Here is a 72,089-nt window from a genome sequence, read left to right on the forward strand (position 1 = left end):
TAGAAGTATAGTAGAATGGTAACTTTACTTTTTAACTACCACTAAAATAAATGGTGGGTAATATAGAACCTAATTTCTTCACGATCATAACATTTTTCGATATTTGAGAACAACATCTACCCACAAGGTTTTTCTTTCAACGCTAAGACATGAACTGACTCTTATCTCAGCTTTGAAAAATACACGGGAGCCCAACTGATAAAAAGACTGGACAAAAAACATTCCAAGAGGAATTATCCTATTCTCGCCCACTGATAATGAAGCGCACCAATAATGGAGTGTTTGAAGCAGCTACCGAAAGAGCTATAACTGCCACATCACCGGCCGATACCACATAGTCACCCATAACAGGTGTATATAATCCAGCCATGAATAAGCCCAGGACAGAAAGAAAATCCCCGTTATGTTCCCACATAATAAAAACCGCGACAGGCATTTGATGATGGCAGTGATGAGAACGATCTCAACGACAGATATCAGTGTTATATCCACTTGCATGGAATAATATAAGACTTTTCCCAGGGCCAGTTCCAGCTTATAGACGACTGCCGATATCTGCCCTACCTGATGGACAACCTGGCTAGCAGTGTTAATAAGAAAGACCACCCCAACGCTCGTCGATACGGCCATAGAACACCATTAATTTTACTATATGTTCTCTACATTTGTTTCTCAGTACTAACCTTTCCACTGTGTGACAATCAATACAAATCGTATGTTAATCTAAAATACCTTCAAAGATGACTTCACGGTAGAGTTCTTGTCAAAAGTTTACCTGCTTTTTTTTTAGATGCCGGACTGTCAACAGAGCAGCATGTAAACAGAACACAGATTTCACTTTCGGATCATCACCAAGGCCTTTTTATTCACCGTGCACTGTCGCAGAAATACACACGGACAACCATACCCTGAGCTCATATTCTCAAGAATAAACAATTACCTTTAAAACAGTACCAAAAATGCATAAATAAACTCTTTTATCACGACCAAATGAGAGAGGAAAAAATGTTCTAAAAATAGACTAGAACTACATTCGTGGGTACCGAATTTGAAGTACTAATTGTGGCCTGATTCCATATACTGTACACGATGTCCACCATTTGTCCGTTAGTCCGAGTAAATGGGTGGATGAGATCGGATTGAGGCGTCTAAACTATCCCATCTGAGAATTGATATGACACCAGCAACCGTACGAGCACCTCTTTCTGAAGTGAGGAGCACAAGGTGCCACCTTTATAGGCAGCAATTGATACGCGAAGGTTAACAACACGTAGTACCCGAAATCCGATCCTTCCAAGCCCACCATCTGAAACGTCTATCTGTATAACAACGATTTTATAACCAGGCAAATATGCAGAATCTACGCCAGGGAGGCATTCGCTCGGCCAGCCCCAAAGAAATTGATTTAGATAACAGAGTCAAAGATTCACTAAGGATTACAAACTAGAAGTTGACTTGGACTATTCGGAGGAACTGCGTGTTAATCACAGGGACTTGCTATTGTCCCCCAGCCAATGATTATCCAAAAGGAGTGTTATCGTTCTACCACTTGATAGGTCGCTACACAGGATGCTCAAATTAGTACCGGACCTACTAATAAAGGAGCTATACGTTTTTCACTACTGTAACCTGCAGCTCCAACACTATCCATGACATGCGCCAAGATTCTGAGGCTACTGAATTTGAAAAGAGCCCGTAGAAGGCAACCTACATCCAGAAGAACATAGACTTACGGACTAAAGCCAACGGATACGAAAATAATGGCTCGGACCCGATGAAGTCAAGGACAGAACCTATAACCACGTCTAAACAAGGTTATGTGGGGCTGCGGGTCAGACCCTCTAGTTCGCCAGGCGCGTACAAGTCCTGCAATAGGGCCAGCGCATTGAGGGACTGAGACCAGGCGGCATTCCTTGGCATGCTAGAGGGCTTGCAGGCGGGGTACATATATATATCGTATGTATAGTATGTACGCTGTATCACTGATATACAACGAGATGAATAAATTGTTTATTAACAGGAAACGAGGCTATGAGGATATATATATATATATATATATATATATATATATATATATATATATATATATATATATATATATATATATATATATATATATATATGGCTTTATGTAACTTAAATTTGTGGGTGACAATATGACAATATATTGGGGTCTATAGAAATTTAATATTGTGTTAAGGCAGTGCTGTCCATCCCGCGGCCCACGGGCTGATTTTAAATGGCCCGCCAGAGCTCAAGCAGCTTTATAGTCATTGCGTTTCAGTTTTCTTCTGCGGCCCTCGGCATCCAAAAAAACATTTTTCAGTGATCCATGGTGTCAAAAAGGTTGGACAGCACTGCGTTAGGGTAACTACAGACTGAATTAGTAAAGAGATGGTAAGTTATAGGCTTCCCACATGTGGTTTTATTACTTTAATGAAAAATTCAAAATCGGCCTAGTAAAAACAGAGTGACTTTAAAACTTTGAAACGTGTTGAAACGGGACGGATTCGATGTTCCGCAGCACCAATTAAGCATACAAAATTCTCATTACTTTTCCATATTTTGAACGAATACCATTAGTGAGGATAAAAGGAATGACTTACAGCCTGCGACCTCTTTTATTTCAAATATTTTAGTTTCGAAAATAATTTTTTTCTAATGTCTATAGTTGATGCACACTTCAACTTGGCTCCAATAAATACCTCTTTGTAAATATTCTTTAGCCAGCTTCAAGCTAAAAAAATCTAGCATAAGGATCACGGCTTTAGAAAATTCACTTTTTCATTTCTTTTCCAAATTGTAACTCGGTAAAACAATGGATATGCTAATTTTCAGTCGCCCCCTTGCAGCTTTGATTTCCCTAATTCAAGCAAAGAAATTTCATAACGAGTCACCAAAGGATTGGGATGAGTCAGAACACATTACAACTGGAATTTAAACTGTCAACTTCCCATGTTTCATAGTTATGCGCCGACAGCTTTGGAGCTAATATAGTGGGTTACTGGGCAAGTACACTATACTGCTTTGTCATGAAATTACATTCTTAAATTTGACTTTCATAGAGTTTTTAACTATTACAGAATGCAACAATGTTGGACGTAGGACCTTGCTGGGACCAACGTTCCTCCACTCACTCCTTGTCATAAACGTTTCCATTTTTAGCAAACTTGAAACTGAAAATGTCGAAATTTTTTAACCATACCTTATATTGTCTATATCGCTAATAATATTGTATTTCTCCGCTCTATATTACAAATAAAATATTTTAATGCGTGGCTACGCTGGTATCAAATATTCTGCCAAGTCGAAGCGTTCAAATTACTATGCTCTCAACTTTTATGTTAAAAAATCGATTTAAGTCATATTAATAGGCATATCATAACACTATCATCGATAAAACAGAGCGATAGGGTCGGAATCATCTGTCTATTGTTATAAATGACATTATTTCCATTTTATAAACTATTTTACCCTATCCGACCTCAACAAAAGACCGACTGAATGACGCAGAACACTGGAATTTAAACGGTGTCCAAGTAGTACAGGGGACATAACTTTGTATAGAAACGAATGTTGGCGAGTCACATACCTTCAGCTGATATAACTAGAAATATGCAATTTCCATTTATTATTAAAAATGGCAATAAGAGCTCTTTCATTTTGAAAGCAGAACTTGTGTAATCAAGTAAAATCAGGCTTCACATGGCACAATGAGAATTTCGATTTTTCTCAAATTTTCATATATATATCTATATACATATGTATGTATATATGTATGTATATATATATATATATATATATATATATATATATATATATATATATATATATATATGTATATATATGTCTATATATATGTATATATATGTATGTGTGTGTACATATATATATATATATATATATATATATATATATATATATATATATATATATATATATATATATATATATATATATTACAAAACATTAAAGTTATAACATTAAAGGTAATAATTTCTACACACACACGCCGCATATCTCTCTCTATCTCTCTCTCTCCCTCTCTCTCTCTCTCTCTCTCTCTCTCTCTCTCTCTCTCTCTCTCTATATATATATATATATATATATATATATATATATATATATATATATATATATATATATATATATAGTCGGAATCATCTGTCTATTGTTATAAATGACATTATTTATAATATATATATATATATATATATATATATATATATATATATATATATATATATATATATATATATATATATATTTGATTTAATTGTATCTCATTTAATTGTTTGTAAGTTTTAAAATCTTTATAATTTTTTTAAATGTCATTATATGTCAAAATAATGTTTGCTAGAAACTCATACTTTTTCCAGAAAATAGTTTCACCTTGACTGTTCATTGTAATAAACACCAAATGTTGACCTAGATACTGACCTTGATTCAAAATTAGTAGCAGCCATCTAAATAATTTCTTTTTTAAAATTTAAAATCACTGGTTGTTGTCGAAGTCATGATGGGACTACGTTGTTTAAGATGTAAACAATTTCTTTATTTTATTTCCTAGAGTAAAACGATTGGTTTTCGTCAGGGTCATGCTAGGCGTACGTGATATAATCACGTGACCCCCCCACCCCCTTTCGATTTCGCAATTTGGGAATTATCGAATCTGCGTTTTAGAATGCGATATAACCTTTGTTTAGGAGACATTTTCTCATTTGGGCTTTTTTCTTTACATTGGAAAGTGTATGTTGTGCCGTTTGGAGTTATTTTTAAATATATTTTTTAAAAAGTCCTAGAGAATGAAACTTTATTCAGTTATATATCAGGACTTGATATTGTGTCATAACCATTGGCACACTCCTGCCTGAAGGTTAAGGACACGTAAGGGAACCATAAGTCAACGATCTTTTTTCTGTACGGGTATAAGAGAGAGAGATAGAGACGGGGGGTGGGGGGGCAGGCGAAAAGTAATATCCCTGGATCGTATAAGAGTATGCTTCACATCATTACAATCATTACATTAACATACATCGAATCAAGGTCCGCGGGATACAGCACCGATCGTCTTGCGTGTACGCACCGCCCTTATATATATATATATATATATATATATATATATATATATATATATATATATATATATATATATATATATATATATATATATATATATATATATATATATATATATATATATATATATATATATATATATGTGTGTGTGTGTGTGTGTGTGTGTGTGTGTGTGTGTGTGTGTGTGTATATATATATATATTGCTTTCAATTGTACCCACAAATACACACACTCACATATAAGAGATTGGCAATTAATGTCATAAAATAGTTTTGACAATATGACTAAACAAGAACAAAGAGAAATGAGGAGTAGTATTTGTGAGAATTTCATTTTCTCGATAAGCATGATTCAACACTTTGAGGGGAGTGAAATATATATTTAGGAAATAACAGTACTGGGAAGGCTTTATGTCTCATAGGTGTTGATTTTAACCGAACATTCGGATTTAGAACATTAAAAATGTGTATAACATTGTTGTTAGGAATGACTTTTATCAAGATCTTCTTTACAAACCTTAAATAGCTGGGCAATGTAACATAGTAAGCTAGAACGTGTATTAGAGAGCACTCTCTGAAAAACAATTATCTACCGATAGGGGTTGGTGAAAAATGCCATCGCACTATACTCTGCAAGATCTATAGGTTAAATTCCTATGACGACAACGTCTTTATCTCATAAGATATTCTATAATTTTATTTCCTGAAGCGCATGTGAAAAACTTGTTGAGCCTAATAAATATTCAGAAGCTGCCTAATGATCCTTTACGACTGCGCTCAGCAAATCACCTTCGAGAGGCCATCTTTTTACGTGTCACGGAGATTAATGGCCCATTTTTATCACTTGTAATCTTCCAAATTGCCTTTATAACCATCAGCATACAAGGGGTAAGAAATAAATGATTGCGTGACTGCTCAAGAAACAATAATCAGTCACGATTTATGATTTCAGAAAAGTCGAGCTGTCAAATTCATTCACATCTACTCGAATTGCCGTACGAACATTCAGTGTTTTTAGGACACGGAAACCTTAAAGTCAGTCATACCTACCAGGATGTGTTTTAATACGTTTTGGTGTTCGTGGAGTGGTGAGTGATGCGATTCAAGACGCGAAGTTTTAGCAGCGTTTAAACAAATTTCCCGAGAAAATATTATATAATGGAATCTATGTTTTCTTGCTTATTGTATTTAAGTCTTGTTAGAAACTGCCGATTCAAGTAACTTCGATAGGGATGTATAACACAAAATCCAGTGAGTCCATTATACTACGTCTGCAGATGATGCATACTCAGTGTTAGGCTTTTCCTCGTCAACTTGTCTATGACATGGAAAATGGTGGTTGTTGTTTATATCTTCAGGATATTATTGTTTTTCACATTAATGTGTTGTTCGTTATGGCGAGCTTGTGTGCAAGGGAGAGCAATCTTGGTGGAACCTCCGCACAGATCTAGCTTATGGAGGTTTAACTACAACACCACTATTAATCCTCAGGACGACAACCTAAACTGCGGAGGATATCAAGTAAGTAAAGACTACGTTTCCTCTCAGTAGTACTAACTAATTAACCTTGTAACTGTGACGATGAGTTTGAGTCGTACTCCGGCCATTAAGGTCATAGGCTGACTCAGCTATGTTCTTTGTTTTCCTAAAATTTCTTCGTACTTCGTAGGATATCAGCAATCCAGCCAATGTTATTAAAAGTTATGGTTGTTTTTAAATTTGTGTGCAAAAGACAAATAAATGGTGAAGACTATACTGGCAGATTTTTTTAAGGCTATTACAACAGAATAAGGCAATATTAAGCACTTCCACTACATAAATAGGATAAATTATTAAAGATATGAAAATATAACCTTCCGCCCAAATTTTATTTATTAGTATTTGTCAAATACTAGACTAGCAAATAAGAATCACCAATCAATCTAAGCTTTGCATCACAAATTAAATTTGCATAAGAATCGAAACCGTCAGTGAATAATAGAGTGAATTGAAAGACTTTTCCATGAATCTGCTAAACTGTGTTTAAATTGTTCCATTTTATGTATAACTTTTCATCCATGCGAGTTGAAGAGTAAAATAACACGCATTAAATGAGTGTTTCAATAATAATAATAATAATAATAATAATAAATACACGCTTGCTATGCAAGTCTATTTCATTTCACCATATCAACATATACATTTTCATCTGAAGTTTATTCACATTCCAGTTTTAAAAATTGCTACATTTTCAAAATGTATTTTGAAGAAAGTTTTTTCTTCAGTTTTTCTTAATCTCTTTTTTCGCGCAAGCTTCACCCATTTAAAATAGTTTGATTGAAAGCGAAGCCAAAACGATATCATGGTAAAATCAAAGACTGCATAATTATACAAGTTTGCCATTCAGACTCTTTTAACTGATTCATTTAACAAAGTTACAAGACAGCGCCATGCTGGCTGAAGTATAGTACAGGAAATGGGAGCTAATTGTCTTTGCAAAGGACACACAGAGGCAACCAACCCGGGCTGACCTTAGTGGGCATTGAACTAGCGATTCTTGGATACGAGTCCGACGCTCTATCATCTACGCTTCAGCGGTATCCTCTATTATTGTCAATTGTTGCATGACTAAAAATTCGTTTCTTGCCTATTGTCTAGTCAATTCACTTAAAAATATAGCTCTTGCATCTGTACAAACTGTTTGTTAGTCGACTGGTTATTTCATTTAGATAGCCCTTGCATATGTACAGACTGATTGTCGAATGGTCATTTCACTTAGGAGATAGCCTTAGCATCTGTACAGACTGAATGTCGACTGGTCATTTCACTTAGGTAGCCTTTGCATCCGTGTAGACTGGTTGTCTGTTAGATGGTCATTTCACTCAGAAAGAGTGCCATTGCATCTGCACAGACTGGTTGCCTGTCGACAAGTCAATTCACTCAGAAGATAGCCTTCTCATCTGCACAGACTGGTTGCCTGTCGACAAGTCAATTCACTCAGAAGATAGCCTTCTCATCTGTACAGACTGGCGAATTCACTCGAAAGATAGTATTTGCATCCGCAGAGACTGATAATAGTTTACGCTAAATAAAATATCAACATACAATACGAAAGCAAAATAATTCAGCATCTAAAAAAAAAATAAACTTGTCGTAAGAAAGGAAACAATGGCCGTTTTGGAAAATAAGTATATATCATTGGTTTAAATAGTTTCTAGACCTTCATCTCTTTAAAACAAGCTTCATGAATTTTACAATCATTTGAAAAGAATTAGTGTAAGAAATAACTCTTTGAATGTTTATTGAGGAAGTATATATGTACTTCTTTGTTAATGATAACAACAACCATTATAACGACATTGAAACAGCAACAAACGATGCACAAGTTTCATCTATTGTTATCTATAAAACAGCAAGCAAGCGCGTGTGTGTGTGTGATTTGAAATTTTAGCGTAGCTTTAAAAGATTTCCAGTCATATAGCTACGATGTCTGCAGTGTTGCAGTTTATAGTGATGTATAGCACTGAGGCATCATGCCGCAGACATGTAGCATGATGTCCCACGCAGTCACATGATCCTGATAGCAGGCCAACCAGGCCCAAAACCGACCTCTTAATGATGAGTTCCAAGCGAGGCATCTGCTAGTACCATTTTCATATGTGTTGGGTATGACTTGGCCGGGGTTCGAACCCGAAACCTCCCTCATTTGAGGTGGATGCTTTAACCATTTTGGCCACCATAGCGGTAAACAGAAATTGTTCCTGGTTCTATGGCACTAATAACCAGAGATACATATATAGGCAATAATACAGGAAGCTGCAAAGTATGTGACTGTATTTGAGGAAAGGTGTCTGTATAAACAAAACCAACGTAGGTAACGTTGCTTTCCTCTCCTGTATACATCATGTTTCTATAACTGTTTAATAGCGACAAAGAGACAGTAAAGTCTTCTCGATGGCTATAATCACTTTCAGATAAAACTAAACTTGTTTTATTGTATCTGACAGACATTAATCTGGAAAAGGCACGTGGTGTAAACATCATTACCTGTATCAAACGATGATCTCTCCCCCCCCCTTCTCTCTCTCTCTCTCTCTCTCTCTCTCTCTCTCTCTCTCTCTCTCTCTCTCTCTCTCTCTCTCTCGTAATTGAGTCATAGACATGTTTGCTAGCTTGAGGAGAAATATCAGATCACTCTGCTTATCCTTAATGAAAGCGGAAAGTGACTCAATCGTCCAATACAGCCGTTTTTGCAACTAAAATTCTAAAATGAAAGGACCTTTGTTTCGAAGTTATTAATTCTATTACAGGAAGCTGCCCCAACGGTTATTTTAAATTCAGTTTTGATGACAAGAAAATTTAGTTTTTGTTTAGCCTGATTCAATGTAAGCCTGTCGTAACATCGTGAGACAGTTCATTTCGCAACAGGAGTTCAAAGCGTATGTGGTCATACTATGTATGCATCATAAAACCACGGGCGCCATAGGTCGATAGTAGAGAGAGAGAGAGAGAGAGAGAGAGAATCGCGAAGTAACTTATTTAAGACAATTAGAAAATTATTAAGAGAAATCATGGTACGATTTAATTGAATATTTGGATCAACTCACATTAATGTACTCTCTCTCTCTCTCTCTCTCTCTCTCTCTCTCTCTCTCGCACACACACACACACACACACACACACACACACATATATATAAGGATATTCAGCAATTGCAGAAAACCTAGGTTTTTGCATGTAGTGGTCATATACAAATGTTTTTCGGAAAAGACTAATAAATTCACGTGCATTCATAAATTTAAATTTGATAACAAAATCATGAAGTAGTACTGCATGTTGATTGGAAAACCATTCTGAACACAAAATATGTAAAATCCATATATTTTTTTTTAGACGTTTGCATTGATTATACATCAATGGCTCAAAAACACTTGCCATCAATTCGAAAATTGTAATCTCTTTTCGAACTTCCACTCGTGGCCTCTGACTGGACCTATTTTGGTTCGTACAAATGAAGCCTTTGTTCTGGCAATGAATTGTTATCGATTATGCGATGTGGAAACAGTCACGCGTGTCTTGTTCGCTTCATTTAAATTGTCATATTCAGGTTACTATGTCACCTGAAGGACCTTAGCGTTGAATGTTTTAGCTGTCTAATGATTCATATGTACAGCATGTCCCAAAACCATGCAGACAGTTGTGAATTTATAGATATTCAACCTTGCAACGGATACATTGCAGCCATTCTAGACGCTGGATTTTAATTTTAACAAAATCCTTTCTTAACACTCACCCTTTCGTCAATTTCTTCAACAAATGTCATTTTACGCCAGCGACCTATTTTGTTGTCTAATCTGACAAAACAGATGTAATCATTTAATGCAATTTAAGAAAGATTATTGGTTTTATTTTTTATTTTATTTTTAAAAACACATAGACCGGTTTTTGATATCTTTGCAAACTTTGACATTTTTAAATGTTTTAATTTTGTTAATGACGAACAGTAAGGAATAAAATTAGTTTCATTTAAGGTACGCCATCTTGAACTGTGAGTATTATATTAGAAATGTTTCACACACAAGACAATGTTGGCTCGCAATTAGAATACACAATTCATCATTGGCAGAGACAGAATTTGAATACCATTTATTTTCCTGTGTATAGCAATATTTTCCTGCCTGAAAATGATGGAAAGGCTTATCGGGATTGATGACACAAAAGTAATACTTCATTAATGACAATTTGTTTTTGTAACGTCATTGACTCATTGCAACATCAATAACGTTATCAATACAAAGACAAAACTCTCCTAACATTTAGTGATGTGCTTCTCATAAATCAGCGTGTCCTAGTTTATTCCAGACGAAGGTGAAATAGTTCCTTTTTTGGCTGACGAATACGAGATTGGCATGTATTGGTAGTTCATATTTATCAGACTGGCTTCGGTTATGTATGTCACTTCCGGTTGAAGTGTGAATCTTCTACAAGTGATCACCTGGTCATGCAATGTCTAAATTTAGAATATTACACTATTGGATTCTGAAATAATATGTTACGTGTTAATACAACATTAGATTTGTTACTGCGATTCGACGTATTATAGTAACATAACTTCCAAAAGAACCAAATAAAAATTAATGTTATTAATCCAGTCGTTTTCGTATTTGATAAACTTTTTTAAATACCCAGAAGTTTTCGCAGTACCTAAAAAATGACCTTTCTGATTATGAAAATCGAAAAGGAAGTAAAGTAATTACAGATACTTCAAAAAGTGGAAAATAATGTAAAACATAAATACTGTGTTCGACTGGCAATATTTCTGTACCAGCGAAATACTGACGCATATTTCTTTTTTGTATGTCCTTGTATTTTTTAAACATATTGTTGAAAATTATTTAAAGTGAATAGAAACAGTTCGCCATGGCGAACTTACGTCTGGCTTCGAATGTAATCATCTTATAACGCTATTCCACAATGAGACAGCAAAGTCACACGTCAACATAGCCTTTTCATGTAGGTTGACAGGATATGAATAATTAGGTTAATTACAGACTTCATAATACTACATACACAATAAACTCAAATGAAACCTTAGGAATTTCAGCAATAATAATAATAATAATAATAATAATAATAAACTAATTTCTTGTAATATTCGCCAATGTCCCAAATGACATACGTGTCTGAAGTATATGGTAAAACCACGAAACATAAGAATTATAGGATTAACACACTGACTCTCTAACTTTCATAGATTTTGATTGATAGCCAGCAACAGTATGTAGGCGAGTAATATTATTATTGATTCTCCGTAGAAAGATATAAAAGTTTATGCGATTTGCATTACAATGAACACCTGACTATAAATAGAAATTTCTCCAATTATCATACATGGGATATTTAACAGCAAAGTGAAATTCATATTCTCTCTCTCTCTCTCTCTCTCTCTCTCTCTCTCTCTCGGATGTCTGCAGTGTGGCGGTTTATAGTGTAGTATCATGCGACACCAAGCCACATTATCCTGACACCAGGTTGACCAGACCTAACACTAACCTCCTAATGACAAGTGCCAAACGAGGCAGCTGCTAGTACCATTTTTTATAATTTTGGTATGACTAGGTCGGGGTTCGAACCCGGCGATATTCCGCATCAGAGGCGAACGCTCTAACCATTAAAGACACCAGAGCGGTCAAATTCATGTTATATATCTGCACAAAAAAGGAAACAGTCTTCCAACATATAACATATTTTTAAATCTACCTATATTTACGATTATTGGAGAGGTTTCATTTCTGAGCATACATAGCAGTTGCGATTATGTAGTCTTAAACTAAATAATAGAAAAGAGTAAAAATCAACAAGTCATGTAAAATTCTACAAATAATTTATTTCACTAGAATACTAAGTTAAAATTTAAAAAGAACTTACATTATGGTGAATTAAATATCAAATAGTCCTAAATGATATATCACAAGTACAAATGTATAAAGTTCCAAATGAATTCCAGTGGTATTCCATATAAATTCTATGTTGAATGTGCAGATGTGCCCGTAGTCTCGAATGAGCTAATGTGCCAATGACCTGCATTGTGATGACGTGCTACAGTCTTTTGATGTATCATATTGATAAAATCCGAAATGTACTTATATTAATTCAGCATCATGCCAAATAAATGTTTTAGCCTAAGAATAATGTTGAGCACATTGTAATTCCAGTGAATAATAATTTGAAAAATAATCAAATGTAACCAAAGTAAAAATAGAATACAATAATAAGACTGATTCAGACTAAGACAAGAATAAACAATTCTTATGTAAGCAAGATTATATACCCCTCTACTTGATCTAGGTAGCAATTACTATTTTCCGGAAGTTTCCAAGGTCATAATCAAGATTGTATTTTTTAACTCGATTTGAAGTAGACATGTTTACAATTTATAATGATCTGAATATTTTAATCCACAATCATAAAGAAATATTAGCTATGAGTTCAGTTTGTTTACAATATAAATGTCACTGGTCAAGTACACCATTAACTTTATTTTGGACAAAGGTCATATAACATAAAACCATTAAGAACTGCCAACAAACAATAAAGATAAAATATACATGAAAGATTAAGCGAACACTTTGCGAAGAGTTAAAACAAGTTATACAGTATTGACAACTCAAATAGTTTCTGCTCTTTAAACAGAATCGTAATCTAACCATTTAATTTATCTCTTCTTTTAGTTCTTGTAGAAATTTATTTTACAACGTTGATTAAATAATAATGAAAAAGAGTTCTTCATAGCCAACCCTTGATGAATTCAAACTTTTCCCATTCCGAATGAAAACATCCGATTCTTAACTTTATTTACCCAACGATCACAGTCTTCGCTACATGTCAATTGTATGTTATAACTTTGTTTTGGGGATTTATCATCAGTCATCATTAAACGATTTGAACCAGTACTTATGTACTCTGCTACATCTTGTCACTTGCATTGTCATTCTACGTAACTCATTACAGATATAATTATTTGGAGTTTGTTTAGCAATACCATTTATACAGATATGCAGTATATATATATATATATATATATATATATATATATATATATATATATATATATATATATATATATATATATATATATATATATATATATATATATATATATATATATATATATATATATATATATATATATATATATATATATATTTACAACAACATATGTACAGCTTCAATATCATGTGCTTTGTAACCGCACGCCCCCAACATTCTGACCCATAATTCAAAATTAATGCTATTTTAATATCAAATATTTAGAATCTAGCTTTTGTAGACTGTTTATGAAACTGATCAAGTCTAGTCCTAAAAAATTAAATGCCTTTGCCCCGCCTGAGCTGAGATTTTTGTTTGTGTTTTTCTGTGTTCTTATTTGCTTACTTTATGTTGAGACATATACCATTAGAGCAGAATACACAACCAAGATATTTATAATAAAGACACTGTCGCAATCAGGCAATCATAAAAATACAGTTGTTCATAACCTATCTATCTCTCCACTACTGATTGGATTCATCTATCTAATCAGATTGTTCGTTCTAATTTCCGAGGAATATTCATCGCGACCTCGTCATCATAAATGGACGCCGACACAGGGTCATATTTTGTTGACTTCTTGGTTAACCAAACCTAGTTCAGCTTCCATATTTATGAAAGTGAAAAACGTCATTCGGATCATATTGCGACTGACGATAACTCTCCTTAACTAGTATGCCAATGCCTTACCTAAGAAGCGACTAAATAAGTATGTGGAACCGGAATTTCGCCACTTTGTTCGGTCCATGTCAGATCTCCATTATGTTAGATATCTCCTTTTTAATCAGATTGAGGCCTCTGAAGGAAACGACACATCTCGAATGTAAAGTCCCTGTATTGTAAACCGTTCACAAAAAAATGTTTTTATTTCGAGTCAAAAAAGCATGTGGACATAATGAAAGTTGTTAAACTGAGTACCTAACGCGAGTAACGATTTCCCTCGTTAGCTTATTTGATTTCCTTGCTAGGCGGCAGTAACTCTTTCATCCGTATGAGGACAATTGTTCAAAACATTGTTTGTAAAAAGTTTGCCGTTTTTTTTAATGTGAAGCTATGATGATCGAGAACTCTTGGTTAATGGAGATGGAATGTGCTATGCAGACTTCGAAACTATATGCTGTACTCTGTGCGATACAAAGAGTAAGAAAGAACGCCTATACCGTTTCCTTGTTGTCATTAGACTTTAAAATTCATGGTCTTTACCTTCCAGTAGTTATCGAAAAGACACGTCTCTTTGCAACGTTTTGGTGTATGTCGGATGAGGCAGCAGAAAACAAAATGAAAACCTGAATCATCATTATTTTAGTCTTGCCAACAATAATGACTAGTTGTACGAAGGATATATTTAAGTAGGAAACCGACAAATATCTCACATTAACTCCAGAGAAAGACGTATTAGTATTAAGTTTACGCGCAATTATAAACTATGATTAAGGAATTACAACTTTGAAATTTCATTATGGAATTTTATTATCTAAATAGCTTAAAAACTAGTAGACTAACGTCTGTCATGGCCATGTATTCATAGCAATCGTCCTGATGTGTGCACACAAAAACAATTTGTTATTTATTTTTGTTTTTTATATTAAATTCTGAACAGATTTGGTGGCATATACAAAATTTGAAAATCGCTATTTACTTACCTGACAAATGTTTTCAGATATATAGTGTGTTTTTATAAAAAGAAAACTAATGGCAATAAATTGTAATTTTTAAAATACTCGACTCGTCTTAAGGATATTGTAGGGTATGTTTGCCACATAAAAACAAAGACGACGACAACAATATCAACAATAAAAGCATTATATGACAGAAATGTATTGACAATTCTCATTAGACGAATTACATTCCTGTACTTTATCGCCCCTAATCCATACGCGAGGCATACACCTGTAAATCACCTATAATAATACTTGAAATATATCACTCATAAGACCTGTCTAAAAGCATACAAAAACCCAAACCAAAAAAAATGTTGTTTTTTTATATAAAAAAAATAAAAAAACGAGTGCGAAAAAACAAGTGCGGTCGGATTTTTTATAAGTGTACTTTGTGCACTACCAATTTTTCATATGACCACCAGGTATAAATAGGTCAATAAACAACAGGCATGAATAGGTCACTAAACACCAGGTATAAGTAGGTCACTAATGCATTTGATATTTAAAGTCAGTATGTGGTAACAATACAAGAGGAAGAGGAAGGAAAACACAATCTCTTATGAGCTTTATCTACCGACTATAAAGCATACATCATTCGAGATCTTTAAAGACATCAAATCACATATGCACAATACACGTCTCAAACGAAAAATACAGCTAAGTACAGGAACGGCTTTGCAAACGCGGGACCCGATTTGGATCAATTAAGCCAGGCCCCCTGTGAGCAAGGCATTTGGAAATATACTTTTAAACAAGTTTTACATGATATTGAACTTTCATTTTCTCCCATCGCTTTAAAATTACTTCCTCCCTATATATTTTTTGTGAAACTTGCACTGTGATTGAGAAACTTCTTGTCTTCATGAGTCCCCTGCTCTGGTCATTCTTTATATGAACGGTCCTCGAGCACTGTTTTATTTAAATATTGCAAATGTTGGATCAAAACTTTGTCTTAACAGCATCTTTCCTTGAAATAAAGAAATGAAATTACTAGATTTAGTGTATCCTCTCACAGACTCGAACATGAATCCAGCAATACAAGACCGAATAACCCAATATATATATATATATATATATATATATATATATATATATATATATATATATATATATATATATATATATATATATATATATATATATATATATATATATATATATATATATATATATATATATATATATATATATATATATATATATATATATATATATATATATATATATATATATATATATATATATATGTATATATATATATTAGAAAAAGACAAAAGTTTATATTTGTAAAACTTATGCATACCCAGAATATTATAATTTTTTTAATTTGGCCACTTACATTTATAACATTGTTAAGCATTAAAAGTAATTTAGTATATTCGTTCAGAGATTTTTAAAATATTTAGACCGACCATTGCTAAAACATCAGTAGTATATTGGGATACCCTAGGGACCATGAATTCCCAGTCAAAAAGGTTGTGGAAACGTCTGGGGACAAGGGGGATTTATCATGGGGAATTTTAACATGGGTGGGACTATAGAGGGACAAAAAAGTACTGCGAATGTCTAAGGACAATAGGAATGGAACAGGGAGGTGACATCACGGTACTGACTATTAGCAACAATGTAGCAAGGGGCTGACCTCAATCGCACCAAAGGGCGGGGGAAACACATAGAACGCTTGGCGGGAACGGGAATGGCGGGACAGAGACATAGATAACACATACAACAGACAACATATATAACACAAACAAATATACAACCGACTAAAACAAATTTTAGGCAAGAGAACAAATGTTTTCGAGTCATATCTAGACCATATAACATATATAACACAAACAACTATACAACTAACTAACAAAATTAGGCAAGAAAGTAGATCTTTTCGAGGCATATGAGTGGCCTGAAAAAGGCATCCCCCCAACCAGTTTTTCCACCATTTTCTGACTTTGTCAATCATTCCTATCAGCTTTTTCCATTTCTCTGGCATCCAGTCAAGATGGCCCATCGATCTAAATGTTTCCTGCACCTTCATCCAGTTTTGATTTAGTTTATCAAACTCCTCTTTTTCTTTCTTTTTCTTTGTTCTTTCTTTCATTAGACCACCCGTCTTTTATGATCTTCACTTCTTCTTCCAGCACGTTTCTCATTAGTTCTTCTGCTTTTTTAGCTGGTCCAGGCCCCACTTCACAGTGGACCACTCTGCCTAATGCAATATGCCTTCTAAAAAAACACCTTACTTTCATCAAATTATCAATAATGGCCTCCTTCAAGGCGCCCACTCTCACGTATGTTGGTTGAATGAAGCCTCGTAACCTTTCTACTTCCTCTTCAATCATACCTTTTACCAAATCCCTGGCTACTTTCAGGCTGGTCACTTGACTTGTCACAAAGTATTTGGTAACTGGTTACCTCCATTTATGTTGTAGCCTTTCCACCACATAAGTGGCAGCCACCGTTCAGTACCAACTGTCCATTAACTTGTTAAACAATTTTATTGTCATCTTTTATTCTGTGTAGAATGGTGCGAACGACGATCGCTTTGACTTAATTGTCAAGCTCGGGCGTTAAAGAAAACATCCCCTACACTCACTTCACATATTATCTACTTGTCATACACAACACGAGAAAAAAAAAAAAAAACTTAATATACCATCCACAAAACCAAAATATACTATCAACACAAAGGTGAGGAGCAAAATCAAACCTAAATATACTAATCACAAACGAGAAGGAGAAAAAACAAAACAACACATTATACTATCAACATAGAGGTGAGGAGCAGAAACAAAACTAAATATATTATCAAACAGAGGTGAGGAGCAAAAACCAACCTATACTATCCACACACGAGAAGGAAAAAAACAAACCCTTAATATAGTATCCACAAAACAAACATATACTATTCACGCACGGGAAGAAGAAAGGCTAACCACAAATATACAATCCACACACGGGGAGGGAAACAAACCACACTCTACTATCCACACAAATGTACGTGAGCTCTCTGGGGGTGGAATTCCAATGATCCAGCCATTTGTTTGGGATGGGGATAATATTAGCGTGTTTCCAGCTATCCGATATTTTTCCGCTAAACCAGACTAAATTGAATAGTTTGAGTATGATCGTTGTTATATTATTGGTAAGGTTTTTGTAAATTGCATACCCAATTTAATATTTTCCCGGGGATATTTCTTTCTTTTTTCCTAATGCTATCTCCCATTTATACAAGGTGATTTTGCTATTTGAAACTGAGTTCTTGGTTCCTAGGTCTTTAAAGAGGTGCTGATGAGAGTTTTCTACTTTACATCTATGTTCTTGAAAGTTTTTAGTATGGTACTTGTTCCTGCTCATGTCACTGAAGTGACTGGCGAGCATAATAGCGTTGTCTTGATTGGTTGTAGCTCCTCTCAGTTTAGAGGATAAACTAATTGGTCTTCCCCTGATGGATTTTATCTTATCCCAGACTTGTTCAGAGTTGGATTTTAAGTTTAGTTAACAGCAGAAATGTTGCCATGAATTTTCTTTAGCTTGTTTTATAGTTGTTTTAAGGTTTTCTTTTTCTTTTTCTTTCTAGTGGATTAACTCTTAGGAGTTTCCTGTATGCTTAAATTTATTTAGGGCTCTTTTGTATCTTTATGTGCATTTTGGGATATGTCGTTCCACCAGGGTACCGATTGTTTAGTTTGTGTATTGGCGGTTTTTTAATACTTAATATGGCTGCATCTTGAATAGTTTTAATTATATTATTATAAAAGAGATTAATATCTGCATTTTCTAAATCCTTGGTATTGATATTTGTTAAGATTTTTCAAAATTTATCACAATCTACCTGCTCATATTTCCATCTAAGTGGAGCTTCAAGGGGGTTATGTTGTACTGACACTTGGATATTAATAATAATGGGGAAGTGGTCACTGCGTAGTGAGTTATCTTGATCCACCCACTAATTAGTTATTTGTGCTAGCTTGGGGGTACATATGGTAAGATCAATAGCTGAGAGGGAACCATCCTCCGGATTTAATCTGGTTTTGGATCCGTCATTGAGTATGATCATATTGACTTCAGCTGTCCATTCTTCTACCAATTTGCCCCTTCTATATATCCTATCCCCACCCACCCCATAATTCACTATGTGCATTTAAGTCGCCACAAATGATAAAGTTGTTTGTTAAACCAAGTAGCTCATCGAATCTTTAAACTGTACTTGTCCCACTTGCATGGAAATGATGTTTACTCCGTTCAAAGTGACTTTAGGACGTTCAGTACTTTGTTCCGTATAGTATCTCAAAAGAAACTGCCCATCGTATCCGAAGACATTGTGAGCCATCATCGTGGCATGACGATGACAATCTCCATAACGTTTGATGGCTCCACGTCTCGTCGATGCGGTCTAAGATCCATTGGGCGGAATCGGCTAGCGTGTTCGTTCCAGGAAAGTTTTTTTCATGTCCTCTAGGAATCTTGCTGCTGTGAGGGCAACGACTAAAGATAATCTCTTAGATGCACTTCTCGCACGCACTATGAGCCACACAGAAATTAGGAATGTGACTGCCAATCTCTTGCATGCATTCGAAATCGAAAAAGGTTAAATTGGCTTTCTTCTGGTCATCTTCTTCTTGCTGTTTGGAATGGCATTTGCGAATGTAGCATTCGTGTTCCAAGTCCACATCGTTTCTTTCCTCGACATACGTGAAACTTGCCACTATTGGTATGCATGCCTTGTCCGCAAGTAGGGCACAATCTCAGGAGTTGACAAGCACTTTTCTGATGTGAACCTTGCGTCTTTAGATATTGTTGATAACAGGCGGGGCTAATAAAAGTGCGCTCACAAGCAGGGCAATGCACTCGTGGGTGTCCTTTGTCCAGACAGGGTTGAGAGGCTGAAAATCCCTCATATTTCGATGCACAATGCTTGTGTTGCTCTCGATGGTTATATCTATATTCATATTTATCACAGTAATGACCATATTCCAAGAATGCGGTGATACTGGTGATGGCATCCAAATGTTCATCGTGGTGATAGACGTGAATGTATTTTCCGTCTTAGAAATCTTTGATCCGAAAAAATAGAGGTCCGCGCACTTCTTGAGGGTTTACTTTCAAGGTGTAGCATGGAGCTAGGACATCTTGCAATTTTTGTATTTCAGGAATGCCACAGGGTGTGTCTTTGGATAGCCCCGCTTGCTGTAACAGGAGTTCTGAATCTCTTTGTTGTTTGGCTCGGTTCGATTTTCGAATTTTCTTCCAGGCTCTTTTCCATTCTGCTGAGTCGTTCTTGTCACCATACGTTTGTCCCACCACGATAGCACGGGTTAAACACATCTGGTCTTTAGGGTTGTTTATTCAGACAAGGCTGATTTTGGTGCTATGAATGTCAGCCACCAATAACAAACATTTGCATCCTGTCCCTTGGGGAAGAGACACGTGGCTCATAAACGGTGTCGCTTTTCCGTCGGTGATGTGAAACTTGTCATTGGATTGTTGCACGTTTTGAATCTTGTGGATGACTTTGGAAGGTGTTAATTCTGCTGAGCTGCTAAACTCGATCCAAACCGGGAACTTCAGACTGTCATGATGAATGGAAAGTCTCAAGCGATCGTCTTCTTTTTTAGAGTGATTAACAAAGAATCCAGTACCTCGGTGATGAAGCCCTCTGCTATCTCCAGTGGTACTTTGTACTTAAAATCTTTAAACTTCACTGTGTACGTGTATGCCGTGGTTCAAAATTTTCTACAGAAGCGCTTTCCCGTCTCTCGAATGTGATAGTACTTTTCAGGGTTTACTAATGGTGGTGAACTTTGGCTGGGTGTAGACTATCTGGGTCTGGATTTTGGCTCACTCATGTCATCTTAAAAATCACTGACATGAAGTTGTGTCAAGACTTCAGCTATTGTACGAGACGATAAATCACGTTTCTGCCGCTTACTTTCTTCTCTTTTCTCCACGACATGATGCGATCGTTTCATCTTGACAACCAAAAGTCAAATGACTACATTTTAAACGCCATGGGTCAGTTTATATCCATGTCAGACCAGCGTATATATAATGAATGTGTGTGACTCTCCTTCCAGTACTCATTCACTTTCAAACTGAGCAGAACGAATTAAGAGCCCGTACTTTTGATCAGAGCTTTGCGAAGTGTCACAAGAAAATTTTGTTCAGACAAGCCGAAGGACTATTCACCCTCCTTTTGAGATAAAAGTCACGATAATTGCTAAATCTGTAAAAAGAAATGGCATTGGGTTACAAAATGTCCAGATCATCAATAAAGCAAGACAGGTACAAGAAGAGACAAAAGTCAAGATACCTGTTATCATTGTCAAGAGAAAGGACATTGGTCTTCAGAATGCCCTAAGAAACAACATGAGCAAGAAGAAGTGAATGGTTCCGAACAGGGAGAAGAAAGGGTAACCTCCCCAAAGGAAAAACCCAGACAAATACAGAAAGACAAAAATGAGAAGAAAAGATGTCGACAAGAAAGCGAGGAAGAAAAGGAGCATAAAACTGTGAAAGTCAAGAAATTTAAACAACAGAGAGAGAGTGAACAAAGACACAGAAGTCTATGAACTTTTTAAAGTGTTGTGTCGTGATGTGAATTGGATTGTCAAATTTGCACCAGAATAGACCAGAAAGAAAACGTAAGTGTCTCTTGATTTTGATTATTTTAGAATATGGACCTACACTCACACAGTCATTCACACACATACATCATGGGTAAAAAAATGGCCTTTGAGTTTTATCTGATTTTGGCAATTTAAATAATAACCCTTTTCAAGAGAAGTGGGTGGCCCTGAAAAGGACCGTTGGGTATTTGTTAAAAAAACAAACATGAACGGGTATAATCATCTTTAACTGCCGTAAGCCTTTGCCACGGCCAAGGCCTACTTCTGGACTGGCTCCCGTCGATGATGATTTGGTAGAAATCAAAAGGGGTGGAATCGCAGGCGAAGTAACAGTGATGGGTTTTTTGGCTCGAGAAGGTCTCTTTCTCTTGGGTCGTAATAAAGAAGTCTGATACATTTGTTCAGACTCCATAACTCTGCTAAAATGTCTAAGAGTACCATGACAATTTGGCTTTCAGTATTCTCCTTCTCTCCTAGACCATGTTTCTTCTCTGCTACTTCTTCTTGTCGTTTTCTTCTTACATCTTCGCGCTGTTGCTGTTGAAGGAGGAACGCTTGTTCTGCTTCTTTCTGCTGTTGTAAACATTTCTGCAATTCTTTTTTCTGTCATTATTTAAAATCATCGACATGTGGTAAAGAAGGAGAACGTGGCGAAGGTACTGGTACCAGAACAAATTCTTGCGAAGAAGAAAGAAAATCACTAAATCCCAATTAAAATCGACCTCTTCTGGAAGTAAGACTGTGTTGACATTGGTAGCCGCTACTATACCATCTCTTCTCGATTCCACGGCCGGTGCAACCGAATTCATCGTCTTCTTAGGTTACGTCATGTTTGAAAACTGTGTCGCATGAATTGACTGTGCACAGACGCTAGCGCATCTATATAGTGAATGTGACGTCACATACCGCTCTATTCGGATTGGAAGACCGACTCCATGCTGTGCCTGAAATTTGTAACGAGTGTCTGTTTTTGTGAATAAACTCAATCCGTTTCGATCCGCTCTTCGACTATAAATAACCTCGATCACTGCATTCCCTTCACCTGTTCTCGTCACAAGATGTGGACAAGCGTAGAATCATCTACTCTCGTATCATCAATGATGTTCCGTACGGACTTACCCATCTATGTGAAATCATAATGGACAATTATCAGGATCACGGATACGAGCGTTTGGCAAAGAAGAATTTACGAGGAGAGACAAGGGTGTTCTAAGCGAGCTGTCATCTACGCACCTGCAGTCAGAAGAAGTTTGATGAAAAGAAAAGGACCTATGATATGCCCTCTATGTTAACGTAATGATGTTAAGATAAACCCAAAGTTCCTTTTCAGGGCCACTCATATGCCCCGAAATGATTTGTTTTCTTGCCTAAAAATTTGTTTAATTAGTTGTATAGTTGTTTGTGTTATATATGTTGTATGTTGTATATATGCCTTGAAAAGACTCGCTTTCTTGCCTAAAAATGTATTTAGTCGGTTGTATAATTGTCTGTGTTATATATGTTGTCTGTTGTATGTGTTACCTCTGTCTCTCTCCTGCCAGTCCCGTTCCCGCCAAGCATTCAATGTTTTTCCCCCCTCTCTTTGTTCCGATTGAGGTCAACCCCTTCCTACATTGTTACTACTAGTCAGTACTGTGACGTCACCTCCCTGTTCCATTTATATTGTCCCTAGACATTCCCAATACTTTTTTGACCCTCTATAGTCCCATGTTAACATTCCCCATGTTAAATTCCCCTTGTCCCCAGATGTTCCCACCACCTTTTTGACTGGGATTTCCTTTGTCCCTAGGGTATCCCCATATACTACTAACATCCTTTCAAATGACATAATTTATGATTATAGCTTCAATGGTTACCCTTAAACTATAGATGTCTCTTTTCCTCCCGACGGATGTACTTTGTTAATTAACCTGTTTATTTCATTGGCATTGATCAGCATCTGCATGCATACGTAATTGTTTTCCTTATTATTTTTCTCTGTATCTTGTACACTCTGGATTATGATAAAATGATGTGCATTGTACTATCAGACATTCAATTCAACTATTGTTTTTCTAAAGATGTATCCACGCATTCAGGTTGGGCTAGTGACTTTAATAAAGACTCTTCACTCTCATCACCGAGGCAAGTTTGTTTGGAAACTACTGGTTGACGTTCGAACCATATATCACATGGACTATATAATAAAATGCATTTGGTATTTCATAATGAGATATTGCAAAACATAAATTGGAGAAAAATTATATCACCACAGTGACGATACCACTTTCATCGCCATAGCGGAGGTAGATATTTTGGAACTACTTTATTTTCCCATTTAAGAAATATATATGCCCATGTGCGTGTTATTCGAATCTGTATTTTAATCTTCATTCATTCATTCATCTCCTTCTTCCACCCCCTCCTCTCTCTCTCTCTCTCTCTCTCTCTCTATTTAATCGTCATAGAGAGACCATCCAAAAATGTCTGAAAATTAACTTCGAACAAACAAAATGTATTATTCAAGTGTTTACTTTTTTAATATTAATTCTCAACACATTTATAAGCATTCATAAGTTTTTAACCGAAATTAAGTAACACCCTACTTCAACTGACCCCTATATTTAAAGTAGTAATATACTTATTCCACGGTCAACTATATTATCTCCTTAGTTTACTAATTTTTATTTTTTCACAAAGCATTATATCAACATTCACAATATCTATTGACATAATTACTGTTAGATTACACTTGCATTCCTGTTATCAGAAATCACAAATCAGTTAGAGTCCTTAGAGTCCTTTGTCGGCTCCATTATGTTCGTTTTTTAATTATCTTTGCGAGAAAATCTAGAAAACATTAAGAGAGAGAGAGAGAGAGAGAGACTGATGAACGATATATATCAAAATCCTCAATGTATTTCGTACAAGACTGATATTAACTTTAAGAATGAGAATTCTGCACTCTTCTTCGCTTCTGTAGAACATTGTATTAAGCTCACAACGTCATACGTGTCTAGACTGTAGAACATTGTATTAAGCTCACAACGCCATACGTGTCTAGACTGTAGAACATTGTATTAAGCTCACAACGCCATACGTGTCTAGACTGTGGAACATTGTATTAAGCTCACAACGTCATACGTATCTAGACTGTAGAACATTGTATTAAGCTCACAACGTCATACGTGTCTAGACTGTAGAACATTCTATTAAGCTCACAACGTCATACGTGTCTAGACTGTAGAACATTGTATTAAGCTCACAACGCCATACGTGTCTAGACTGTAAGTCATGACTTAAGCCAATCATCTACATTTCGAAATATCTCATCAAGAAACAAGATCAGGTGTTCTACTTTTAACAATTCAGGAACTAGGTTAGTCCGACCTTCTGTAAGTATGAATGTCCTCGATGGATTACGTATTTTTATTTTGTTATTTTGACGTCATGGCCTATTTTAACCTCGTGATGTTGTTTATTTGAACTTGGTACATGGACTTTTAAATTTAAGAATGAAACAGACGTACTCACTTATACATGTACATATTATATGTTTTGGGCAACAGATAACTAAGATTTGCATTTATAATGAACACCTTAGGTTAAGGCTACATAACCAGTTTTTTTTTCTATACTTAATTTAACGGTTGATCAGATTGTGACGTTTTAACACGATTGCACTTAATTACAGCAAATCTAAAATCAGAACTTCACCAATAACACTCAAAAAGGAACAAAATGTATATATCGCATCCAGAATTCACAAGTAATGCATTAGAAAGAATGTATTACAATAGTGTCCGTAGACACCATGTCAACTGGTGTCTGCATTAAGGAGAGTGTTAATGCTGAAATCGGATCCAGTCTACTAAACAAGACAAGGTAAAGATCTCATTCACAAAGCAACACGTCATAAAGATATATGACTAAATAATTGGGCAAGTACATATGACGCATCTCATTTATGTATAAAATCGTGATATGACAAGATGAAAATGACAGAATTTATTGGTCGGATAACTATCCTCTTTTAATGTCAGCATACTGGGGACATGTAATTGCGCAGACTAATGATATAATCTGCCATAAATCCGAATAACTAATAATACTTGCATTTTTAGTTCATAGGTCAAAGCGGAAGATGTCTCCCAAAATAATGTACATCCTGTCGAAAGGCAAATATAGTCGTCGGATCCAAAAAAGACTGTTGTGGATTTTAATAAACACTTCCTTTTGTCATATTTTAATGCAGCTAATTATCATTTAAAATAAGCATTACTTTATCCGGTGACAGGGCATATAATTTAGTTGGTTTGCATAATAAAAACCCACATAGACTATACTCCAAGAAGTGACACTAGCTTTGAGGGTTAGATTGATATACCCTAATTCTATTGCAATATAAGACAGTTTCAACATCAAATACATTTTTATTTCATGCATTGCCCATTTACGCACAGATACAAGAAAGTTCCACCAAGAATTAGACACGGTAACATATATGAGAGGTAATAATTTCCATTTCGGATATCCTAGAGGTTCAAATGCCACGTGATGCTTGTCATGTAATGTACACATAGACAAGGGAACATGGAATAAAATCACGTGTGGAGATTTTTCGTTGTTGATAAATACCAAATTTGACTAATCAAATATCACAATCTCTTGAATTCACTTCTTATTCATTGGATTTGGCCATATTTCGTCACGGCCATGGCTCGCTACTTCTATTCTTTGGCTACATGTAAGTGCAGGAAGAAAAAAACAAATTCCAAACACAAAACCACGAGTATGAAAGGCGCTTACTGCCTATGGTGATTCCAAATTCGAAATCATCAAATAAATGTTATGACCATATATAGATCACTATGATGAACTTTAGCCCACAGTTAGAAATACACTCCAAGGACAACGTACCAATCTGAGACAACTCGATAATACTAGTCAGCAGTAACAAGGAATTTTTCACATGCGATACAATGCAGTCTGCTGTATCTACTCACATAGGAATTTCGACGTACGTTGCCAAAATAATTATGATCGCTGGCGTACTTTGCCAAAATATTTATGATGACTGGATATATCTAGTTTCAGTATGTTTGAAGATTCTTTTGACTGGGAATGGTTCCTAATTTAGCTGCTCACAAGTAGATTAAATTTTGCTTGAAATCTGCTTTAGAATTGACCCCTCTATAAAGTGTCCAAAGTTTCGGCTCAAACTATAAAATTCATGATTGATTTAGAAATTATGACACAGAAGTAGGTAAGACCAGATATTTGAGGAAATTATTATTTCTTTAAATATCACGCATTTTGTTTTAAACCCGCAATTTTTCTCGATTTGGTTGATCAGCACACTATGCATGAAGAGAAAGAATAAACGGGAGACCATTCTCCAATTACAGTCAACAATTCTTTTTGTTTCACCTAACAATTTTGTGGGGGTCATTTCTTTATGTACATTATGTGTGCTGGGTACACTACTTCTCGTATAGGGAATCTTTCCTGTAAGAAAATGCCAATGATAGTCTAATAAGGAAATACTCATTTGCTTCAGGAAAGAAAACAGCCCAAAGGATGCCCATATTTGACGCCAAATCTAATAAAGAGGACGCCTCTATTTGCTTTTCGTCGGGATTACGAATGAGCAGTAACCTGACGAAATAAACCTATCTTTAGTTGTCCTTCTGTGGTGATATTTTGGACTTATCAGAGTATCTTTGCTAAGACGAAATAGTTATTTACAAACATTTATGCAAAAATCAACATATCAACAGGGACGCTTTAACATCTTAGTCACTGATTATAACTTAGTAACATCTCCTGTCTTCAAAATTGCACGCATGCGTGCTAGTTAGCTGTCAATAGAGCATTTCATATACTACGGAGCCTTTAGGTCAGGTTGGTCCAACATTTTCAACGCATCTCGTGTGTGTGTGTGTGTGTGTGTGTGTGTGATGGATGAGACAAACTTGTATGGCTATCGATTCCTATAATAATCTTTTGAGGTTTGCTTAAGCTATTGCTTCTATATTTGTTTTTATTTTTTTGTAATGCGAGTTATCAAAAGTGAAAAAGCATCGTGACCATTTAATGTTTCGATTTTTCCTAATAATCATTGTTTAATAGGTATTCATTGTTACTAAGTAAACTCACCTGTCTGCCCAAATAACCAGCTGAAATCAATGAAGCTAGTTTACACAAACTGAACATCAGTGACGTATGGGGTACGTTTTTAGGACTAGAAACTTCTATACAGAAAATGCCTGGAAAATGTTAAAAGTCTGCTGAAGAAACTACGATGAACACAATAATTTACTAAATTTATTTAAATTCCTATACAGATTGTCACATAAAAGTAAAACCACTTTATGTTTTCTATCATGTATATTAAATACACTGTTCACATAATATTTCCGAGCAACACATTTAGTTATGTTGTTTAATTCTCAATGTATTTGGCAAAAATTATCATGTTATATATTCCCTATTTCATATTTATGTGCGTGCTTTTTTTCTGGCATCACAATACATAACAGCCTAACCATCTTTAATACAAACTCGCCCCTCTCATGCATCGAATATATCAAGTTTTACCGTGTGATATAGATGTGATATGCTATAAATAGCTTCGACTCAATTAGAGGGATAATTATGATAATTTACGGTGGTACGTGTTGTGACTATTTTAGAATATAGCACCTTTGTCTAATGAAGAAAATTACTGATTTCATTATGACAACTTTTAAATTAAGAAACATATAACTTGCATGTAATCTCATCCCGCTCATTGTTTTAGTCCGTTGGATTGGTTTATTTGACGACAATGCCATTTTACGGCATGTATCCATAAACTCTCTCTCTCTCTCTCTCTCTCTCTCTCTCTCTCTCTTAGGGGCCCCGAGTGGCCGAGTGGTCTAACGCGCTCTCCGTTACGGATCACTGCCATCTCACCTCTGTCTGTGTCGGTTCGAGTCTCGGGTTCGGCTAATGTGGGTATGTGAGAAAGCTTGCCAGTAGCTTCTCGAGGGTCGGTGGTTCTTTCCGGGGTTTTTCCGGGTTCTTCCTCCACCATTAATACTGGCCGCCATGTATAGCCTATCGTGTGCTGAAAAATGGCGTTAAACCCTACAACAACAACTCTCTCTCTTAGAAGTTGAACATGGGAACTAGTTTGACAATGAGAACAAAAGTTAGGACTAACTGCAATGTAAAGCAATTACAACACTTGCTATTACATGATCTTTAAGTTTTCTGCATTCTGATTGGTTAAATCAGCACTTGTAGTCGTTGCTAGGGTGCTATAGGATCAACTGCAGTCGTTGCTAGGTTGCAATAGGATTCCAATGGCTCACCTGCTCACTGAGTACTGTATCCAGTGTAACTAGAGGTCAGAGGGTACTTAAGTGTGCGTCACATATTAATATCACGGCGATGTATTAGTCATATACCTGTCTGTACACCGTGCCATCATCTATTTCTTCTCCACCAACACCACACCGGTTAATCTGTCAGTATTTTTGTTAGAAATGAAAGCTTAAACGTGAAGTAATTATTTCCACCAAACGTTTACTGTTTTTCTTAAACAATTTATGACAGTGAGAAGTCTTATTAATATAAATTTTTACCTAATGAGGGAGAAATTGCATCAATTATGTTCTTATCCGTGCGAATTTTTTGTTGACTTATTTGTTCTATTTTTTGTGGGGGTTTTATTTGGAGGTGTGTGTGTGTGTGTTTTCTTTTAGTTTTCTTTCTTTTTTTTCTTTTCTTCAAAATTCGAAATCAATCAAGTCTTGACTCATTTCAATTACGGCAAACAGAATATCAGAAAATTAAATGTCATATAACAGAAAAAAATTATTGACTTTTGACTTCGGTTGTTACACGGATCTATCGTCCTCAGAAAACTGATAATCACTTCAGCTTGTGTTTTCAGCAAATGTTATTTTTCTGGGTCTGCTACATTATTGCAGCAATCGCGATAAATTCAGTTATTGTATAGTAGTTGCAATAATCGCCGTTGATACTGTAAGAATGACCACATGCGCAGAGAAATTGTTTCAGCCATTGAGGTTTATGATCCGATTTAACTTGTATTATAAGTACGTTGATTACATATTTTAAGCATAAATAACGCAGCTAGCCGTTCTTTTTCTATATATGCATATTTTAAAATAGTATACGATTCTAGTATTATGACGCAATAAATGATAACATAAATTCAGCGCCAGGCTCCACACTCAGCTGTACCTCTCCCCCCCCCCCCCCCCCCCGCCCCGCCTTATAAAAATATCAACGAGGGAAACTAGTGTGCATGTCTTTTCTCTATTGGAGTCAGGTAAGCTTTTGTTCTGTTATTCAGCAAACCATAACATGGTATCAAAAGTGAAAATTTTGCAATAACTTGGATTTATACCATTAAGAAGTATATCTCCATAAAAAAATACTGGACTTTGGATGCACAAGTTTACATGTTATTTGTGACATGGACAAATTCAATCAGCCACCTGAAATACATTTTAATTTCCATCATCTAGCACAAAGTTGCAGGAGGGGGAAGCAGTCTACGCAGTTTTGCTTAGATGCTGCGCTTGCGAATAAAGAGGACAAAGTAAATTCAGTGCTTTCCAATACATTATTTATCAAGATGGTGGAGACATTTACAACACAATCACATTTGAGGCCATTGAAGTTGAAACAACTGGTCCACTTATCAAGAACTTTGAGGACTATTGCAATCCCGAGCTGAACAATTACGTTAACAAGGCACAAATTCAACACAAGATTCCAACCAACCAACCACCCCCAAAAAATGAAACTATTGACCAATATGTAACTGAACTTAAACTGATTGCAAAGAACTGCTAATTTGAAAATCTACAGAAATGTTTAGAGATAGAATTGTCTGTGGGGCTAATTTTGAAGAAGTAAAAGAAAGAATTTTACAAGAAGAATATAAAAAGCACTGGTTCTCAGCAGAATAGACGAAGAATCCAAAAAGCAGATTCAAAGTATGCAAAATGAAGCAGCTGCATCAGAAGTTCGTGGTGTGAAAATGAAGAGAAAAAAAAAAGGCACAACCAAAGCATAAAGCGGAATTGTCTTACAATGAGATCAGATTCCATGTTATTCAACTGAGGTAAATGTGGCAAATTGCATGCAAAAGGTACGTGTCTACTGGAATATTTAACTACAACGATGGCAGGAACCAAGGTTTTCTCAAAACTAAGATACTAATCGTGGTTACTGGCAAACACCTGGATGAATTCAACATATATGGACAACATTAACACATTGTTACCTGAGAATGACTTTTGGTATTAAATCCTCTGAAAGAAAGTGTTCTAAAAACGCATAGCACCGTGTTTTTAAGACCTGCCTGGGGTGGAGCATTATATGGATGACATAATTGTTTGGGGAACTTCAAAGGAAGATCATGATGGCTAAGTGAAAAAAATATTAAAAAGATGACTGGTAATAAACCTGACACTGAATTTGAAAAATTGTTAACTTAACTTAACCGAGTTGTGCTACATGGGACACATACTGACATTATCAGGTATTAAATCTGACCTGGAAAATGTTATAGCAATCACAGAAATGCCAGCTCCGATTAACAGGAAAGGAATTGAAAGATTACTGGGTACGGTTCACTACCATGCAAAATTTATATCAAATATGTATACAGTGACAAAACCAATCAGAGCACTTTTTAAAAATTTATACAGTGACAGAACCAATCATAGCACTTTTTAATAATGTTTACAGTAACAGAACCAATCAGAGTACTTTTGAAAAGTGACAATGAATTTGTTCGGGAAACTGCACATAAGATGCGCTTTAAAAAAAATCCAAGATATTCTAAGCAAAGAACACGTGTTTAAATATTTTAATGTCGAGAAGCCTGTAGTTGTTTGTCACGATTCATCAAAAACAGGACTCGGAGTAGTGCTGTAGCTGTCAATGAAGACCATAGCATTTGTATAAAGGTCTTCGACAGATGCAGAGACAAAGGCTTCATCTAACTACTTTAATGGCACGATTACCACTGACTCCAACAGAGAAACACAGGCACACTTAATTTCTCACGCTAATGTTATCATAAGGCCATATACGGTGGTTACAAGTCTGTGCGGATCCTGGAGCTGACCTTATGATAACCTGTAACTGTCAGATCATTTGTAGCAACATATTGTTAGTGCCGTATATTAGCGCAATGCGTTTAATATTGTTTAGTACCAGAAGTAGTGTCTCTTTTTGGGGTTTGGGTGGAGGGCATGGCAGTAGTTGTAGTTGCCTGGGCCGTAGAGAGCGATCACGGGCCCTGGCGTAAGGAACACCCGGGCCTCTCCTAGTTCTATTCAAACAATACAATATTTTTCTTTTATAAAATTAAAAAGTGCTATATCCCCGGTTGCCCCCTGGTAGTTGCAGTTGTTGCGGTACTGCAGTGGTACATGTATATTAAATTCTACCTATTATAGACAGAGACTAGGCCTGAATGTAAAAGCGTCAAAATTTGTCAAACATGTCAAGTTGTATTATGCGCTACAGTCTTACATTCTAATCATTGAGTTTAGTGACTTGTCGATTTTTATTAAGATAAACAAATAACAAAATAAATTACACTAATCAAAGTACTGAAAATACTTTTCACTAATCGGTTACAGTGTCAAGCTTAATGCCTCCGTCTGGAAATGGCAACGAGGATGTGATGCTACTGCACCATTCTGCTTGACCATGATTAGTCAGCGTTTAATTTGTATCAGTTTATATCGATGCATTCATTATGTTGATTAAACTTTTCAATGACGATGTTGTCTTTAGTTGCTACCTTCTATACTTTAACTCATATTTTGTACTAGAATATATCCTCTTTCTATCTACAGCATACATAAACTATATTAAATGGATTCTTTCTCAGATCTGGAGAAAAATGTTCATCAAATTCATACACGAATCTGACTAGTATGTCTAAACAATGATCGTTACAGGGCCAGATAGTTAATTGATTACTGTGTATAGATTGATGACCAATTTTTGGCACTGAATAGATATTAACCGTGTTACTCGACCATCGGTTTGATTAATGCGAGTCGGGCGTCAACATTTCATTGTTAGCACACACTAGATTTTATATTTCTTTTTGGTAGAAGTTATATCATTACAAAACTTTTGATGAGTATATTGTGATTAGTCAACATTAAATTAATGTAATTATGGCTATTTTCTTGTTAGAAACCATGAACATGCCTTCATTACCTAATATCATCATAATGCTATATAATGATGTACCTTAGAGAGATTAGCACTAACTCCAACAAAGAAACACAGGCACACTTAATTTCTCACGCTAATGTTATCATAAGGCCATATACGGGGGTTACAACTCTGTGTGAACCTGGAGCTGACAATTATATCAATAACTGTACCAAACATTTATCTCAACTTTTCACAATTATGTCTCATTTTAAATATAAAATGTACCACTATAGTAACATGTACATGCGTAATCACCATAGTTACATGTACATGCGTACTGTTTATCACCCTAATTTATCTTTGATTATCAAATTACTCTTTGTTCACAAAATCTATATATTCCCCGTTGTTTGGGAACCTTCATACATTATCCTCACCATCTCATCGTTGTGAGTTGTATATTTTGTGTACTTTTATTACTCGTTGGAATTCTTCTTTAAACATAATTCATATTATGGTGTTTGTGGTGTTATAAAAAATGGTGCTGTTGCGCCGTAAAATCCACAATCAATCAAACAACCATCAGACAGTTATAGCTGTTCAATGAACGGCTAATCAATGTTTGTTAGTTTTAGCGACCGTGCTGACTGGGATATCAGAGTAATAATAATAATGAGGACTTTGTAAAGCGCCTAATCTATAGAAGCTCTAAGCGCTTTACAACATTAGACAACACCTATAACATAAAAACATATATAATGATATGATTACAAAAAACAAACACAATGAAAATAGAAAACAAAAAAAAACATACTGAAAATATTTACGGTAGGAAACATTATTAGGTCTTTAAGTCTGTTCTTGCAGTCGAAATAAGTGAGTTTTAAGAGCACTCTTGAATGGGATCACCATGTCTTTGTGTCTAGATTCAGTGGGCAATTCATTCCACGTTGCTGGGCCCTGGTATGCAAAAGAACGCTGTCCATATGGCTTCGTTTTCGTAGTGGGAATAATGAGTATACGATTGTCAGATGAGGAGTTTAAGTATCATGCTGGTGTGCACTCATGGGTGAGGTCGGATACGTATGTTCGACTGGAGTCCGTAATTCAAACGTAGCACAGAGAACAAATTTTGTATTTGATTCTGGATCGAATGGATAGCCAGTGTAGGGTAAAGAGCAGCGGGGAGGTGTGCTCTGATCGTGGTACTCTAAGTATGATCCGAACAGCTGTGTCTTGAACTTATTAAAGTTTCTGGAGTAGATATTGAGATGAACCTTGCATATCTTCATGACATGTTGGTGCAATGTGAAAGTACTGTCTAGAGTAACACCCAAGTTTCGTACTGACTGTGCATTTAATGTTAGTGTTGCTGATATTTATTGTTTGATGTAAAGGATGTGATGAGAAAGTCTATGTGTTGTGATCAGAATGGAATCAGTTTTATCATCATTCCTCTGCAGCTTGTTACATGTCATCTATAATTTCACATCAGAAATACACCTCTCTACACCTTGGATGGTAGCATCAACTTCAGTTGGGTGGTTAGATTTGTATATTTGGGTGTCATCAGCGTACAATTGGTGAGACACTGGATGATGATCTATGACACTTGAGAACGACTGAGTGTACAGAATGAAGAGAACAGGTCAAAGAACAGACCCCTGTGGAACACCACAACATAGATTAACTGGGATGGAGTGTATTCCATTTGCAGACACAATTTGTGTCCTGTTGACCAAGTATGACTTGAACCAAAGCAAGTCCGTATCATGAATGTCAAATACATGCTGGAGACGGTGAACTAATATATCATGATCTATTGTCTCAAATGCTGCAGATAAATCAAGGAGGGCAAGGGCAGTAATCTTTCCGCTATCCAAAGCAGAGAAAATGCCATTAACTACTTTTAGAAGAGCAGTTTCAGCACTGTGGCAAAGACGATATGCAGATTGTATATTGCTAAAAAGACTGTTTGAATTCCGATGAGATAAAAGCTGGTATAGAACAATCTTTTATAAGATTTTTTATATGAATGGGTGATTATAATCTGTGCTGTAGATCTTTAAATCATTATGGTCTAGTGTTGGTTTCTTCAGCAGAGGATTTGCACTGACAGTTTTGAATAAGGATGGGAGTTCCGCGGATGAGAGAGAGGTATTAATAACATCAGTTAGTGAAGGCAATACCGGATATAAGCACTCAAGCAGCAGTGATGTTGGAATTGGATCAAGTTCACATGACTTTGGTGCACTCTTCATCAGGATTGTACTTACGAAATCCATAGAGACAGGTTCAAATGCTGCTAATGGTTGCCGCTGAAATTATGTATCCCAACTGTATGGTGACGACGAGTCAATTGAAATTGTGTTTGTCAAGCTTATCTCTAATGGTTTGTACTTTGTCACGGAAGAAATTTGCAAATATGTCCGGAAGGTCGATTGGAGAGAAGGTAGTTGCAAGTGGTGTACATTTGTTCTTTGACATTAGCTTGTTAATAATCTAGAAGAGCTCTTTGCAGCTGAAACTTTCTATGATCTTAGTAGTGTAGTGGGCTGATTTCGCTGCATGGACTATATTTGTGACATTCTTCTTAGCGGCTTCATAGATTTGCTTATGAATAGTGAGTGTGGTGGAAAGCCAAAGCCTCTCAGCTTTACGGCGGTCTCTCTTAGCAGTGCGAAGCTGGTCCCTAACACTGCTATACCATGGAGAAAACTTTTGAATTGATACTCTGTACTTGGTAGCTGGGGCATGTTTGTCGAGCAACGAACGCAGGCAGTTTTCGAGTTGTTCTGCTGTAGGAGGTGAGCAAGTTGTTGGGCTTGCTTGGATGTTATGTTTAATTCTATTTATCATACGGAGGTTTCACTTAGTAGCAGATAAAGGTGGAGGGATAGGGACTGATACGTCAAGATAGCATATAATGCAGAGGTGATCTGATGCAGGTTCGTGGGATACCAGGGAGGACCGTAGAATGATATAATCAGGTCTATGAAGAATCCAGTCTAAAATGTGACCATGTTTATGTTTGGGTTGGTTAACTGACCGTTTGACGTGGAAAACATTAATGGAATCTAGGAGTTTTGATGTGTCAAAGTAAAAGTTGAGATCTCCAAGAATAATCAGGTTTCCACCTATCGAATTTCCACACTCCAGGGGATTCGGAAACTGCTCCAGTCAGATTCAGTCAGCTTGTTTGTTCTACTAGGAGGAGGGCGGTATAGGCAGAAAAAATGGACTGATCTTTGCACCAGTGTGAGTGTGGTTTGGACTAGTTCAAACGATGTGTGGCAGAAATTGAAAATTGTGGTGTGGTTAAGACGTTTGATCATGTGATGACAGCAATTCCACCTCCGCGAGAGTGGCGGGGGAACGACTTGATGAAGTAACCAATGGGTGTTAAATCCGCGCACTTGGGCTCATCGCCTGATGTTTTAGCGATGTTTCTGTCAGGAAAAAGACGTCGATATTCTGGTCGTTGATAAAATTACTTATTTATATGCGCTTTTCCGGTGGTCCTACTGACTGGGCATTGAATAATGCAATAGGCACATGTATCTCTTGGATAGTTGACACAAAGGTTGACGATTTAATAGGGATTTGAATTAGCTTATCTAAATTAACGGTCGAATTTTAAATTGTTGAGCCGGAAAGGGCATAAGGGAGATAACTGGAATTCTTCTTCCTGTTCCATGCCGGCAAGCTTTGAAACAACGTTTCTTTTTTCGTTTCTGTTTGCATTTAAGTAATGATGAATGTCGTCCCAGTTCGCTTAGTCAAGAGCATAATGTAGTGTGGAGAGCCAAGGAGTGGTCATTTAAACAAATTAGTGAGGGTCCATCATAGCATAAACGGGTTGATTGGCGAGTATCACGTGATGGCGGTTTGTTCAACAACAAATGAAGATGTAGCAGTGGAGCAAGACAGCTGAGAAAAGTCTAGTTGTTCTCATTTCCAAAACAAAGAGACGAAGAAACACATACAAACTGAACAGCCAATAGATGATGAACACAATAACGTGGATGAAGACAGGCATCAAGCACATATATCATGAAAATGGCACACACAAAAAACGGAACAGATGTTTCAAGCCGGTTTAGCGATAGCGGCCACCTTGACCTGGCATATAAAATCTAGTTTTTCAAGGTGTGTCATGTTTACTTCCCAGTCTTTTAGATAATCTCGATAACATTCTACCTCATGGCCAAAAGCTTGTCGATATAGTTTTTTATTAGAAATTCCATCACTAATACATTGCAATCATTCTTCTAATACGCACTTCAAACACTATATGGAATGGGTGAGTTTCGGGGAGATGGAACGGAAGCGACGTCAGTATTTGGAGTAATGAAAATGAACTCATGTTTCATTAAAATTAATAGGCGTCATAAATATCGATTTTTAAAAAATACTTTTTACATTCATCGACAGTTTCTGGTTTCATTTAATTTGACGCTAGGAAATATACCCTTTCCCTGATTATGGAGTTTCTTCGCCGGTGTGTGTGTGTGTGCCTGTGTGTGTGTGTTCTCAGTACCACTTTGAATGTTTGACTGTGATAAAGCAATTTAAAACCCTATTCAGGTTCACACTACTCTGACCCTAAACATTAGCATGGTTGAAGTAACTTTTTGTTTCATTAAGACTTATCCACTTATAAAGATGTAGTGAATATGGCATTTTACATTATAAAGTATAAACCCTAATGTTCCCATTATTGCTCGCCTTTAATGTGCTACACTTATATTCCTATTACATTGCTATTATATGTGATCCCTTTGAAGTTATTGATTGCAGGGGAGGGTATATATATATACAAAAATTAACAAACCTTTTGAAAGATGAACCTTTCAAAACTAAACTTGCACATGAACTTACAGAATAAAAGATGACAGTAAAAGTAGACAAATGTATGTACTATGTATATGAAATAAAGTCAAAGCTACAAATATACCAATGTGTGTACAATGTATATGAAATAAAAGATAAAGGTCAAAATATACAAATGTATGTACAGTGTAAATGATATAAAGGATAAAAGTAAAAACATACAAATGTAGGTACAGTGTATATGAAATGAAAGACAACGCTACAAATATAAAATTGTATGTACAATGTATTTGACATAAAGCATAAAGGTAAAAGAATACAAATGTATGTACAATGTACATGAAATAAAAGATAACGGTACAAACATAAAAATGTATGTACAATAAACATGCAATAAAGATTAAGGTAAAAATATACAAATGTATGTACAATGTACATGAAATAAAGATAAAGAATTATGAATCTGTAAATTATACGGTCAGATGTTTTTTAATTTAAATCGCATTCCTTCGATAGGTCACAATTACTGGCGAGGTAAATCATCATAAAGTTTTATTAACCGAGTTCACACCAAAACACTTTTGTCTTTCAAGTTAAATATAGATAGTATAAAACAAAATAGTCGTCTGCAAAGAGACATGACGGAAATTGAAAACCATACGAGGCATAAAGGAAAACAGCAAAGATACTAGGACCGACCGTAACAGTATCATTGCCGTGTTATTGTATACACTGACTGAGAAAATATTAATTATAACGCATTAATAAAAATCAGAAAAATAATTCTTAAATCCTCGCTTATCAATGGGACATACTGAATAAGATGGGCAACGTACGTATTTTTAATCATATTAAAGTGAAGCAGTTATATATTACACCAATGAAATCTTACTCGATGGATCGATGAAACAGTATTGGTCGTTCCGTTTCTTTTGGCAAATAGTACTGGACTGTCCAGTTTCCATGACAGGAGAACCGTCCTTTGTAAGTTTTTGTTAAACAATGGGTGCGTGAGCTTTTGTTTATGTTGAGTATTATTTGGAGGTTTTTTCTTCCATTATCCTGACCTGTTCCTTTAAATGTGTAAAAACTTAACATCTGTAAACATAATTATCGCATTATTTGGAGCGTTATTCCTGAAGTGATTGTCGTCCACACTATTGCTCTATTATGTCGTTTATTTCTCTCAGTGGCAGTGGGAGAAACATGGCGGGAAGTGTGGGGTGTGTGGTGACCGGTTTAACGGATCTCAAGACAACGATGACAACGGCAGGTATGCAAGTGGAATCATAGTACGTCATTATCTTGAAGGCCGATACATGAATGTTACGTTTGACATCAGTAACAACCTGCTGGGTTATGTGGAATTCAAGTTATGTCCAAGAAACGGCACAGTAGGTGGACTAAACCAAAGCTGTTTTGACCAGTACCCTCTCTGGATTAATGAGTCAGACAGTTACAGGTATTACATCGGATCGCTCGGTGGAATCTACGATATCCACGTGTTTCCTCCAAAATACGTGACCTGTTCGCATTGTGTTCTCCAATGGAAATTTGTAACAGGTATCTCTCTCTCTCTCTCTCTCTGAAAAGTTTGTGAAACATCAATATTTTTCGAGATAGTTATTTTAATATTTGCTCAGACATTCTTGTGTGTATTCATTCGTCAGTACTTTACTTGCTTATTTGCTTACTGTCATTGATCATAGTCTATATGTTTCGTTCACTGCATAAATCTATTCGCCAACAATTTTCCCAAAATTGTTAATATCGCTGAAATTTTCAAGTTGAATTTGCCTTGCAACCGTTGATGGTCACAAATAGTTTATATCGGTCACAGCACCAATAAACGCGAGGAAATATGCAAACTATAAAAATTGCCACGCTGATAATAAACTCTGTCTCTCTTTATTTTTTTTATTTTTTTATTTTTTATGTTATTTTTTGCAGAGTAACATTTTATTAATAATCATTCTGAGCATAAATATAGAAGTTTGTCGTCTAATAGATCCTGTTAGATCACAAACATCTGAGACTCCATAAGTGTGCATGCTTGGAAACGCTTACAGTTGAGATAGATGAAGTGATGTTTATTAAGGTTCGGACTCATGACGAAAACAAGTAATATTATGGATTAGTGATATATCTATCATAATCACTATGTCGTCCGTTGCTATGTTTTCTGATCAGTATGTGTAAATTATTTAGATATTTCCTTCATTAGCACTTAATTTAACTTGCATAATCGAGCCATGGATATGAAAAAGTGTAATGTAGTATTAGGCGTAATGACCACCTTCAAATAGAACAATGCATTGTAGAATCAGACTTAATGTCCGCCGTCCAAGTAAACGGCAGAGTCTCAAACAATAATATATTCAAATGTATAGTTGTGTTCTTGGTAGGTAGACGCCCCATTTGGCATTGTCATTCCATTACGAACATAGATTAAACAATTGGTAGAATTATTATACAGATATACTTATCAAATTAATCTTCATGCTTTGAATTTTTAAATTTGAATCTTGGTCTACCGAAAATGTAAATGTATCTGTCTCCAAACAACGCTAGCCAACAATACTACTCTTGTGGCTTACCTGACAAAGTCGTTACGAGCGTTACATGAAACAGCTTCAGGACGGTACTAATTGAGTTCCCATAGTAAACCTATGCAAACCCCATGATATTTAAAATTCAATAACTTAAAGCATTTTCTGGACCTGTATATGTTTGAAACATGTGCTTTCAATTCCGCACCAAAGAGTCAGGTTCTAATTTTAGTAATGAGTGTTCCAAACTCAAGACTGTTAAAGGACTGACATCTCATCAATAAAACAGTCTCTATTTTTTTATATATATATACTTACAACTAGCACAACCTCTAAAAAGATTCTTTTTCCTACAACATGACACATTATTAACCAATCATGGTCAGCCAAATCCATATATACTCTATTTTAGGTTCACCCATTTCCGGTCTGGTTCCTATTTTTCCATACTATTAGTACCGCGTGTCCTTCAATTAGGGCCGTGTTTTGCTCCTTTTCTACTTACTTTTGTTTTGCTCCTAGCATGATGTAATTAGAGTTACCAATCTACAATTTTCAATAAATTACTGCTCATCAGTGTTCAGCTGACCTATATCGACAGACCTATGATCATTATGTTATTAATTCTGTATCAATTACTTTTCTGAATCACTGAAGGAAGACTTGGATACCTCTAATGCTTTCGCTATTCAACATATTATTAAAAGGTGGCCGTTCTAAAATGATGTTTTGTATTATTCTTTTTTTTCTACTCAACGATTATTTTGATTCATGAAGGTCAAATATTATGGGGAAATTATTCACTTTATAGAAGTTGCTATTTACTAATAAACAGGAGGAACTTAGTCAATAGGTCAGTTACGTTAGTAGTAGCCCATAATGCATCTTCGTCAATAGATCAATTACGTTCGTAGTAGCCCATAATGACCCTGTGTTTTCATTAATTCAAGGATTTATCAAGGCTATAAGAGTAAACAAGAAAATTTCTAAGGCACCCTTTAAATAAGATCAAGCAAGGGTATGCCTTGAATTTAATAAATTATTATACCATTTCCAACATACATGTACTTTCATTATTTTCCAGGGCGCCCTAGGTGGCATGAAGATGACTGTCAGTGTTTAGATCGTGAGAAAAGGGAACAATACATAAACTGCGCCGACGTTGAAATACTGCCACGTGGTGACTGGTCAATCGAAAGGTCTCTCTCTCTCTCTCTCTCTCTCTCTCTCTCTCTCTCTCTCTCTCTCTCTCTCTCTCTCTCTCATAATTCTATTTTATATTACTTGGAAAATGATCTTATTTCTTCTGAGTACAGGTCGGTCCTGTCCATAAAGTGATCATAGAAAATTTACATGGTAAATTTTGATCGACTTAACTGCAATGAGATTAAATAGAATCTAAGGACGTTATTGCGTGGCAGGCAGATTAATGTCTTAATGTCTCAGATGGATGATTATTTCCATGAAATGAAATGAAAGGCAAACTAATTCACATGTTTCAGCTCATAATCAATGATGATATAGAAAAACGAATGACATGCTTAAAACTGCAAGTATCTAATTTACCAGGATGCATTTACAATAACATTCATAATTTTTATTCTGCCTTACTATTTATTATGAATAAGACCGTCACATCTGATTTCTCCATCATGTGTATCTGTGTCCATTTTCAGCCGAAAACCAGAGAATATATTCCCTACTACAGAAGCTGACGGTGACCAGGTAGAGGAGAACGGGGGGTCTTCTCACCCGACAGAAGATCAGGATAATATTATCCCAACTAAAGCGCCGCCTCATGAATTCACCACACATACATCAAGAATGACCAGGGTGCAACATCCTGGTCCGACCGATAGAGTAATTGCTCCCACAACTACACAAAAACCTCTTGTACAACCAGACATTAAAGGGAGTACAAAACTATTTTCAGGAACATTATCGCCATCGTTCACAACTCCATTATCTACAACGTATAAACCGCTTCAAGACGTATCGAAGCCTAGTCTTGCGCCAGTGTTAGTGTCCAAACCAGAATTTCCGGTCGTAATGGCGACGAGTGGCCTGCCGGCTCCATTACTGTTGAGGAGTTCATCTGTTTCACAAATTCACGCCAGGTCAGAGCGCGCAAAGATATTCTTCAGTGTTCCGATATTGGCTGAGAACAGTTTACACCATGGAAAGATAACGACTAGGATACCCCCGCCAAAAGGAATAGTATCAACAGCAACCTCTGTGAGACCGTCATTATCAACAGTTACAATTCCTCCGTCCTCGGTGACGGCCAACACACAGTTTGTGTCCGTCAGTGACATTTTAAATAGATTTTATCCTAACTACATCCCTCCATATATATTTCCTCCCATGCTTCTCCCCAACCCAGAGACATGGCCAGGTAGGAGGAGACAGACACAAAACACTACATGTAATGTATCATCCGAAAATTTCCGCTGTGTAGGTACTGGTATTTATCAACGTAGCTTAGGAATAAACCATTGGTGTGAGTTGAACTGCCGCGTAAATAATTGTATAATATTTATGTGTACGTGTTCTTGTGATGACGTTATACCTCAAGTGAAATCAAAGTGCCACGCCGTAGGAGAGTTCCGAGGAGTGGAAGGAATGGACCAGTGGTGTACAGCAAACTGCAAAGTCGGCTATTGTCCATCGAATACGTGTAGTGTTCAGGACTGTATGGTAATGGAATTATCCGACAACAGTATGCTATAGTTCGATGTAAAGAGATTCCTAATAAAAATGTAATTCAACGTGACCGCTTCAATATGAAGGCTAGCAAGTGAAGAATGAAGGTCAAAGAGAATGGAACAAGATTTTATCCACCGAGCTATAAGGGAAGAAAAAAGTCCAACGTGTTTCAGCAAAAGATTATTCTATGTTGTATATGGACAATAATTTCAGTCTGAAAAGGGAAAAGGCATGTTGTATACCCTCTTTACTTGGGAATGATGTATATGCATATGTCAAACAATTAAATTTACCTCACTGCTTAAGATTTCTATCTTATGCAATACTGAACTAGGGCATAAAGTAAAGACCGTCATTATATTTTCTACATGATTCATGCTAAGTTTTCGATTTTCATTCGCTATTGATTGAGGAGGAAAGTCAAGATCTTGTTGACAAATATTTTCTAGAAAAGTGAAATACAACAGTACTTTTCATATAGTATTAGGAATTATTTTCTTCAAATCACGTAATACATCAGTACTTATATAGTATCAGGAAATATTTAACGCAATAACATGTAGCGGTCTTTGACATCGTTCAAGAATGAAGCTTCGAACGAAGATGTCTCATTAAAAATTCATAACTACTGAATTACTATACAGAATATAGAAGTTTATGAAAATTTAATGAATGTTGGGTTATTATAATAATGAGATGCGAACAGAAGACGCTACGAAACACCTTGAATTATACTAATCTGCTTGTTACCATCAACATCTTGCCATTGATAAAAATTACCAAGTTATCATCATTTGTTCAGCGTTAAATCCCAGTGTTTATGTCTCGTTTCCCATTTGCGTTTAAACGATGTAAATGGCTTTTTTAAGTTAGAGCAATTGACAATTATTGTTACGTCCTATTATTTACAAATAATTGTTTATTGTTTAGGGCTAGATCTACACCTTTGAATTTATATTTAAATTAAAAATTATAAACATAACGCCGTGCATCATTTAGCCGGCGTTTGTATCTGATTAATTGAGTCAAGTTTATTTTTTTTACTTTCTGTTTTGTTTTGATTTAGTTTTAAATGTTTATGAAGATAGTTTAGCCGTTATAATACCAATGATGATGGAAGAAACATATTTATAAATATTGAGAAAATATTACTAGGTTTAGTTTTGATAGCTATGTAAGAATACATTATAAGTACAATGTGTCTGTGGGATTTAGATACGAGGCGGAAATCAAGTGACTAAAATCCAGAAGACATCGTGCACGAGAGGATCTATCTGACGTAGATCAATGGCTTGCATAACATAAAAAAACATATTTCGATATGGATACAACGAAAGACCGTCGAATAATCTCGAGTTCATCATGAAAGAAAATGTTGATCTTGAATCAGTAGGCGTTGATTCGTCCTTTACAACGTTGCAAGAGACTATGGTTAATAACCACCGATTAGAGAAAACTCTACGTTAGAGAAAAGACCAAATACAGATAATGTAAAAGTTATATGCTAGAAGTAAAGAGGGTTTGTGTCGACTTACTTTTATTCCACGTGATGCTGCTTTATATAATGTTTTGCATTGTACGCTGCATGCAAATTGTTTTTACAGCCACACCAAGACCAGTAATACCTAAAAAAGACATCATACATTCATTACACTTTTAAGCACGACTAACGCCCAACCAAGGTGAACTTTTGAAACAATATAAATTTATGATTGTTTTTAAGTTCTAACGGCGTAGAAATCATTTAAAAAAATTCTAGGTCAACAAGATCACCTATGAAAGTTTTAGAAGCATACATTATAAATAGTATTAGTTTAAACTAAAACCAAACCACAAAATTAGTAAATATTTGATGATCACAACCGCTGCAATTTTCATCATCAAATGTTACTCGTTAAATCGCACACAGAAAGTTAATCAAAATGGAAATAAGCGTTTCAAAGCACGACCAACGCCCGAAGTTAGCGAGTTTCTTAATGTGATTGAAATATTTAACTAAAAAGATTTTAAAAATGTAACAAATGTGTGATTGGTTTGATTTCTGACAATTAAATTGAACCTTATAATTAAGATATAAATAAGCAATGCTCATTAACGGCATCTCTAACTCAGTTTAACGCTCAAATTAACAGATATCTTCACAAATGTATAAACCGATAAATATTCGCTAAACCATAAACAAAAATTATACATGCAAAACATTAAACAATTTTGATAATTACTCTTTAAGTTTAGGCATCCATGACGTAAGGAACAAGCACAGATTACAGTGTGCTTTTAAACTGTGGCATACTTAATTAAACTGGACATTATTGGTGGCAACCGTTGGATGCGAAATGTCAATGCACAGATCAAAGTATACCAAAAATGTCTTGACATTATTTTATAAAGTATATGTATACATTCAGGTAAGAACATTTTAGCTGTGTGATACCTTTATATAGTGAAGAAAGACTTAATTTGGACAAAAAATAACACAGATGTATCATAATGAATTTAACCTAATTTGTATAACAATTTGAAAATCTTAAAGAGTCAGTATTGAAGATAAATAATGGTTACAAATAGATGAATAGATCAATATTATATACTTACCAGGTTTCAATAGTAGTAGGCATCCGTTAGTCTCGAGAGACGATGGAATTGCGCCCATGAGAGATGTCCCGGTTGGTGGTTGTTCAGCGTTTGCTGTGGCTAAGTAGTCCAATGCTGAAGTGGCAGTCCCTGCTGCACTTGCTGCACTTGAAGGTTGTGTCAGGTGTTGGTTGGAGCTGCTTCTTCTTCCTCTGCGATCGTCTTTCATCAGCTAGCAAGCGTTACTTGTCCTCTCCGGCTTTCAGACCAGTGGTCAGAGCATGTCGCCAGCTTGATCTGTCTAGAGCGAGCTCCTCCCAGGTGTTGACATCGATATCAAGGGCTCTCATGTCATGCGTACAGACATCCTTGAAGCGGAGATGTGGCCGTCCAATTGACCTTTTGCCAGAGGCGAGTTCCGAATAAAGAATGTCTTTGGGGATCCGTCCGTCAACCATCAGACGTACATGGCCCAGCCATCTGATACGGCGTTGGCGGAGGAGTGTGATCATGATTGGAATCTTGGCACGCTCGAGCACCTCGTTGTTTGTTACTCGATCGCTCCAGGTGATCCCGAGTGTGCGTCGGAGGCATCGCATGTGAAAGGCGCTCAGTCTTAAATCTTGTGAGGCGTACAGAGTCCAGGTTTTACTGGCGTACATGAGAGTGCTCAGCTTCTGTGTGGGTGGCTAGAGCAGCATCGTCTGCGAAGAGCATGTCCCTGATGGTTACTTCACGCACTTTGCTCTTTGCCTTCAGTCGTGCCAGGTTGAACAGTCTGCCGTCTGATCGTGTGTGCAGGTAAATCCCTTCTGTGGACGTCCCAAAGGCGTGCTTTAGCAGGACTGCGAAGAAGATGCAGAAGAGCGTGCGGGCAAGGACACAGCCCTGTTTCACTCCACTGCGGATGTCAAAGGGGTCGGATGTTGAGCCATCGTACTGCACTGTGCCTTTCATGTCATCGTGGAAGGACTGGATCATGCTTAGCAGCTTTGAAGGGCAACCAATTTTCGCCAGGATTGTGAAGAGTCCGTCTCTGCTGACCAGATCGAATGCCTTGATGAGGTCTATAAAGGCCAGAAAGAGGGGTCTGTGTTGTTCTCTGCATTTTTTCTGCAGTTGCCTGAAGAGAAGATCATGTCGATTGTGGACCTCTCTGCGGGGAACCCGCACTGCGACTCTGGGTAAACTCTGTCAGCAAGTGTCTGCAGTCTGTTCAGGATGACGCATGCGAAAACTTTACCCACAATGCTGAGAAGTGATATGCCCCTGTAGTTGTTGCAGTCGCTTCTGTCGCCCTTGTTCTTGTACAGGGTTATGATGTTAGCATCTCTCATGTCCTGAGGCACTGCATCCTCGTCCCAGCACTGGCAGAGGAGGTCGTGCAGGTGTGTGAGCAGCATGCTACATCCACACTTGATGAGTTCTGCTGTGATGCCATCCTTCCCTGGGGCTTTACCTAGGGACAGTTTCTCTAAGGCCTTCTTTAGTTCATCTACAGTAGGTTTCTCATCCAGTTCGGCCATGAGAGGGAGGTTTTCAATGGCGTTGAGAGCATCATCGGTCACGTGGTTCTCTTTGGAGTACAGTTCGGAGTAGTATTCCACCCAACGCTCCATCTGATTGCCCTTGTTGTGGATGGTATCGCCTGTGGCAGACTTCAGTGGTGCTGTCAGTTTCTTCGTGGGACCCATTGTTTTCTTTATGCCATCGAACATGCCTCTGATGTTTCCAGTATCTGCTGCTGACTGGATACTCTGACAGAGCTCAAGCCAGTATTCACTGGCACACTGCCGTGCTAATCTCTGCACTTTGCTTCTGGTAGACCTGTATGCCTGTAGTGTCTTCTGACAGGGGGATTGCTTGTATTGCAGGTGAGCACTGCGACGCTCTTCTATGGCTGGCATGAGTGTGGCAGAGTTAGCCTCAAACCAGTCATTGTTCTTTGATTGCTTCTTACCAAAGATCCGTGTGGCTGTGCTGTATACAGTCTCTCTGATGTGATCCCATCTTTCTTTGGCACTGCCGTTGGGGGGTTCTGAGTCAAACGTCTTGGAAAGAACATAGGTGAATTCCTCAGCCTTGTCTGGATATGATGTCTTGCTCACATCAATGCATGGTTGACCCTCTTGTCTAGAGCGGTGGATCTTCTTTGGCTGAAGCTTCATTTTGCAGCACACCAGCGAGTGGTCGGTGTCGCAGTCAGCACTGTGGAAGGTACGGGTAAGAAGCACACCCTTCATGGCTGACCGTCTTGTAATGATCAAGTCCAGCTGGTGCCAGTGTTTAGACCGGGGATGCCTCCAAGACACTTTGTGCTGTGGCTTTGTCTGAAAGAATGAATTTGGTGATGCTGAGTTCGTGGTACGAGCACATCTCTAGAAGGCGCTGCCCATTCTCATTCATCTTCCCAACGCCAAACTTGCCAAGACAGCAGGGCCAAGAGTCATGATCGGCACCCACCCTAGCATTGAAGTCGCCCATTAAAATCAAGTTCTCTTCCTTGGGAACTTTGTCGATGAGCGAGTTTAACTCATCATAAAACTCATCCTTGGTATCTGTGGAGGATCTTAGTGTGGGAGCGTAAACGCTGATCAAGTTGACAGGCCCGTTTGAGGTGTGGAGGCGGAGGGATAGCAGTCTTCCATTTCCTTGTTGGCAGGGTTCTATCATCCCCAGCAGAGTGTTCCTCACAGCGAATCCAACACCAAACTCTTTGGCTTCATCTGCACTCTTTCCTTGCCAGAAGAATGTGTAGTTCTTTTCTCTGAGGGACCCAGAATTTGGTAGTCGTGTCTCCTGTAGTGAGGCGATGTCGACCTAGAGCCTTGCAAGTTCGTCGTTGATGACTGAAGTCTTACGAACATCACTGATTGTCTGGAGATCATCTGAAAGCCCAGTCAGCATGGTCTGGACATTCCAGGTACCTAGCTTGAGGATTGAAGTCTTCTTTTTTATTTTTATTTTGTTATTTCTTGGTTCAGTATTTTGTTATTTCTTGGTGCAGGTTTCAATAACGTCTGAATTAACTAGAGATGAGAGACGCCAAACTTTAAGTAAGATATCATTTTAGTTACTTGGAATCGAAGATGAGAAAGTTCAATAAATCTGAAGAAACAAAACAGGATATATAAATATTATGGATATATCTTCACTTTAGAAGACAGTGATGGTTCAACAGAAAAAGGAAACCGAAGCAACGTATCATGTGTTAAATGATATATGCTTTAGGTACTCAATATCAAAATAGAACATTTATTACACGCCAGGTTTCTACACAAGTTAAAAAAATAACTTATTACACATTTAATATTTCCACTGTCCAAAATAGTGTTTAAATGTTTTTGACAAATCACTTTTAGGTAAAAACTATTTTTTGAGTAAGATGAAAACATCACAATAATATTTCGGCAATATAGACCAGATTCTACATTTTACCGAGACAATGATGTTGGTGCAGATGGTATATTTTTTGTTCTTGTGATGCAGTTTTGAAACGGATAGCATGTTCGGTACAACATGAACTTTAAGTATTTTCTTATAGCTTTAAACCAGGACTGCAACGACTTTACATGTTGATCTTGTCGTCGTTGCAAAAACCGCAAAGTACACTGTAGGAGTTCTTTTGAAAGGTATATAACTGAATAAAAGAAAACTTGTGTAAGAACAAACCATACAAAAATGACAAAACTGTAAGTCTTGTCATTTCATATGCTCATTATTTAACTGACAAACAACACGAGATAAAAACATAACAATCGTCATGATTGATGTTGATAATTTCAGGAGCTGACAATTGATGTTTTGAAATAATTTTGAATTGCTCTAATTGCTTGTTGTTGTTGCCAAAACTGTAAATAACATGCTACTTAACGCAAGAATAAGCGAAATGCATAAGCAATAAAAAGACATTTTAAGTTGTATTAAATTTACTGTTCAGTACACAACAAATAACTCCTGGCAACGCTGTTGCTTTTTTATTTGTTAACAATTTAAACAGATAATTAATTCAGTTTTCAAGACTTTATCAATTATGTCAAAATATTGTTCAAGGTGGAGCAGTAGACAAACGTTATAGATAGATGGAGAAGGAGATGGAAGACAATACATTGTACCAAGAAATAGAAAAGAGTTGTTGTTATCGTACCTGTATCTGTATTTATGGGTAAGGTACCTATATCTGTAATCATGGTTATTGTACCTATACCTGTAATTATGGTTATCGTACTCTATACCTGTAATTAAGGTTACCGTACCTATATATGCAATTATGGTAATCGTACATACACCTGTAAATTAAAGTTATCGTATAATTGGTGATAATTATTACACCTTTCTCTTTAGGCAATCATTTTAGCATTTGCTAAAATTGTATTTTTTCTTTACCGTTTGAATTGTTTGATTTCAGTACTATTTCTAAAGCTACTATTTAGATCTACTACTGTATGTAAATCATGTATGCTCATGTACTTTCAGCATATTCCAAATGTCCTTACCTTTTATCTGTATTTTTACATGCCTCTTCAATGATGTCTAACAATATTATCGTTCTTGTTATTTTGTACTGTAGAGACAAAAATGATATAGACCGCATTTGACCAATGTCTCTTGATTCCATATTAACTGAAAAGAGAAACACTAAAGAATAAATGCAACGGATGCGAAATGAGTACCAGTTTGAGAACAGAGTTAATGCATTATTTAAATACAATGTAGTGAGCACTAAAGTTACATTATGGTCCAAGTTTACCGTTATGAACCAAATTATATCTCTTGTTGTGTAATACATCAGCAAAACAACTTCATTTACAGTAATTTTATATAGCACATCAACAGATTCGTTTCGTGGTAATTTAAACTTTAATTAAATACAATCTTAGTGTTTTATGTTTGTGGATGAATTGTTTCTACCAGTCTCTTCCATGTCAATTCAAAAGGAATATAATTAATTTAATTCAAAGGACCGTACCATTCTTTAATGATTGTATCGTTCATTTCAACTTGTTTTTAATCTAACACCTGTTTGTCAACAATATGCTGTAAGTGTTATATATTTGTAATAACTCGTGTCATATAACTGAATGTTCGTTTCCATGTGTTCGTAAAAGCAATATACCATTAAAACGAGGCAGTCTAGACCTGCTATATTGAATGTTTATTCACGAAACTACCCGACAGATATCTTCCATGTTAGTTCATCGCGCCCCTTTGTCTTGGCAAACAGTTCCTATTTAATGTTGCAGCATCTACAGGGAACCGTTATTAATTTAAGCTTGCATACAAACCACCAAGCATCTCCCATCTTTTGCGATTAACAGAAAAGTACACTGCTTGTTTTGGACTAGATATGAAAGAGTGAATAGAATGAATTCAGCCCAAAGGAAATTTTACAACAAGCAAGCTATGAATGTACTCTCTTTGGATCTAAATTGTCCACTATAAGAATTTCACGGAATCAAAATTGTTATTTTAAAGATTTCTTTAAACTTGTTTAAAAAAATAGGCTTCATTCAAAAACTCGAGAAAATTAAAAAAATCCAGTTCCAAAGCATTAATTAGAAATTGAATTCTAAACTCCCTACCCATTGGGGCGTTTGTAAAAGACACTATCCAAAATCAACGAATTTGACTTGTTTTTCGGGTGACTCTACTACCAGATGTCCACAACGGAGTGTCTGATTTCTTATATCCAATGTTTTGGTGATGGGCCGAACTGGTTCATATACGATCAGTACAATAATCAAATGGTGGCACCTGTTCAATGTTATTTTGAGAGGATGTGCTGGATTCCTGCTGGGCAATATGGGAATATTGTTGCGCTGTCAGTAAAAGAATTCACTTTGAGTGGAAGTGAACTCTTGGGATTCTCATGCGCTATTAATGAATTTGGGTCACTTTTCTTGTGCTCAATGAAATCATTCTCCAGCAAATACTGAATTTCTTTTTTCAAGTATTCCTGTTTGAGAGGGTTCATCCTGTACGGGTTTTGATTCACAGGTTTGAAATTTACAAGTTCAACGTCATGGGAAATTTTGTTTGTTCTTGTAGGAACATCTGGAAATAAGTGCTCATGTTCAAATAATTACTGTTTAAATTCATGTCTTTCTTGGTGTTCCGAAATTGAACTTTTCTGGTCCAGATTATTCATAATTTCTGAACTCCGAAGACTTGACACTCTAATATCAGTAGAATCCGATGATATTACTTCACTTAAATCTTCAACAAGTGGGACAGGTACAACAAAATTAATTTCGTGTTTAACCTGGATATCTCTTTCAATATGCTCCTTTAACTTATTTATGTGGCAACGTTGTTTTTGTTTTCGCCTGCCAGGCGTATTTATCATGTAAATTAAATCATTTACTTTCTTTTCAACTGTGTATGGACCATAACACTTGGTCTGAAGAGGATTTTGTGGCATGGTCAAGAGAGCCAGAACTCTATCACCAGGCTGAAACCTCCTTTCATTTGAGATTTTATCATATCTTAATTTCATTTTTGATTTTTGATTTCGCTCTTTCAACCTCATAATCCTTTGATAACTTATATATAAAATTGGAAACATAATCGAGAATATTAATTTCAGTATCTTCATTAAAAAGAAGTTTCTCTTTCAGCAACTTCAATGGTTCACGCACAGTGTGTCCAAAACTCAGTTCAAATGCACTGAAGCCTAAAGATTCTTGAACTGATTCCTAACAGCAAACACTAGTAAATGAATGCCTCTGTTCCAATCTTCACCCGTATCAAAACAACATGATCGAATCATATGTTTTAAACTCTGATGAAATCTTTCTAATGCCCCTTTGCTTTCAGTGTTATAGGAGATAATTTGAATTGTTGGATGCCTAATTGGTATAAAACTTGCTGAAAGATTCCAGACATGAAAATTTGAGTCTTGATCAGATTGGACTTATTTGGGAAGGCCAAAGTGAGTAAACATATTCGATTTAATATCCATCAAAGGATTTCCTCTGGTAACCTTGTCGACGCACACATAATGGTCGATAAGTATTGGTTATCTGCCTTAGTCTTAGGTAAGGTACCAATCCAATCTAACATAATTCTACTAAAAAATTTTTTTTCAAATCTAGGAATTGGTTGCAGATCAGCCTTAGGTATCTTCTGATTGGTTTTCCTACTATTTGACAAGTACGACAAGATCTACAGTATTTACAAACATCACTTTTGATTTTTGGCCGATAGAAATGAGTCAAGATCTTGTGAAAAGTTGTTTTAATCCCTAAATGACCAGCAAAAGGAGTTTCATGAGCCAGACTAAGTATTTCATGTCTGTAAGATTTTGGAACTACAATATGGTAGTTCACTGACCACTCATTAGTAGTAGGTACCGCGGGGGACATCATTTCTCCTAAGAATTCCAGTTTTAATGAAAAATAACAAACAGGTATTTCAGTGGATTCAGTTTCACTAATGGTCCTTTGAAACAAAAATGATCCTTTTCCTGTTCGACAAGTGCTTGTCGTTTGACACCCTGATTAGAATAAAGAGAATTAGTAGTTAAAAGAGGATCATTATGATCAATACCTTCTGATTGATCCAAACAATAAGTGACCTCATCAAAAGCCTGACCAATACATGCATCATGCTCAAGAGCTTTCTTTGCCATAGCTCTGATAACTGCACAAGATGGGTATAAATCAGGGAATTCTTTTTCATTGGACCTTCTGATCCGAACAAGACTTGTCAGTTACAAATGGATTAACCACAACCTTCTCTCCAGCTAGGTCGTTGCCTAGTAATAAATGAATTCCCTCAATGGGTAAAGCAAACACTGTTCCGACTGTCACGGGTCCTGAGACTAAGTCTGATAACAAATTTACACAATGGAGAGGAATATTAACAAAACCGTACCCTACTCTCTGAATAAGAATACTCTCATTAGAAGAAGACTTCTCAGAAAAAGGCAAAGTACCTGACAGCTAAAGACTCTCAGAAGCTCACGTGTCCCTTAAAATGTTAATAGGTATTGGATTGGCTAAATCACCCAAGAGTGATATAGAACCCTTCGATATGACTGGTTCATAATTCTCCATAATAAAATCAGACGGGGGGCTATTAGACCCAACACGTGTATTGCTTTAAATGAATGACCGTGACCTTAACATCTTAGAAATAAGAGCATTTAGAATAGGTCTGTCTTTATTATGATACCTCCTTTTCAATTTGTAGCAAACAGAAATAAGGTGTCATTCTTCATGCAATATCTACACGTAGAAAGAGATAAGGATCTTTGATCAAGCTTATCTGAAGTTTGATTTTTAAAAGTTGTACCATATTGAGATTTAGAAGGGCTAGTCTTACGTTGAATCACTTTCTACCAGAATATCCCTGAGTGGAACTTTATGAGTTAAAGAATACGCATCAAAAGCACAAGCAGCATTTTCCAAGGTTTTGATTTTATGCTCATCAAGAAAAGTCGTAATGTCACTATGGACACAGCTCTTGAACTCATCAAGTAATACAAGCTGTTTGAGACTTTCATAATCTTGTTCAACTTTCTTGGATAAGCACCATCTATCAAATAACTGCTCTTTTTCTCTAGCAAATTCGACATGAGTTTGTTCAGCTTCATTGTTATAGTTCCTGAACTTTTGCCGACAGGCTTCATGGACTAACTCATAACCTTTTAAGATGCATTCCTGAACCAGATCATAGTAAGCACTTTCGTAAACTGACAGTGAATGGTAAATATTAGTAGCTTTACCCATAAGTACACATTGTAATAATTGAGCCCATTGCTCCTTTGGCCATTTCAAATTTTCAGGAACGTTTTCAAAACGAGTACAATATCAGTCTACTTCTCTTTCTTGGAAAGTGGGCATTAACCTAATATTATTTGCAGCATCAAAACTTAAATCTGTATCTGAAGTGCCAGCTCCAATTCTTTTATTCTCAATTGATCTTCCCTCTCTTCCTTCTCTCTTTGCATTTGCATTTGCATCTCTATATCTCTTTCTCTATTTCGACCTTTTGTAAATGTATTTGCATTTGTTATTCCTCTGTCTCCGATTATAAATGCATTTGTTCTTTATGTAACTGCCTTTGACTTTCATCTTTATCTTTCTGAAACTACTTTTTTTGTAACTGCATTTGTCTTTCTTTTATTCTCCTCTGTGACTTCACAGTTGTGATCTTAATTCCCATACATTAGAAGACCCTGAGTGGCCGAGTGGTCTAAAGCGCTCTCCGCTACGGATCACTGCCATCTCACCTCTGTCTATGTGGGTTCGACTATCGGATTTGGGCAATATGGGTGAGAAGGCTTGCCAGTAGCTTCTCGTGGGTCGGTGGTTCTTTCTGGGGTTTTCCCGGGTTCGTCCTCCACCATTAATACTGGCCGCCATGCATAGCCTATCCTGTGCTGAAAAATGGCGTTAAACTCTAAAACAACAACAACAACAGCGTCTTTCTTTCTCATCTAATTTCATTTGTTTCTAGTTCTCTTTTTCCTGTCTCTTCCTCTCTCCTCTTTCTCAGAATGTAACTGGATTTGTTTTGTACTTCTTTCTGAAGGTCCAGCCGTTTTAACTCTACAGACATTGCGGACATTTTTAGCCAGAATTCATATATCCAAGGAAGAACAACCCACAATTTTCTTTGTTACATGTTTAGGCTTTCATAAACAGTAACAAGAGAAAAGTGAAAACATTAAGCTTTGTAAAAAACTTAACAAATAATTTATTTTTCTGGAAAAATAAGGTAAAAATGAGAAAGAGAAATTACGGTTGTAAGAATCAAATCCAAAAAATAATCCAAGAATTATCCAAGATTTAAAAATTAGAAGTCCTGGTAATAAAACGTTCTAATGAATTTGAGTCCCCACGGAAATCCAAAATGTAAGACGATGACGTATACTGAAGTCAGTATAGCACTGAAGTGTCGACAGTTCTTTGCTGAACCACAGAAAATAACATTCCGATGTCTGAATTCCGAATAAAATTTCAATAAATGTCTTTGTCCAATAATTCTGTACAAGCACTTAAATATTCCCAGAGAAAAGAATAAATCCAAATAGTTTGAAGAAAAATTCAAATTGAACTCCAACTGTTCACAAAAGAATAAACATCTTGACGTCTAAGTGTTTAAAAGCCCGACTGACTAAATTCTCTATAGAAAATGGTTATACACTAACTGAAGACTCAAAACAGTCCCGTTTGAGGATAAAGTGATCACTTTCTAAAACAAGACATAAGCTATTTACGTGTCTAAAGACAAGTATTCCCAGCACAGCCTCGATTTCACTAATAAGCCCCACACAAAGAATGAATAAAAAATAAAAATAAAAAATGAAGTTTACTGATTCTAAATCGGGGCCCCGAGTGGAAGAGTGGTTTAAAGTGCTATTCGTTGCGGATCACTGCCATCTCACCTCTGTCTACATGGGGTTGAGTCTCGAATTCGGCAAATGTGGATATGTGAGAAAGCTTGACAGTAGCTTCTCGCGGGTCGGTGGTTCTTTCTGGGGTTTTCCCGGGTTCTTCTTCCACCATTAATACTGGCCGCCATGTATAGCCTATCGTGTGCTGAAAAATGGCGTTAAACCCTACAGCAACAACAGCAACAGCAACAGCAACTGATTCTAAATCAAAATCAGGAACTATGTCAGCTTTTATAAACACAGTTCCATTATTAGGTGTTTACAAAAAAAAACAGTCAGGTCAAACTAATTTCTGGAAAATGTCAAATTCCAGTAAATACAATTACATTACAATATCATGTAATGGAATAATAATAAAAACAGCTAACAAACAAACAATTAAATGAAATCAAATATATATTAAATAAAATATACATAACAATCCCATTGTCCAATATTAATATCTCTCGGATACTTTTCCTTTCGTGCAAATGCGAAGTTTCCTAATAACATGCTGTGAGGCCAATTTTTTATAGATGCACAATTTTTAAAAAGTGATAGAACCATTAAATTGTTACTAAATTTCGTTCCTGTTTGATTTCACAGATAAATTACAATTTCCTATCATGGTATTTCACACAGAGGTCGACTTCTTTTAGTTTTAATACATTTAACCTAACCATTTTTCGCTTCTGTAGTTCCCTCTACTGTGCTGGCTTCCGAATCTTACAGGATTCACAGGTTTGTATTTTTGTCTTGGATCTGTATAAAGAGTCTGGGACACCAAACACAATTTTATTTCCCTTTCGCCAAGCTGTTAATCTATGATGAAACTCGTGGATAATATTAGGAAATTTTTACCATAAGATTTCAGACATGTTAACTCTTTTGCTGAATATAAATACATCGTTCAGAACGTATAATTCATTGCATACAGCGAAGCATGGTGTACTTCTAGAAGATTGCTATACATCTTATCTGACCAGCCATTTCTGATGAAAGCGACTGCAGACTGCAAATAGTGATCACTCGTGTAAATTTATTTTATTTGCTCTAGTGTTATATCGGTAATGGGCTTAAGCTTTCTGGCCTTGGAGGGGGCTGAAAAAGGATATAAATAATCAGCAATAGCTTCCCCGGCACTTACTCTACTTTTGTTGATGCGTCTCAAGCTGATCAACAGTCTTTGATACCACAGAGGAGCTATATCACATTCATGCGCGCTGATCAGTGGCACTAAAGATTTGTGGACGATTTGCAATCTAAATAAGTCCAGTCCAACAAGATATCTTGTTCACGCAGAATAAACCTCAGATATCTTCCAAGTCAGTTCACGGCGTCGAATTTGTCTCAGCAACACTTTCTATAATGCCGCTAGTACGAGGAGCATTTATGAATTTTCAACTAGTATGCAAACTACGATACCAAACGCTATCAATTGTAACACGACTGCATAACCAATCATTGTGTCCTTAACGAACTGTTACATTTTTTCAGCTTGTTATAACAAACACCACCATCTTAATAACAATCAATTTTCAGTACATACAGTACGTTAATTTGGTCTTTGTTTCTTCATACTTAATAAATCCAATTTTCCATCTAGCATTATTCTCCACTTAAATGGAAATCATTTTGCTATGTTAATTATTTTCTATTTGCACATATGTTTTCTGTTTTTACTGCCATCCCGTAAAGTTTCCATCTGTTTTCCAAATACAGAGGGATACATTAGTTTTAGAGACATTGTTTCAAAACTATTGCTCTTTGACTTAAATTTGTACTTGATTTGATTTCATGCGTGGCTTTTACCACGATTGATGATAAATAATACTAATTTATGTATCATTTTCAACTGTAATCTTAACCAAGCATAAACCGTTACGTTATATTAATGAATTACATTTATTTTTCTTTAGTTGTTCTGTGTGCATAATGGTTTTGGTTGTTTGTTGTCTTTTCTTTCTTATCTATCAACTGTGTTTCTAGCGGTGATACATCTTCCATACTCGGTAGTATTTATTCTAGTGCTACTGCCTGCTCTCTCAAGTAAACGTTCAGATGTGTTGGTATTTTTAAAATGCCGTCCATTCTTTCATGATTCTTAAACGACATTACAGTGTCTATAGTGACTTACGAGTTGTTGTTGGCTCCCCATCTTAAGTTTTAAAATGCATACACTGATTGATCTACAACCCGGAAATGTTACCAGCTACCAACAACTAGGCATATAATGAATGACTTTGATTTATCGTATTCTTTATCATTTATAACATTACCGCCATCATCGACGTGCACACGTGACGGGACTGCTCGCATATAATTAGTATCACCCTAATCACTCCTCTTGTACCAGAACATTAAAAACATAACTACTAAACAGTTATCTCTGTTAACTTCAACCGTACACCATGTGTGAATGTCATGCACCATACTACTGAACTAGATTTAGTTTATAATTTAAAAACAAAAATGTCTAAATTTTCCCACAATATAAAAAAAAACAAAAAAGTATCCTTAACGATAAAGATAACAAAAGGAGTTTATACTGCTCCGTTACATTTTTTATATATTAGTAGTCATCTTTTATTTCTTTACCTCTTAGACTTGAGTGATTTTTATGTATTGGTGGTAAAATGGTTTACTTTAACCTAATAAGGCCATCAGTATGCTCGTATGGGTAAATGTCTTGCCTTTGAAATATTGTTCCCATTTTATTGAAATGTTTTATTGTCCGAAGTTTGCAAGCTCATTTAAGGAATACCCCATATAGCTATAACTATCTATAAAGCATATTTTCATTTGAACAAAAGTATTATTCTATTTTGTTTTGCAACTACCAACTTGAACATTGTTACTAAATGCATTATATTTTCATCATTATTTTGGTATTAGCTTACGTTTATTTTTATTTTTTTAAATTATAAATCTAGATCATATAATAGCCAATATTTGGATGATTATGTGACATTTATATGAATGAAGTCAAGGACATGCATCGTTGCCAAAATCATAATCATTTACTGTCTTGGACGAAGTGGTGTACTCGTAGCTGATGTTTGTCACAGAATAAGGCAAAGAAATAACTTGGTTTTGTCTTAAAACAATTAGACTATTTCTCGTTGTACATGCGTACAACGTTATATAGGGTGAATATGTTTTTCCAGGTAAGCGACTGTATATCATGTACCTAGCCACAGATTACTTGTGTCGGGTATCATGACTAACATGAGGTGCACGGGTATTCTACCCCGACTTGTACTCACTCTCTTATGGATTTAAGTAAGACGATTCCCGAAAAACCACACTGGTCATTTTTTGGATCACGTCAAGGAGTATACACTCTCCTTTATTCTCCAGCCATAGGGGTAAGTGTTAAATTAACATTCTATTTATTTGATAGGCGAAGCTTATTCGGTTTGTACTGTGTTATCGCGTAATAATATTTATTACAACGCAGATTTTTAAAAGTAATATCATATATATAGAAATTATGCATAAACTATTATGTCCCATTTGGTTTTATTATAGCTGCGTATGTGAATCTGTAGCTGCGTCTGTGCGTCTGTGTGTCTGTGTTGGCAGCTGTGTCTGTGTTGGAAGCTGTGACTGTGTTGGAAGCTGTTTCTGACTGTGTTTGAAGATGATTCTGACTGTTTGTAGCTGACTGTTATAGTAGCTGACTATTATGGTAGCTGACCGTGTCTGTAGCCGTGAATGTATATGAAATGTTATAGTGAATATATCTAGAGCGGTCCGAAGCTGTACGAAGCAGTCTAAAGTTTCTTGGAGTCATCTGGAGCTTCCAGAACAACGCTGTCTGTTGTGATAAGATTATTGTGAATCTTAGTCGTGATAAGATTATTGTGAATCTTAGTCGTGATAAGATTATTGTGAATCTTAGTCGTGATAAGATTATTGTGAATCTTAGTCGTGATAAGATTATTGTGAATCTTGGTCGTGATAAGATTGTGAATCTTAGTCGTGATAAGATTATTGTGAATCTTAGTCGTGATAAGATTATTGTGAATCTTAGTCGTGATAAGATTATTGTGAATCTTAGTCGTGATAAGATTATTGTGAATCTTGGTCGTGATAAGATTATTGTGAATCTTGGTCGTGATAAGATTATTGTGAATCTTGGTCGTGATAAGATTATTGTGAATCTTGGTCGTGATAAGATTATTGTGAATCTTGGTCGTGATAAGATTATTGTGAATCTTAGTCGTGATAAGATTGTGAATCTTTAGGTGTGTCAAAGATTATTGTGAATCTTTAGTTGTTTCAAAGATTATTTTGAATCTTAAGTTGTTTCAGAGACTATTTTTTTGAATCTTTATAATTTTGTTCTTGTTGAACAACATACTGTTTAAGGGGTAAGTGCAGTCCATGAGGGTTCTTGGATCTGCACTTCATTTTATTCAATATTTGTTTTTATTTTCAGTTGTATTTTTACATCATATATTTATCATTATTAACTCATTCATAAATTTCCATCTTTCTTACATTGTGTTTGGCTTGTTCATTTCATCCAAAAACCCACTCGGTTACAATTCTGTGACAATGTTAACATTGTGTGATACATATATGCAGTTCCATTTTAAGTTATGGCATATTTTGGTTGATTGAATCTTCTTTCGTAAACGTTTTCTCGGCATTGTTCATTGATCTAGTTTCGTCATAGTTTTTCAATTTTAGTTTCACATTCTTCCTTCGATAAATTTATCACCTTTTTATTTCAATGTTTATTTTGTTTGAATATGAAATAACTGAGGGTCATTAAGACCTAATTCTAATGTATAAGAACCAATATTAACCATTGTATAGATAATAAATTTCCGGCTAATTTTGAAAACTATTGAACCGACAGTTAACTCCCTTAAAAAATATGAAGAAATATAATTCATTCTACTAATAACCGTAATTTCATTATTTAAAGTCGTTTGTATAGTATTTACCATATGTAGATACAACAAACTCCCATTGTAACGTTTAAAAATGTCTAGTCATATATTTACTTTCTTCATCCAATATTAGTGCACGTAATCCACTGAACATTAATGAAAGGCAATCAAAACTCATGCGTGGACCAAGCGTAACAATTTATATATTTTAAAACCTTCCCTATTTTATGAGTTTATCCCAGTACGAAAGAGGAAGTTCTGTTTTATATTATCACCCTTTGCTTAATGTCTACTTTGTTGTTCGCTACCGTACCTGTGACTCGTGTAATTAAGAAACATTCCAGATCATATATCAATATAATATTTTAATTGCAATACAAATCTTACAAACTGCAGGCATTATTCGATCTTAGAAACACTTCTCTAATTTAATTCAGACTAAAAATGTGTGAAGGTGGTGGCGTAGACAAATATTCATGTGGTCGTTTTATTTTTGTTTGGACAGCTGGTAGAGTTCGAGCCCATACCCTTTAGTATTGAACCCGGAACGCTAACCACTGAGCTAGCGTGTCTCCTGTGATAACTTTTGCAGAGCATTATAAACTTGTATATTAGTTGCCGTAGTAATAGAAGCAACTGTGGTTGAATAACGGTAATTGTTGCTGTTGTTTTACGTACTGTTAACGAGAAATAAAATATATTCACCTTTCAATTATTCAATTCTTTTAGGATTATAAACCCCAACATCCATTTGTTAACTATTATGAATACTTAATAAAAAAAATTTTTATATCTATAACTCTAATTATCATTATATTATTATCACTCTTGTCACCGTATTAGTCGCTGTTGTCGTAATTATTTTAAGGCGCACATAGTGTTGGATATTGGCACTATGTTGCCAAAAATGATAATAGACTCTAAACTTTACAGACAACTTGCACATATCATTTCTGCCCATCTGAGTTCGAGTCTCGGTTCGACTAACGTGGGCATGTGGGGAAGCTTGCCAGTTACTTCATGTGTGTTGGTGGTCTTCACAAAATCTTCACGGATTCTTCCTCCAACAAATATAATTTCATGTATAGCCTATTATGTGCTGAAAATGGCGTTCAACCCCGCAAGCCCTTAAGATGGCTTTAAGTGCCGATTTATATGCTTCACGCTTGTCTTGTGCGGTAATAGTTCTCGAGTGTGGCTGTCAACGAGACTTCGCTACAGCAAATGGAGGACTGGTAAATTTTTGCTGCCCGTTGTCTAAAATATGTCAGAGCTGGGTTTTTCTTTGTCATGGTCGGTTTAGAATTGGACCTGCGGCAGATAAAACTGACGAATAAGGGGTGTTTCTTTTCTTGTTTCTATAAACGCGTAGACAACCAAGGTCGAGAACAGTTTCTCATTGAAATAAAAGCGATCAACAGTTACTGTGTGATATCTGAAGGTCGCAAGTTGAATTGAATATTTAATTGCAGTACTTTAGAAATCCTTTTGATATGTTGTCTATAGAAAAATGATACTCTGCGCCAATGATGATGATGATAATAATAATAATAATAATAATAGCAACAACAATTAGTAGTAGTAGTATCGTTATCATTATCATTTTTATTGACTAATGCAACTAGGTTTATTATGATAATGATGGAGAATGCGATGATTAATGTAGCGAAGAATATAGTAATACATAACTGCATTCTTCGTTATCAAAATCAACATGTCAAGGAGAATTTTATAAATCGTCGTGAAATTATATCCCGTCTATATTAATCTACATGATTTCTCGTCAGAACTATGTGTGAAATACTATGTCAACCTATTTGTTTTCTCGGTAAAAAAAAAATTTAAAAAATTATGTGCAATAATTGCAACCAGAAAACTATTACATATGATGATGGTGTTGATCCAAACGACGACGAATATAACAATAAAACTTGATGTAAAAACAATCGAAAATGTAACACAAGTATAAAAGGAGTAATAAAGAGAACAAAATTGTATTTGCTCCCAGCCTATTACGTTTGTATCCTTGCTCTCGGATATTTATTTCCCTCAAGGTTGTTTTTCTCCAGCCAGTCACTATCCAACATTACATCTTTGTAAAGGACTATCCAATATCGGCAGATTCAAAATGAATTAACACGGTACGTATATGATTGTCCGCCTCGTGTCAAAGTACCGTTGAAACCTCACTCTCGTGAGCTATCGTGCACACAACAGCTACGCAACAGTTTCTGACTTTCAAATAAAAATTACAACTGACAACGAATCGCGTAACACAGAAATTCAAAAGCAATAATTGTTTGTGTCAATGCTTTAAGGCTATGATAGTAACGGGTGTATAGGATAAGGGAGATTATGGATTAAAGTCACTTTTGTTCTCGCTATTGCTGTGGTATATTTACTGTATGAAAATGTCCAAACTCAGAAGAAAAAAAAATTATTTTAGACAAAGCTACGACAAATCTGTATGTTTTTAAGTGCTTGTATAAGTAGCAATATGGAAAGTATTATTAAAGTTGTTATCGCAAAATGTTGCATATTCATTGCATCCTACTTCGGACACGGTTATCCTATTGTAATCTATAACATAGACATGGCTTAGTAAAACACAAATATTTTCTTGCCACAAATTGTAATGTATGTCTCTTTTGGGTATCAGATGTTAGCACATCGTTCTATGTTGTGTAACTGGAAAATAATTGGCCGCGGGAATATGTACCACTTCGATGTAATTCAATAAAAATTATTTTCCCAACTTTTCATTGCATGAAAAATGTATTAACTGGTTGAAATTATATGGCATGGTTCAGCACTTAAAAACACTTTAAGTGTAGTCTCTCTACGAAAAGCGAGGACATAAGCTAAAGTCGAACGCCTTAATTATGGACCTGTAGCTTTCATTCCATATAGCTGAGTACGTAAAAAGATTTCACTAACTTAAGGACTGATTTTCAACTATTTTTATACAAGATTATATAAATACAATTTCTAGTTATGTACTCTCAGAACATTGAAATATGCGTTATTACTAAGTCTATCTCAATCACCCATTAATTTACATATGTTAATAATTTAAAATTAAAACCCAGATCTCGATGAAAAAAGTAAAAAATAGGAAATATTTTCACTATAATTATTTGTGTTACTATATAAAACTCGCATGACGTTTACTTTGGTAATTATGTTGGAAAGCTGGGAGCCTTATTTGCATATCTGGCGTTTCAAATGATGTTATAAACTGTCTCTTTTGTATATTGCCCTTGGTACGAGCATTTAATCTGATATCATAACATATTGAAAATGCAAGAAAATATTCAACGAAGAAACATTTGGAACTTGAATATTGCAATCTAGATTTACTCACATTTATATGCTTGGAACATATAAACTCAGAAAAAAATGTGCTTACGTGTTGCAAGCATTAAAAGTTTTGGGACTTTTGACAATAATATAATGATGTCACCTATTCGCTTATATATATTTACATTATCCTTCTTGAATTTTCTCAAGACGTACTTTCTTAGACAGCTCTGCAAATCCGAATAATCTGATTCATATCATAGAAAACATAATACACACTGAAATGTTTATGTAATTGCGACTACATTTCCAACTGAAATCATATTCTTCTTACTGCACTGAATTGACCCAATAAATCCAGTCCATCTTAAGCAGAAAAGCAGAATTGAGTTGGATCAACAGAAAAACAAATTCCATCCCTACCAGACCAACTGCAAAAGTTTTTTCAATGCGCATTCATTCAAAATATGACAATAAATTTCAAGTTTAATTAGACCAGAAAGAGATTTGTTTCAAACCAATGTCGAGCGCGTGACGAAGTTCAAAAGGTCGCTAGCGGTGCTATGTGCGCATCAATAATGTTGCTGTGTATTGATGACTCTACGGTTGTCTATTTTGAAATACAGCACAAATCCAATTACTTTGTTTCTTGCAGTGTATTCTTTTACTATTAAGCTTGACATAGGGAAACAAAATGAGTATGTAATAAAAAAAAAAGGTTACTGCCGTTGAAGAGGAAAATATGAACTCATTTTTCAGACTAATACTTCACTCCCATCGATCGTGCATTATTACTCAGATAAAACGTATGCATATTTTCCAATACAAGTGCAGTAACCTATAAATACAGTGATCTGCATTAAGAACAAACAACCTGCATAAGCGTGCAAAATAAACACCATTGGTGTTTATAGAATCTATGTTAGATACACCAAATGGTAATAAAGATAGATCATCAAAATACCATTTAGATACATACAGCAATTCTTATGATCTTTGTCCGGTAAAATAAGAAGATATTAATACAGTTTTATATGAATTTAATATATCTGTAAATGTGAATGAAATACAGGAAACGGCAGAGAGCGGCATGTAGAAAAACTACATAAATTTTGTTAGGATAACTCAAATGGAGAGAAAAATTTATGTTGTCCTGCTAGTTATCGTTATGTAATGTGGCAAAATGACTATAAAGCTGGAATACTCCCCTATGTTGGAGTTAAAGTTTTCTCTCCATTGTTGACGTCATGAGTAAACATACATGAAAAGTAATTATGAGCACATATAATATTATACTAGTGTTAACAACTCTGTCTAAATTATCCTAAAATGCTTAAGTTCTAAAATCTAAAATCACCTGCACTCAAGTACAGTACCATATTTGTTGTGAGTTAAAAAAAATTCACGGAATATTCAAAAGCACACAGGACGAGGGGGGGGCCTCAACAAATGAAAACGTCAAGTGTTCGGTAAATGCTTTAAATGGACTCGGTGCAAGGTACGGTCCGGGGCAATAAAAGCGGTTAAGCACATTAGGGTAAAAAATTATTAGTACTGTACAGACATAAAGATTGTATTCAGATCATTTGCGATGCGTTTTGTAAGATTGTCAATCTAATGTATGTAGAATTAAGACAACAACTGTGAAGCCACAGAGGAGAACGAAAGAAATATTAACTCAGCATATTACATTTGAGAGAGTAATAATTGACAACAAAGTAAGAGACCACAGGTAAATATAAATGACCAGCAAATAACGAATGCAGCTTGAAATTTAAATATCCAAAATGCATACCATTGCTCATAACCTTTCCGGTTATAACAACTTTACGTCAATGGACGATCAATATATTCCATCCTGAAGGATTGTCCTAGTAAATAATATCATTAAAAAATAAAGATAAAATTAGAAGCATTAGGCTTATAGATAATATTAAATATATACCTCAAAATGTATATGTTGAATAAAAGTAAAAACACATTCATCTTATGGTGCTTGGAAAGTTTTGAAACATTTAATGAAACATATTCCGTCAAGAAACAAATTATATTCTCAAAAGACCCTCGAATATAGTATGCAATCATTACCATTACGTTCTTGATGTCAGGAAACATTTCATTTCGAACAAACTCGATCATCTGCAAAACTATTACGTCCAGAAAACGCGTTAACGTTGTGCAATATTTTCCACCAGTTTATAAATGTCGATCACAATCAACAAACGTGACCCAGCACAATTTTACAGTGCAGTCTGTTTAGTTCATGGTGTAGGTTAAAGGTATCAGATGCTGATCTTGTAATTACTGCTGATTTTCTCATCGGTAAGTGTTAGTTCTTTTACAGTTGGACTTCCGTCGATTCTAAGATATTTGAGAGAAAAAACAAATGGCATGCACCCGCACTCCAGCCCTGCCATGGCACGACACCATCTTATACCAAAGCATGGCCTTGATCGCGGTAACTGGACAAACCAGGGAAGGTATTAGATTTAGCGAAGATACAGAAAGCAATTATGTGAATGAGCTGTTTATTTATATTGTAATTGAGCGATGAATGAATCCGACACGACACTCGTGCGTATAAAGTCCAATGATGGATTAAAAGAATGATGTGCACCGAGTTAAACTACTGATACAAGGAAATTGTATCATTCCTAACTGGAACGAATCAGAGCATGCAATTTTAACGAGTAATCAAAAAGACTCGACGCATGAAAAAAATATGATTGATATAAGGATCTCTCAACATTGATGAACAATGTTTAGAATTTAAATACAAATATGAAATATATATATATATATATAACCAAGGGTATCAAATTTTAGGATTCACACGACTAAGAACAAGGCAGAAACCTGTCACCATGGGTGATCAAAGTGCAGAATATGTACAGAAATATGAATGTTTTATCTAGCCTAAAACGTAACAAAATATAGAATTTGTACAAAAATATTAATGATTTTCAACCACAAGTAGGATAATATATTATTGATTTCACTCATATTGATACTGAATATTGATTTAAAAATTAGAACATGTGCTTTTCATGGCGTCCAGTTGACAATCACGACCTATTTCCGGTTCCACAGCTCTCGTCGCATAGGGTACGCTCACCAATTAATATGTACTTTTGAGAGAGTGACGTATCTGTGATGAAGTAGTTCGCATTTAAAACATGCACAATGGAGAGAATGTTGGCATACCTCTATGCTACATTAATGTAATGTGGATGCTATTTCTTTGGATATTGTACTTTTGGAAATTTTACATGATTTAAGCACACTGCTAACTTAAATGACCGCTCCTTTGTGTTCAAAAATCAGCCTGAATTAGTCTAAAGTACACAATACATAGCAGCTCTTAACATAGGGAAAATGAATTTTGCTAGACTAGACAACACCAGCTTCTGAAAGTGCAATGAATGAATTGCCAAATATATAAAATGTAAAAAAAAAAAGTTGTCGGCTCTTTTTAATACAATTTACCTCTGAAGTTCAGGAAGTGAAAATGACCAAGTAGTTCTAGCACGTTTTTGAAAGGTGCACCTCTGGAGTAAGGCCAAGCTATATACTCTATAACACATAGTACACACATCAATCATACACCAAAATAAAGGGAATTAAAGGTTCTTTGAATTATACCTAAGATATAGAAGGTCTTTTTTAAAGAGCCAGTATAACCAGGGAGGAAAGCCGGAGAAATTCATTTTCTTTAAAATCCTAACCCTATGCAAAATACGAAACTGTAGAGCGCCACCATAGTCATTCAGCCACCAAGCATCGCCTAGACCTCCAAGTCAGCCTAAGGATCCTTCAAGTGTGTCCCTGTACTCTACAGACCCATTGGTCCCTAATCTTCAGTCATTCACTGCAAGAAAACCAATACTGTCCGTCCGAACCAACGTCACCATCGACAGCAGAGTACGGTTTCACTTGAAACCCGAAAGAGTTCTACGAATCCCCATCCAAATCCAGCTAAAGTTATTTTTTACTAAAGCAGGTAAGAACACGAGGTACCTTTAGGTACAAATGTAGCGATATAACTTACGTATTCGTGCACATGAATTTGCTTTGTTACATATTAAATCATTTCATCTGAACTACTGTACGAGATTATTATTATAATAATCAGGCTCATATATTTTTAGGCATCCGATAAGAATAATCTCCCTGAATTATAAGAAATCAAACATTGCTCGTCCTTTAATACATGCAACGTATATATGAATTATAGTTGTCTTACCAGTTATAAAATGGCTTACTCTAAAGATGCTATCTGATGGCATGGATTTACATGACGTAGGTCTAACTGTAACATTTAGAATAAATACTGGAATATCCAATATATCAAACAATTAAATCACAAAACATGGATAGCGAAAGATCAGTTCAAATTTTATATTATTACATATCTCTACAGCTGAAGATTGCTCCAATAAAGGTTATTGGTGTGTGTGTATCTTTTTCAAAGAACAGTCAATAATTAGTTTGGTTCGGAAGAACCTGCTGTAAGATAGTTTGAGTCACATGCCTTCTTTTGCTCAGGAAGCCACCCGTAAAGTGGACAGCTTCCTGACAAGACTTGCTGTATGGTGACGATACAGTCAGACGTTCTCTGGTTAAAATTCACGGCCAGAGAGCTTTGAGTTATCGGGTTCCTCATTGCGGACACTTTGCTGTTCGTGCATGAATGGGTGAACCAAACTCAATATTTTGAAATATCTAAAGACAAATATAAACCATCCTCTGTAAATGCTGTACGCGGTAATGCAAGCAGGGTATTTTTTCGTTCTTATATAATGATTTCATGTTAAGTACAAACAATTCCTTGACAATCGCCAAATACACAGAAGAGCGCAGTTATGAATATTTATTTGAAATTTACTTGCGAAGGACGCTGTTGTAATAGATGCAGAAGATGACTCGAACTATACGATATTGTGGCTCTTTGTAATGATTAAAGTCCTTTTAGATGATGTAACAACAATTCGACATATATGACAACTTTAGGAATAATAATAATAATAATAATAAATGGGGAATTATAATCTAAAGTACAAAGTAGATAATCTGCTGTCATATTAAACCTGATAGAAAAACTGCTAAACTTTCAAGAAAAATGTCCATCAAAACAATGCTTGCTCGAGAAGTCCAGGCTGGAAAAGAGTTGTTGATCAGATTATTTTGCACAAAACAAGACGAATAACGGGATATGCTGCAACCTAAAGCATGAACCAACAATGAACATCAGCAATCTTCACAAGTACCCGGTCATATGTAGATGCGATTAATAGACACAAATTAGCTGCTTGATTAACAGTTAAGAGATGTTGAGACACGAAAATTAGCAGTTACTACGAAACATTCAAAACGAAGAGCTTCCAGATGTAGTAGAATGGTTACTTAACGATCAAGAGAAAATAAAATTAAGCACTGTACAGGTTTCAACGTCAAAGTACAACATATCAAAGGTTATGTTGAAATGTATGACAGCGAGGAAATAAGAAAGACAACAAACAGAAAGGTTACATTAGAAACATTGATGGAAATTGTTCAAGGCAAAAGAGCGCAAATAATCATTAGACCGTTAAAGAAAAATACCATTAAATGAAAGATTCAAATAATAGTTTAAATAAAATGGTATATCAGTAGCTTCAACAGGGATAATTAGATCAACAGTTGCTCTCCACTTTTGGTGAAACGTACTGTTTTTCCTACTCCATCACTTCAACCTCATACTCTACCTCGTTTTCCAATTACACATCCTCCTCCTGCTTCTTCTCCCTCTCCGCGAATCATTTTGATTATATCAACGACCACTTGAACAAACAAACCAATTCTTTGTCTGAGTTCATCTTTGTCTGTCATAGAATTCGTTTTATCAGCTGACAATGACCTCCGTTATTCAACAATATCTGCCCCATAGTTATATTTACATTTATAAACACCAAACACTGCATCAGTTGTAGGATTCCCAAAATATTCCCCTATACAGTTGTATAGTCTTTTGTCCCAACATCGTTTAAGTATTTATCTGTGTTTTCTATGTGTTATCAACTATGCTGTGCTGGAATTTTAAAATTGCTACATATCAAGTTGTTTCATATATGTGTTGCTTTTATTTAAAAGAATTAAATGTACACAGATTGGACTAATTCTGGTAAGTATTTGTCTATCAAATGCATTAAAAATTCCCTCGAGCAAACGTTGCCATCCACCCTGCCATGTTTAGTTGCTTTGCCAACATTTCAGCTCACATTACGATCAGTTTTTACAGTGTACCTATTAAAACTATTTCATAGCAAGCATGTGAAAAATGTTTCTTATTTTAACAGTTGTAAATGTTTCTTGGAAAATATATGATATTGTCAAGTTGTACTCTAAAAGACCCATAGAAATGATGTTATCCACTAGGGATAACTACGAATGTAAAGTGAATAATAGCATCATATAGACTTTTTATTCCTTCCTTCTACCGTACATCATGTTATCAAGATTTTAGTATGCACATGCCAAAGCAATCATCATTCACCATTATATTTAAATCAAAAGCCTTGATTAAGCATTCTATTTTAATGTTTAATTTTAATTTATCTTTAACATAACATTTTTAATCTCATGTAGGTTATTTTGTAACACACCTAAATTTGACCACGCTTTAATTCCATACAGAAGTCCTCGTTATCTCTTGCTAACGATAGTGCTCTTCTCCTTCTAAACTCGTTAAGTATATCTAGCACCTCTCTGAAAACTGTTTAATTCAATACAATTTAACTTTATACCATTATTTATGATGTGACAAAAAATTAAATTAGTCTACGATTTCAGAATAGTTTTTATACTATGAATGAACTAGTAATTATGAATTATTACTCCAGGAAGTTTACTTTGCTAAGGAGAGCTCTTCCGAAGCAACATCGTAACTATGTACAAGACGGTAACACACAAAGATACCACTTTTGATTTGTAAAGTTCTGTTATCCCTCATTGGAATTTAGAAACGTAAAATTGACTGTCTGGTTTTATCTGATTGAATGGTCATTCACTTGTCACATATAACTACTCTGTAAGTCATAATGAAGTTATTTTATTGGCTTATTGTTAGTTAAATTTGTTTAAGTACAAATATTTGAAATACTTTATAAACCTATTACAGAATTTATCACCTATTTTGGGAGAAAGTAGAATGAGAAGAATAAAGTGTAAATCTGATAATTTGTAGCCACTCTTTTCCCCATTAATAATTTGCATTCAAAACTACTGGCGAGCCATTACTATCATATTATCCCTACATGCTTATTTTAACGTCCTTATTTAATATTCATATTATATAGCAACCAGGCATTACCTGTTATTACCTGTTATTTCTCTCAATTAGCTTATATCATTGGCTAAGTGAGCAAAAAAAAAATCTTATTGCTACCCCAGCAACGATGACACCGTTGCGATGAAGCCCAAAGACTACATTTAAACGTAAGATGAGCAAGATTTTCACTTTTATATCAGCCACCTGTAGTTAATAATCAGCAGCCAATTCCTCCTTGTATCGCTGCCATTTAGCTCGAATACTGCTGGTTATCAGAACCTAATATCTTGTACTATCTGACACTTATTGAGCTTCAGTACTGTTAATAAATTATAACATTATATCCTGTACTATATGAAACATTCTGACATTATTGCCAGATGATTTAACTGTATCTGTGTTCAAACGCAGCTGA

General features: G+C 35.7%; 1 protein-coding gene across 1 annotated transcript; it reads left to right on the forward strand.

Annotated features, from left to right (window-relative positions):
- The first annotated feature begins 5,876 nt into the window (after window positions 1–5,876).
- Window positions 5,877–46,339, forward strand: LOC149794096 (uncharacterized). The gene is made up of 4 exons (XM_089968060.1): window positions 5,877–6,600; window positions 39,145–39,517; window positions 41,588–41,702; window positions 42,180–46,339. Exons 1-4 carry the CDS (start codon window positions 6,400–6,402, stop codon window positions 43,231–43,233), a joined length of 1,743 nt encoding a protein of 580 aa, XP_089824186.1. The 5' UTR covers window positions 5,877–6,399; the 3' UTR covers window positions 43,234–46,339.
- Window positions 46,340–72,089: the final 25,750 nt, after the last annotated feature.

This window comes from Sinohyriopsis cumingii, chromosome 8 (assembly GCF_028554795.1).
Source record: "Sinohyriopsis cumingii isolate HCF-2022 chromosome 8, ASM2855479v2, whole genome shotgun sequence".
NCBI classification, from domain to species: Eukaryota; Metazoa; Mollusca; class Bivalvia; order Unionida; family Unionidae; genus Sinohyriopsis; species Sinohyriopsis cumingii.

Excerpts from the sequence above, each read along its gene's own strand:
- LOC149794096 (XM_089968060.1), top strand. The coding sequence starts at position 6,400 with ATGACATGGAAAATGGTGGTTGTTGTTTATATCTTCAGGATATTATTG. Across the intron at positions 6,601-39,144 it reads TAAACTGCGGAGGATATCAA|TGGCAGTGGGAGAAACATGG; the intron begins GTAAGTAAAGAC and ends TATTTCTCTCAG. Across the intron at positions 39,518-41,587 it reads CCAATGGAAATTTGTAACAG|GGCGCCCTAGGTGGCATGAA; the intron begins GTATCTCTCTCT and ends ATTATTTTCCAG.